A 72,089-nucleotide genomic window follows, 5' to 3' on the forward strand; every position below is an offset into this window, starting at 1 on the left:
TGCCTAGCAAGCCCAAGGCCCTGGGTTCGGTCCCCAGCTCCGGAAAAAAAACAAAACAAACAAAAAAAAAAAACAACAAAATATACAAAGAACTCAAGAAGGTAGACCCCAGAGAACCAAGTAACCCTATTAAGAAATGCAGCACAGAACTAAACAAAACATTCCCAGCTGAGGATTATCGAATGGCCACAAAGCACCTAAAGAAATGTTCAACATCCTTAGTCATAAGGGAAATGCAAATCAAAACAACCCTGAGATTCTACCTCATACCAGTCAGAATGGCTAAGATCAAAAACTCAGGTGACAGCAGATGCTGGCAAGGATGTGGAGAAAGAGGAACACTCCTCCATTGTTGGTGGGACTGCAAACTGGTACATCCACTCTGGAAATCAGTCTGGAGATTTCTCAGAAAATTGGACATTGAACTGCCTGAGGACCCAGCTGTACCTCTTCTGGGCATATACCCAAAAGATGCTCCAACATACAACAAAGGCAAATGGAATGAACTAAAAAATATCATCAGTCACAGAAAAACACACTTGGTATGCACTCATTGATCAGTGGATATTAGCCAAAAAGCTCGAATTACCCAAGATGCAATCCACAGACCACAGGAATCTCAAGAAGAAGTATGACCACTCCTTCTTAAAAGGGGGGAATATATCCGTAGGAGGGGATATGGAAGCAAAGTTGAGAACAGCGACTCAAGGAAAGGCCGTTCAGATTCTGCCCCACATGTGGCCCATATCTAAACAGCCACCAAACTACATAAGTTTGATGAAGCAAGAAAAAAAATGCATGCTGAAAGTGACCAGATATAGATCTCTCCTGAGAGACACATCCAGAGCATGTCCAATACCGAGGTCAATGCTAGCTGCAAACAAGTGAACTAAGAAGAGGACCCCCTTGGGGGGAATTAGAGGAAAGATCGAAAGAGCTGAAGGAGCTTGCAACCCCATAAAAGCAATGCCAACCAGAGCTTCCAGGGACTAAATCACTACTGAAAGACTATACATGGACTCGCCCAGGACTCCAACTGCACATGCAGTAGAGAATAGCCTTGATGGGGTACTAGTGGAAGGGGAAGCCCTTGTTCCTGCCTAGGTTGGACCCCCATTGCAGGGAAATGTCAGAGGGGGGCCGTAAGGGGGGCTGTAAGGGGGATTTTTGGGGGGAATACCTGTATGGAGGAGGGGGAGGAGAGGGGTTGGGGCTTATGGACAGGAAACTGGGAAAGGGAATAATGTTTGAAATGTAAGTAAAGAAATATATCTAATAAAAAATTTTTTAAAAGTAAAAAATAAATATAAATAAATTAAAAAAAGAATACACATGTACAGACCCATGGCTCCAGCTGCATATGTAGAAGAGGATGGCTTTGTTGGGCACCAAAGCGAGGAGAAGCCCTTGGTCCTGCCACGGTTCAACTCCCCAGTGTAGGGAAATTTCAGGGCAGGGAGGTGGGAAGGGGTGGGTGGTTTGGTGGGGAAGGGGGAAATATTTCAAATGTAAATAAAAAATATCCAATAATAATTATCAAAAACTTTTTTCACCTATAAGACAATAAATGCAATTACTATGTATAAAATATACCTCTTGATCTGTTACTTAGTTTTAAGATTAATGCAAATTTTACTTATCTGTAGAGGTATATTCTTGACATATTTTGAATATGTATGCTGATTATATGTCATACTTTACATTTACTTATTTATATAAATACACCTATATATCTGAATGTTCACCAGATCATTAGTGATGAGCTAGGTGTCTCTGATCTCCAACAAATTTTACTCTGCACTATGCTTTTATTTTCTCAGCAGATCTTAATTGAAAAAGCAATTCATGGACATAAGAAACAACTCAATAACAGAAGTAGCCCTCTAGAATAGGGGTCAACATTCCATTTTCGGCTTTGCACCACAGGCAGATATTTCTCTCCATTTCATTTTGATACAAACTGTGAGTGAGTGTGTGTGTGTGTGTGTGTGTGTGTGTTTTACTCCATTTCTTTGTTTCTCATCTAATATGCAGACTTGCTGTTTATTGAGGTGTAAGTTTTATTTGTCAAATGAGTATCAGTACAATCGGGAACCACAGCATAGTTGTAAAAGTTGTCATGGGAATAGAGGAAGCAAGGCATTACCCATAGTTTGCAATATAGACTTTTTTATTGCAGCAGAATAGAATAAGTAGTAGAAAGTAATATTTTAAAAAGAGTAATTCCTGTGTTCTTGAATGCTGACTATGTCTGGAGGGAAAACAGAAACTAGAAACCAGCATGGCAAGGACAAATACTGTAGCCCCAGGGCCTCAGTGGGTGTACGTGTTTGAGCATCAAGTTTAGGTGGAATGGTCCACCAAAGTTATGAAGACAGTTGTGTGGATCATGTGACTCAGCAGAGTACTCTATTTTTAGCAAATTTGTGTACAACTCTTTTCTGATCAGACTACTAAGTCATTTTAACGACATTAATCACTTTTATATTTTATTTTGCAGTATTTGTCCAAAATTATTGATACATGGTTTGAATAAACGAGCTAAAAATTTTTGAAAAAGAGTCCAAAAGCAATTTGCAATGAGTTTCTAGGAAACATTAAAGATACTGAAAGCCATATGGGGAAGTGTAATCCTGGTAGCTTTTGTCCAGGTCTCTTTGGAAGCTGATTAAGTGATGAGGGTGTATGGGGTAGGTGTCTTATGAGTCTTGAGAGTTTGCTGGCTCCTCCTATCATGCAAGTTGGCAAAAGCAACTTGACCCCTATTATCCTGCAAAATATCAACAACGGAGGCTGCCCAAGACAACTGTCTGCAGTTGAACTTCCACCCTCCACACATGTCCCTGATCCTCAGTTTAGGGTATTTTTTTATAGTACCCTTAATGAATGAAAACAATAAAGACAGCACAGTTCTCAAACTCACTCCTCTCCTCCCTTTTTCCTATCTCATGTCTACAAGTGTAATAATGATAACAGATAATAGCAAAAAGTAATAACAATTTTAGGTAACTGAAAAATTTTATTAAAAAAACATTGTTACCTTTGGCTGTATCTACTTTGGAGAATATTTTCCATGTAAAATAGTCATTAGTCCAATAAATATTTACTTGGTAGAGTACAAGTAACTTAAGGAGGAATTTGGAAAGCAAATGTTTATTTCATTGAGACTTGGTTTCAATAGGACTAAAGATTTAATTTATTATTGCAAAAGGTTGTTTTGCTGTGGAAGAACAAAAAAAGAACAGTTCATTGTTAATGATTGACTTCACAGTCCCTATGACATTTTCTTACATACTAGGAATGCAGTTCAGAAAGGAGCCAATAAATACTAAAATATAGCAATATTCAAAAATATTACTTCAAATTCATTGAAAATTCCTCTTGTTAGTAACATAAAATAAATATACTTATTTTCTGAAAAGCAATGGTTTAAAAGATGGACTTTTGTTATTTGAATTCAGAGGTACTTCACATGGTAAAGTCCATGTGTTAAAATGACTTCTAGAGCAACTTGTTCATGTGTTAAAATGAGTAGATAGAAATCTGGCACTATTTTGCTATTGCTGTTGGTCAATTTGCATTTGGAAAGCAAACAATAAGTATGTGGTCATATTTTTTCTCTAATATCAAGTTTTGAAATAGTCTATAAATTACACAACTTCTTTCAACTGCGATGTCTATACTGGCATCCAGGTCAGGAGAATTCACTAGACATGATTGCACTGAGCTATGGTGTCAACTTGTTCTCTAATTTTGCTATAGTTTTAGACATTTATTTAATGTACTTTGTTATAATATTTTACTTTTTATTAAAATGACATTTTATAATTTTTAATTTCAATAACATTAAATACATTAGAACATTAATTTTAATATAATTTAATAATATTAAGATAGAAAGAAACATAATTTGGTTAATTTTACTGTCTTGATAAAACTACTAGTGGAAACAATCTGATAGTTGGCAACTTGCCTGTGTTTATCTTCAGCTGTTTTAAATTATTTATTATGTTTTCCAAGCACATTTCTTCTTTGGAAAATTCTATTATTTTTAATAACAATGAATGAATTTTAAACTCCAGGAAACTTTTATATTGTATAAAGAGAAAGCAAGGAGAATGTAAATTTATTTCTCTTAGATCAGTGTGTCAGAAGCAACAAGATGCCTCACGTGGTGAAAACTCTGTGGGACATTTTCCACATTTCTGGAAAAAGGAATTAGTCTTTCTCCATCTACTTGCAGCTGAGAATTGTCAGCCTACTCATGGGACCCAGTCATTCTTGCAATGAGAATCTGAGAATTTTACAATTCAAAAAATGACTTAGGAACTTAAAAGGTTTTCAGTATTAGTCAAGAAAAATCTGACTGGCATTTCCTTGAGTCCAAGAGATAGTGTGTATATGGATCCAGAATGGACCACTCTGGCCTTGATCAGAACAGGATGAGGAAATTTGAGAAATGTGTTTGCCTGAGGCTAGATGGTGGTTTATGTTGTCAGTTTACCCAAGAGAACATTCAAAGTGTTGATGAATGAATGACATTCCAACATCTTCAGACTGCCAGAGTTACCACGAGTATCCTAACCTTATGGTTTTTCATTCAGACAACACTATGAATGTTAAAAGTGTCATTTGCAGATCTCAGATCAGGTTCACGATGGGGAAATGCTCATAAAATAGAATCACACAGGTTTGTTTTATCTCATTACATTATATTTTATTTTATTTTATTACTATCCCTTGGAAGGAAGCCTGTTCGTTTTCTAATGAGAGACAGAAAGGAAATGGATATGATTGGATGGGATGTGGAAAGAAATGGTAAAAGTGGGAGAAGTGGGAACCACAATCAGCATACATTATGTGAGGGGGAAAGCAACCTTCAATTGAAAGAGAAAAGGGAAACACGATATTTGAATTATATTTTTACAAACTCCTCAAGGGTATGTGAATATTTAAATGAAAACCAACAGAACTAAGATCACAAAGGAGCACATCAGAGATATTCTTTATATTCTACAGAAAGTCATGGTCGACTATTTGAGTTATTATTATTACTACTATCACTCTTATTATTTATTATCTTCCTAAACTACAATCAAAATACTAAGCCTTGTATACTTTCCTTAAGTCCACAATACATCCATATTCCAAAATGGCGCTGAGCAATCATGAAGGAGGCACAATGGATCTGAGTAGTACACTGAACTGAATTAAAAACCTATGTATGTGTTTGCCAAACACTATGCTAAGCCTCCCAACTCCACCAACTCCACATTATGAAAAAAAAAGGAAGAAAGATGAAGGAAGGAGGAGGAGGAGGAGAAGGAGAAAACTTAAGGAGTAAAATAACAATGCATTACAAAAGTCATTCTAGTGAATAAATTCATATATTATGTTAAGATAAAATAAATTACACTTGTCCTTTTCAAACCCTCCTCAGCAAGTAACCTTGCTGGCAGTTACTTTGTGTCTTATGCTGAAGGGGAGTCTCCATGTGTAAGTCTTTGCTATCTATATCAGGAAGACCATCTTTTCTGAATACTTACCTCACTTGCCAGTAACATGGGAAACGTAGTGTTCCAGGATAAATGCCAGGGCTATGTTAGAGTTCTAGGAGACATTCAAAAGAAAGGGTTGAAGTCTCACGAGTCCACGTCGCATTGATTTAGTTTAACTCTTGGAATGGTAGTAGACAAAGTAGCAGGGTTGGAAGACCTCTCTGGATAGGTTGAAATATCACGCTTTTGACATTATTCTAAGCTAAATAATGTGGACTTTGCAGACACATCACTTCAGTTTCTGCCTATCATAAGCCAGAAAGATCTGTCAGAAATGAAAACCTTCTTTCTACCTTTTACAGGTTTTGTGCAAAGCATAGCCTGCTAACAATTTTATTGTTATGGTCAGGGATGATGAGAGACCACAGGCTAGAACACTAAAAATGCTTTGTTTTTTAGCATTGGTGAAATCATGCATAACTTAAATCTTGAGCTCTGGTAGATATCAAGTTCATACTTTGTACACAATTAGAGCATTATGACAGCCCTGTTATTATTTTGATATTGAACCTAAAAAGGAGTTCTATCTATGTAGAAGATGCCATTACCTGAGGTACATGAAATTGCTGAAAACAAATTTCTGCACTACATGAAAACAGATAAACATTAATATTTATTAAAGGTAATATAAAAATTGAGGCAGAGTGAGTGTGAGAGAAATTCTTGAAAACATTGTCATCTGGGGATTTGGCCATTTCTTTTGACATCACTATGCACAAATCATTTCCAACTGCCACAGTCACATTTTAATTTTTATTTTATTTATATAATATAAAACCATAGAGAAGGAATACTAGAAAATGAATAAACAGATTAAGAAAGAAAAAGTATAAAAGATTATTATTTTTAAATTTTGCCTTTCTGAGATCCTTTGTACTGTTAGCCACTCACTGACTTTACTCACGGATACTTTACAATGGAAACACATCTGGTAGAGAGTGAATGTCACTGAATGCCAGGTGATCCTCATGGACCAAAGCACCTGTGTGATTCTAATTCCTAATACACAAATGCAGTTGCACAGAAAATACTTTATGGTCAGCATATTCCAGAGCATTTGCACCTACTCTGTGCAGACAGTTCCTGTTTGAAGTTTTAACCATCTGTATTAGTAATAAAGCACCCACGGGGTCTATTTACAGTGTCTAACCCTTTCTTGCATTTTGTTTAAACAGTATTCAGTTCATGTCATGGTATCATTTATTTGTGGTAAAAGATTAATTAAAAAAACTCTGCACTTAAACTAAAAAGTAAAAGTTCCTAGAAATTGCCAGAAAGTCCCCCAGACTTTTTGTCAACCAGAGAAAGATAGAAAACACAAGAAAGGACAGCATACTTACAAATGCTTAGGCAGGTAGTGACAAATCCTATGTCCTTGAAGCTTATATAAATAACTTTCCAGTGTTTTGTTAACCTTTTCTCTCCTCTCTCTTAGCGGTGACGCATGCCACTCCACTTGTTAAAATCCATCTTTTTTTATTGATGTCCACTTCGGTGTCTGCACAGGTCATCAATTTTGCTGCCTCTCAGGCAGCTAGTGGGAATGTACAAGTTAAGTCACTGGACTTTGTGTGTCAGGCTTGCGGAGGGGAAGGGAGGAAGTGTCAGCTTTCTTTAGCACTAACAGTCCCAATCAGATACTGGCACTGGGCCTCATAAATCTTGTGGATGACCCAGGTGAACCCTGATGCTCAATGCTCACTGAGAACTGATCAGGTCTCTGCTTAATTTAACAGGGCAGTTCTCAGTGACATGTGAAGGGTTCAGCAAATGCACCAAACAGATATATATTAGTTGAAAAACTAATGGCTTTTAAAAGAATGTTTGACAATTCTTTAAGGCTGTCTGTAGATCCATTATACTGATAAATGACCCACCTGGTGGATACTAAAGGGTACCTGGTTCGGAGGGTTCCAACTTAAAACTAGTTGGTTGGCTTTGTTTGTTTTTGTTTTTTGTTTTGCCCACCCCTTCTTTCTGTCTTTGTGATCTTGTCTATTTTCTCCATATAGCTATGGATTCTATGGGCTACACATTCAGGAAACAGGAAAATACTTGTGCTGCGTACATGTAACCTTGTAGTCCAAGGGAAATTGAAAAGACTGGGAGACTGCTGTCAGTGACCTGCAATTGACCGCCTGAACTTCGAAGTTAGGGTCAGCAGGGGCCCAGAAGCAAAGGTCGGCAGCTGGGCAGCTGCCCCTAGCCCGGCCATGCTCAATAGGAAGACTTTATTGCTGTGATTTATGCTGAGACAGGTTAAGGAGACTTTCAAACACACCAAGGGCTCGCAGGCACAGGGACACCCTGCTCTTGGAAAGTAAATTCTGATTGTCCAGTCAAAATCTCTTGGGAATATGCCTTGAAGTATTTTACCCTCTGTGTCTAGAGATTCATTCCCATACTCGACCTCTGGACGTGACAGGGTTAGGGTTTCCAGATTTATTTAAACCATACAAATGCACCAAATGAAGCACTCTCAAACTTTGATTCATTGCCTAGGCAGAATAAGCACTGGTAATGAATTATTTGGGGATGCATTTTACTCCTTCTAAAGTTAACTCGCAAATGAGTCACTTCAGCGGAGTGCAGACGGTAGTAAAAGTTACCCCATGGAAGGCACTTTCCTCCTAAAGATGAGCACTTTAGGTTTGTTCTGAAACCTTGTTCGTGTGAACTTCTGTTATTGATATATTGTCATGTTTTTGTTTTTTGGTATTGTACAGAGAAAAATAATTTTGCGTTTACCAAAGAAAAAGTTTGAAGTCTTAAAATATAACAGCCCCCTTTTTTTTAGTCGACATGTAATGGAGCTGGAAACAGACCCAGAATTCCCCTTTAATAAACGTGTGCAAACTGTAGCTGCCTTTCTTTGTTCAGCTTCTGCATGCCTAGCAGACCACAGTGAGGATCTGAGTCATGACACAGATATGAATTTCAGTTTTACTCAGTCTGAAGGGAAAAGCAGAAATAGAAGGTAGGTCTCTTATGGAGGAGAAACTTCTTGGTGCTATAAACCTTTTGAGCTGCTGCTCTGCCTTTGCACAGGGCACTCAGTGCTCTGGGTGCTTATGCCTCGATAATTCAAATGGGCTATGATCTAATAAATGCAATTCACAGGGTATTCGTCTATAATGTGGTCTAATTTAATTTACTAAGTGAGAGAAAAAAGGTAAAATTGTGAAAGATACTCACTTTGAAAAATTGCTAGTCTGCGATAGGAGCTAATTCTCATAAAGGAATCAGGACATAATTTAAATGAGGATACACAAGCACAAAATACATGCTTGTAAATGTACAATTAAGGTGACTCACTGGATGTTGTAATGGTTTGCCAAACACATAATAACCAATTGTATTTTGTATAATATGTCAGTTAATCTTACAGTGTGTGTTAATAAACACCATGAATTTCGTTTTTTCTGTAGACATACTGCTTACCTCTAGTCCTCTCAGTTTCATCAAGGCCACATTAATTTTTATTTTCCCCTCTTTAACATTATTCAGTGATACTTTTAATAAGCAGATATTAAAAATATATTCTGCTTTTGAAAGGCAGAGAAAAAAAGGAGACTGTTTCCCTCCTCCCCATTTTTTATTCTTTGTTCTTAGTGATGGTCTATCTCTATCTCGGCAGGTTAGAGATTCCGTGGTTATAAACAAGGCCTGTCAAGGGTCACTCATTGAAATTACAGAAATGACAAGGAACTTCTGTCAATGAGCATCATCTTCCACTGCTGCTGTCGCCCCTGTGCTCTCGGCAGCAGGACTCACTTTTGCCAGAGGCTCCTCACCCTTCACGGATGCTGAAATGCTCTCTTCCTGCTGCAGTGACTCTGTTGTAAAAAGAGTATCCTTATTCTTGGACGATAAAAATCAAAGCTAATGTTCCAAGTTCACTGTAAATAGCTTTTTGGAAACTCGGTTAATTAAATCTTCCATTATGAAGTATTTTCTATTACTAGGAGAAATTAAAAGTAGACAGGGAGCACAGGGCAGCATTTAATGAGGTGTCTGAAGATCCAAAGGGATGCAGCATTCTAAGAATGGCTCCAGAGAAAGTCTGTGGTAAAGGAAATCCCTAAGAGAGAGGGACTTCACTCTTAAAACGATCGTTATTGGTTAATTGCTACTTTTGAAAACTCTTGTGCCAGACAATGAACACTTTGGTTTTTGTCTTTTGCCCTGAGTATGGTTGAATGATCCATAGATGACCTGTTGTTCAAAAACTCAAACAGATAATATTGAAAATGTGTGAGTGATAAATAAAGAACTTAGTATATAGAGCAGTTCCCATTAGGCAATACAAACTTTGCCTACTAGGCTTTTTCTTAATCATTGACTACTTAGTCTGAGGGCTCTTCCACCATGTAGTTTAAAGCCTATGCTAACAAATATCTGATGAGTGGAATTTTTAATTGGTTTTCTTTCTGATTCAGTTGAGATTCTTCCGTATTTTAGTATACAAGTAACATGTAAACTGTGACTCCCTCGCAATGGGAAAAGTGACACCTCGTTGGTATTGTTCTTATATCAAACCAAATCCAGAAAGCACAGCAGGGAAGGATGAAGACAGACAAAAATGTGCAGACCAATAGACCTGCTCTTCAGTGTTCTGGCAAGTCATAGATATCTGCTTGCACAGGGATGAAGGATGTCACCCACGGGCCCACTAGTCATGTGGCCAGCCTGTAGTGGGAGCCACCACAATGTGTAAGTATGTGGTGGTCAGATAGGAGAGAAAGAAGTGGAGCAACTTGAGCATTTTGAAGAGAGATGGAATTGGAGACTTACGGGTGGAGAATAGCCTATTATGAGTGTCAAGCCCAGCCTCCTGGGGCCATGGTGAGGTGTCAGCATAAGCTGCCCTTGAGGGTCATAACTGAGTTTATGGTTAGGCAGGGTCAGGGGGTAGTGTTCATGTCTATGACTCAATTATCACTAGAAAATGGGACATCCCTGGTTAGGGCAGCTGCTAGAACCGTGTAAATGTGCACAATTGTGCATAATTGGCGTTGAATGTGGAGCTCTGGAGAGATGTGCCCATCTCTCACCAGTGGAAGCACCTAGACATGGCATGAATATGGGGGAGCTGACCCTGCCTTTCATCTGCTGTGTGGTAGCATAGGTGCAGAGATGACGCCTCATTTCAATACCTCCAGCAATCAAGAAAGCTGCCCATAGGGTCATGAGCTCAAGAAAGCTAGCCTTGGCCCTCACCAGCTATTGTACTCTAGAGATCAGGCCCTGCACCTTGCCTGAACAACATAGAAGAGTTCACTCTAGTGGCAGGGTTGCAGGTGAGCCAGCCCCCTAGGGCAAGAGTTCAAGATAGCTGGCCCTGCAATTCCTCTGTTATGAGATGGCCTGGGAGGAAAGTTGTGGGGGTTAGAGAGTTGGTGGGAGAAGACTCTGCACCTGGGGCAGTCAGGAAGCTGACCCCAATGTCATTAGAGCACATGAGCTGTCCCTCACCCTCACCTGCTGCAGAATTTGAGAGATCAGGCGCTGCCTATTGTCAATGGCAGGACTGGGTTGCCTAACCAGAGCAGTGCTGGAAAGCTAGAGAGGTGACCAGCTCGGCTAACACAGGCCCAGATCCTGGGGTCTGAACTGATCCACCCCAACATCTGCATTATCTGTGAGCTGTTGGGATACATAAAAAGCCCAGTCCTGCTGATCCAAAGCTGCAGGACCTCCATGATACAGAATAACATCAGGTTAACCAGGAATACTCCTGATGGGTATCCAATATTGATGGTGAGTGTCACCGAAGCCAAATACCTCAAGCCAGACCAATGACTCATGGCATTGAACAATTATAAGTGAAGATATATGGACAGAGGGATATTCTGTGGTACATCCCATAACACCCTACAGGTTCCACTATGAGATGTTTTCTATGCTTTCTTTATTTGTTTGGATGTATTTTATTTTGGGGAGTTTGGAAGAACAAGGGGCAAATACCACAGAAGATGAGTAGGACTGACATGCATGATGTGACATTCAAAAATAATCAATAAAGATGTTCAAAGCAATGGGGTTTACATTTCTTTTTATCACCAATAACTTTAGTTTCTTAACCATGTTAGCTTTAAGTAAAGTAGTCAAACTATATCTCATACAACAAGAACATGAGATTGTTCTTTCTATTTTTTTTTATTAACTTGAGTATTTCTTATATACATTTCGAGTGTTATTCCCTTTCCCGGTTTCCGGGCAAACATCCCGCTAATCTCTCCCCCTCCCCTTATTTATAGGTGTTCCCCTCCCCATCCTCCCCCCATTGCCGCCCTCGCCCCAACAATCTAGTTCACTGGGGGTTCAGTCTTAGCAGGACCCAGGGCTTCCCCTTCCACTGGTGCTCTTACTAGGATATTCATTGCTACCTATGAGGTCAGAGTCCAAGGTCAGTCCATGTATAGTCTTTAGGTAGTGGCTTAGTCCCTGGAAGCTCTGGTTGCTTGGCATTGTTGTACATATGGGGTCTCGAGCCCCTTCAAGCTCTTCCAGTTCTTTCTGTGATTCCTTCAACGGGGGTCCTATTCTCGGTTCAGTGGTTTGCTGCTGGCATTCGCCTCTGTATTTTCTGTATTCTGGCTGTGTCTCCCAGGAGCGATCTACATCCGGCTCCTGTCGGCCTGCACTTCTTTGCTTCATCTATCTTGTCTAATTGGATGGCTGTATATGTGTGGGCCACATGTGGGGCAGGCTCTGATGGGTGTTCCTTCTGTCTCTGTTTTAATCTTTGCCTCTCTATTCCCTGCCATGGGTATTCTTATTCCCCTTTTAAAGAAGGAGTAATGCATTCAGATTTTGATCATCCGTCTTGAGTTTCATTTGTTCTAGGCATCTAGGGTAATTCAAGCATTTGGGCTAATAGCCACTTATCAATGAGTGCATACCATGTGTGTTTTTCTGTGATTGGGTTACCTCACTTAGGATGATATTTTCCAGTTCCAACAATTTGCCTACGAATTTCATAAAGCCATTGTTTTTGATAGCTGAGTAATATTCCATTGTGTAGATGTACCACATTTTCTGTATCCATTCCTCTGTTGAAGGGCATCTGGGTTCTTTCCAGCTTCTGGCTATTATAAATAAGGCTGCGATGAACATAGTGGAGCACGTGTCTTTTATATATGTTGGGGCATCTTGTGGGTAAATGCCCAAGAGAGGTATAGCTGGATCCTCAGGCAGTTCAATGTCCAGTTTTCTGAGGAACCTCCAGACTGATTTCCAGAATGGTTGTACCAGTCTGCAATCCCACCAACAATGGAGGAGTGTTCCTCTATCTCCGCATCCTCACCAGCATCTGCTGTCATCTGAGTTTTTAATCTTAGCCATTCTCACTGGGTTGTTGTGATTTGCATTGCCCTTATAACTAAAGATGTTGAACATTGCTTTAGTTGTTTCTCAGCCATTCGGCATTCTTCAGCTGTGAATTCTTTGTTTAGCTCTGAACCCCATTTTTTTATTAACTTGAGTATTTCTTATATACATTTTGAGTGTTATTCCCTTTCCCGGTTTCCGGGCAAACATCCTCTCCCCCCTCTCCTTCCTTATGGGTGTTCCCCTCCCCACCCTCCCCCCACTGCCGCCCTCCCCCCAACAGTCTAGTTCACTGGGGGTTCAGTCTTAGCAGGACCCAGGGCTTCCCCTTCCATTGGTGCTCTTACTAGGATATTCATTGCTACCTATGAGGTCAGAGTCCAAGGTCAGTCCACTTATAGTCTTTAGGTAGTGGCTTAGTCCCTGGAAGCTCTGGTTGCTTGGTATTGTTGTACATATGGGGTCTCGAGCCCCTTCAAGCTCTTCCAGTTCTTTCTCTGATTCCTTCAACGGGGGTCCTATTCTCAGTTCAGTGGTTTGCTGCTGGCATTTGCCTCTGTATTTGCTGTATTCTGGCTGTGTCTCTCAGGAGCAATCTACATCTGGCTCCTGTCGGTCTGCACTTCTTTGCTTCATATATCTTGTCTAATTGGGTGGCTGTATATGTATGGGTCACATGTGGGGCAGGCTCTGAAGGTGTTCCTTCAGTCTCTGTTTTAATCTTTGCCTCTCTATTGCCTGCCAAGGGTATTCTTGTTCCCCTTTTAAAGAAGGAGTGAAGCATTCACATTTTGATCATCCATCTTGAGTTTCATTTATTCTAGGCATCTAGGGTAATTCAAGCATTTGGGCTAATAGCCACTTATCAATGAGTACAGACCATGTGTGTCTTTCTGTGATTGGGTTAGATCATTCAGGATGATATTTTCCAGTTCCAACCATTTGCCTACGAATTTCATAAAGCCATTGTTTTTGATAGCTGAGTAATATTCCATTGTGTAGATGTACCACATTTTCTGTATCCATTCCTCTGTTGAAGGGCATCTGGGTTCTTTCCAGCTTCTGGCTATTATAAATAAGGCTGCGATGAACATAGTGGAGCACGTGTCTTTTTTATATGTTGGGGCATCTTGTGGGTATATGCCCAAGAGAGGTATAGCTGGATCGTCAGGCAGTTCAATGTACAATTTCTGAGGAACCTCCAGACTGATTTCCAGAATGGTTGTATCAGTCTGCAATCCACCAACAATGGAGGAGTGTTCCTCTTTCTCCACATCTTCTCCAGCATCTGCTCTCACCTGAGTTTTTGATCTTAGCCATTCTCACTAGTGTGAGGTGAAATCACAGGGTTGTTTTGGTTAGCATTTCCCTTATGACTAAAGATGTTGAACATTTCTTGAGGGGTTTCTCAGCCATTCGGCTTTCCTCAGCTGTGAATTCTTTGTTTACTTCTGAACCCCATTTTTTAATAGGGTTATTTGTCTCCTTGCGGTCTAACTTATGAGGTCTTTGTATGTTTTGGATATAAGGCCTCTATCTGTTGTAGGATTGGTAAAGATCTTTTCCCAATCTCTTGGTTGCCGTTTTGTCCTAACCACAGTGTCCTTTGCCTTACAGAAGCTTTGCAGTTTTATGAGATCCCATTTGTCGATTCTTGATCTTAGAGCATAAGCCATTGGTGTTTTGTTCACGAAATTTTTTCCAGTGCCCAAGTGTTCCAGATGCTTCCCTAGTTTTTCTTCTATTAGTTTGAGTGTATCTGGTTTGATGTGCAGGTCCTTGATCCACTTGGACTTAAGCTTTGTACAGGGTGATAAGCATGGATTGATCTGCATTCTTCTACATGTTGACCTCCAGTTGAACCAGGACCATTTGCTGAAAATGCTGTCTTTTTTCCAATTGATGGTTTTGGCTCCTTTGTCAAAAATCAAGTGCCCATAGGTGTGTGGGTTCATTTCTGGGTCTTCAATTCTGTTCCATTGTTCTATCTGTCTGTCTGAGTTCAGGGATAGTGAGTCCCCCTGAAATCCTTTTATCCTTGAGGATAGTTTTAGCTATCCTGGGTTTTTTGTTATTCCAGATGAATTTGCAAATTGTTCTGTCTAGCTCTTTGAAGAATTGGATTGGTATTTTGATGGGGATTGCATTGAATCTGTAGATTGCTTTTGGTAAAATGGCCATTTTTACTATATTCATCCTGCCAATCCATGAGCATGGGAGATCTTTCAATATTCTGAGGTCTTCTTCAATTTCTTTCTTCAGAGTCTTGAAGTTCTTCTTGTACAAATCTTTTACTTGCTTGGTTAAAGTCACACCGAGGTACTTTATATTATATGGGTCTATTATGAAGGGTGTCGTTTCCCTAATTTCTTTCTCGGCTTGTTTCTCTTTTGTGTAGAGGAAAGCTACTGATTTATTTGAGTTAATCTTATACTCAGCCACTTTGCTGAAGTTGTTTATCAGCTTTAGTAGTTCTCTGGTGGAACTTTTGGGATCACTTAAATATACTATCATATCATCTGCAAATAGTGATATTTTGACTTCTTCTTTTCCGATCTGTATCCCCTTTACCTCCTTTTGTTGACTGATTGCTCTGGCTAGAACTTCAAGAACTATATTGAATAAGTAGGCAAAAGAGTGGGCAGCCTTGTCTAGTCCCTGATTTTAGTGGGATTGCTTCAAGTTTCTCTCCATTTAGTTTAATATTAGCAACTGGTTTGCTGTATATGGCTTTTACTATGTTTAGGTATGGGCCTTGAATTCCTATTCTTTCCAGGACTTTTATCATGAAGGGGTGTTGAATTTTGTCAAATGCTTTCTCAGCATCTAATGAAATGATCATGTGGTTTTGTTCTTTCAGTTTGTTTATATATGGATCACGTTGATGGTTTTCCGTATATTAAACTATCCCTGCATGCCTGGGTTGAAGCCTACTTGATCATGGTGGATGATTGTTGTGATGTGCTCTTGGATTCGGTTTGCCAGAATTTTATTGAGTATTTTTGCGTCGATATTCATAAGGGAAATTGGTCTGAAGTTCTCTTTCTTTGTTGGGTCTTTGTGTGGTTTAGGCATAAGAGAAATTGTGGATTCATAGAAGGTATTCGGTAGTGCTCCATCTGTTTCAATTTTGTGGAATAGTTTGGATAATATTGGTATGAGGTCTTCTATGAAGGTCTGATAGAATTCTGCACTAAACCCGTCTGGACCTGGGCTCTTTTTGGTTGGGAGACCTTTAATGACTGCTCCTATTTCCTTAGGAGTTATGGGGTTGTTTAACTGGTTTATCTGTTCCTGATTTAACTTCGGTATCTGGTATCTGTCTAGGAAATTGTCTATTTCCTGCAGATTTTCAAGTTTTGTTGAATATAGACTTTTATAGTAAGATCTGATGATTTTTTTGAATTTCCTTGAATCTGTAGTTGTGTCTCCCTCTTCATTTATGATTCTGTTAATTTGGACACACTTTCTGTGTCCTCTCGTTAGTCTGGCTAAGGGTTTATCTGTCTTGTTGATTTTCTCAAAGAACCAACTTTTGGTTCTGTTGATTCTTTCTATGGTCCTTTTTGTTTCTACTTGGCTGATTTCAGCTCTGAGTTTGATTATTTCCTGCCTTCTACTCCTCCTGGGTGTATTTGCTTCTTTTTGTTCTAGAGGTTTTAGGTGTGCTGTGAAGCTGCTGACATATGCTCTTTCCTGTTTCTTTCTGCAGGCACTCAGCACTATGAGCTTTGCTCTTAGCCCAGCTTTCATTGTGTCCCATAAGTTTCGGTATGTTGTACCTTCATTTTCATTAAATTCTAAAAAGTCTTTAATTTTTTGTTTATTTCTTCCTTGACCAGGTTATCATTGAGTAGAGCATTGTTCAATTTCCACGTTTATGTGGGCATTCTTCCCTTATTGTTATTGAAGACCAGTTTTAGGCCGTGGTGATCTGATAGCACGCATGGGATTATTTCTATCTTTCTGTACCAGTTGAGACCTGTTTTTTGACCAATTATATGGTCAATTTTGGGGAAAGTACCATGAGGAGCTGAGAAGAAGTTATATCATTTTCCTTTAGGATAGAATGTTCTATAAATATCTGTCAAGTCCATTTGGCTCATGACTTGTCTTAGTCCATCTACGTCTTTGTTTAATTTCTGTTTCCATGATCTGTCCATTGATGAGAGTGTGGTGTTGAAATCTCCTACTATTATTGTATGAGGTTCAATGTGTGTTTTGAGCTTTAGTAAGGTTTCTTTTACATATGTAGGTGCCCTTGTATTTGGGGCATAGATATTTAGGATTGAGAGTTCATCTTGGTGGATTTTTCCTTTGATGAATATGAAGTGTCCTTCCTTATTTTTTTTTGATGACTTGTAATTGAAAATTGATTTTATTTGACATTAGAATGGCTACTCCAGCTTCCTTCTTCTGACCATTTGCTTGGAAAGTTGTTTTCCAGCCTTTCACTCTGAGGTAGTGTCTGTCTTTGTCTCTGAGGTGTGTTTCCTGTAGGCAGCAGAATGCAGGGTCCCCGTTGCGTATCCAGTTTGTTAATCTATGTCTTTTTATTGGGGAGTTGAGGCCATTGATGTTGAGAGATATTAAGGAACAGTGCTTCCTGTTATATTCATATTTGGATGTGAGGTTATGTTTGTGTGCTTTTCTTCTCTTTGTTTTGTTGCCAAGACGATTAGTTTCTCGCTTCTTCTGGGGTATAGCTTGCCTCCTTATGTTGGGCTTTACCCTTTATTATCCTTTGTAGTGCTGGATTTGTAGAAAGATATTGTGTAAATTTGGTTTTGTCATTGAATATCTTGGTTTCTCCATCTATGGTAATTGAGAGTTTTGCAGGATATTGTAACCTGGGCTGGCATTTGTGTTCTCTTAGGGTCTGTATGTCATCTGTCCAGGATCTTCTGGCTTTCATAGTTTCTGGCGAAAAGTCTGGTGTGATTCTGATAGGTCTGCCTTTATATGTTACTTGACCTTTTTCCTTTACTGCTTTTAATATTCTTTCTTTATTTTGTGCATTTGGTGTTTTGACGGTAGGTGTTTCTTTTCTGGTCCAATCTATTTGGAGTTCTGTAGGCTTCTTGTATGCCTATGGGTATCACTTTTTTTAGGTAAGGGAAGTTTTCTTCTATGATTTTGTTGAAGATATTTACTGGTCCTTTGAGCTGGGAGTCTTCACTCTCTTCTATACCTATTATCCTTAGGTTTGATCTTCTCATTGAGTCCTGGATTTCCTGTATGGTTTGGACAAGTAGCTTTTTCTGCTTTACATTATCTTTGAGAGTTGAGTCAATCATTTCTATGGAATCTTCTGTTCCTGAGATTCTCTCTTCCATCTCCTGTATTCTGTTGGTGAAGCTTGTATCTACAGCTCCTTGTCTCTTCTTTTGGTTTTCTATATCCAGGGTTGTTTCCATGTGTTCTTTCTTGATTGCTTCTATTTCCATTTTTAATTCCTTCAACTATTTGATTGTGTTTCCTGGAATTCTTTCAGGGATTTTTTGTGACTCCTCTCTATGGGCTTCTACTTGTTTATTTATGTTTTCCTCGAATTCTTTCAGGGATTTTTGTGACTCCTCTCTTTGGGCTTCTACTTGTTTATTTATGTTTTCCTGGAATTCTTTCAGGAATTTTTTGCGATTCCTCTCTGTAGGCTTCTACTTGTTCTCTAAGGGAGTTCTTCACATCTTTCTTGAAGTCCTCCAGCATCCTGATCAAATATGATTTTGAAACTAGATGTTGCTTTTCTGGTGTGTTTGGATATTCTGTGTTTGCTTTGGTGGGAGAATTGGGCTCCGATGATGCCATGTAGTCTTGGTTCCTGTTGCTTGGTTTCCTGCGTTTGCCTCTCGCCATCAGATTATCTCTAGTGTTACTTTGTTCTGCTATTTCTGACAGTGGCTAGACTGTCCTATAAGCCTGTGTGTCAGGAGTGCTGTAGACCTGTTTTCCTGTTTTCTTTCAGCCAGTTATGGGGACAGAGTGTTCTGCTTTCGGGCGTGTAATTTTTCCTATCTACAGGTCTTCAGCTGTTCCTGTGGGCCTGTGTCTTGAGTTCACCAGGCAGGTCACTTGCAGCAGAAAAGTTGGTCTTACATTCCGGGAGCTTCCGTGGACCAGGGTTCCAGATGGCATTTGGTGTTTTCCTCTGGCGTCAGAGTTGTGTGAAGAGTGCAGTCTCTTCTGGTTTCCCAGGCATGTCTGCCTCTCTGAAGGTTTAGCTCTCCCTCCCACGGGATTTGGGTGCAGAGAACTGTTTATCCAGTATGTCCCTTCAGGATCTGGCAGTGTCTCAGATGCAGCGGTCCTGCTGCTCCTGGGCTCTCCTCTAAGGGAACCCAGATGCCGTATACAGTTTCCTCTTGGCCCGGGATGTGAGCAGGGGTGGGCAGTGTTGGTGGTTTCTTCTGCTGTGCAGTCTCAGGAGTGCCCTCCTGACTAGGCGGTGAGGTCTCTCTCCCACGGGGTTTGGGAGCAGAGAGCTGTTGTGGGCAGGGATCCGCCGATTTGGGACTCCCCCTGCTAAATACTGGAAGTGCCTGGTCCTAGAGGAATTTTGCCTCTGTGTGTCCTGAGTTCACCAGGCAAGTCGCTTGCAGCAGAAAAGTTGGTCTTACCTGTGGTTCCGAGGCTCAAGTTTGCCTGTGGAGTGCTGCCTAGGAGCTCTCTGTGGTGGCAGCAACCAGGAAGATCTGCGCCGCCCTTTCCGGGAGCTTCCATGCACCAGGGTTCCAGATGGCGTTTGGTGGAGATTGTTCTTTCTTAATGTAATAAATTTATAGGTGTGTGTGCATGCGTGTGTGCATGCGTGCATGCGTGTGCATGTGCGTGTTTGTGTGTGTGAGTGTGAAAGAGAGGTAGAGAGAGAGAGGTAGAAATGGGGGGAGAGAGGGAGAGAGAGAATATTTATATTTTTGAAGCAAGATTAACAATAAATAATTGGCAATTCTATTATGTACCTGAGACATAGAAAGTTACTGGCTCCTATGCTCAGAAATGAAACCCATTTCAACATTTCAACATTTCAACATTGTTGAACACGTATAATTGTTCAATATTTAACAGCTACAGGGAACCAAGATGAGTTGGAGGCTTGTACTTTATAACTCATGGATCTTTTTTCCTCTTGTGTATTTCTTAACTCTACAGTTCAAGGAGGATCTCATAGTTAACTTACCTTGCAGGAACTTTGTCTATCAAAAAAAAAAGTGCTTAAATGAGGCAAATTTCCCCAGGAAAACTAATAATTACAATGCAAATAACTCTTAATATATTCATTTAAACATTTTGAAAGCCTGTAATACACAGAGGATGACTTCATGATTTCTCTACATGGCCCAGATAATCAGCTGATACACATTTTTATTTGTTTTTAAATACCAATAATATTAAATAAAATGTAAGTAACATTAAATGCAAAGGCTTCGTCTTGTTTTATGTAACCCTTCATTCTCACCAGAGCACTAATAGATAGTTCATCAGGAGACTGCATTTTCTCAGGGTACTCATCTCTGCCTGTTTATAATGCATCCAGAACAAAAGAATACAATTCTTATTTACTTATTGTTTATGTTTAAGGTCCACATGTGAAAACTCAGAATACTTTCTTCCAAAACAATTATTTTCACTCATTATATATATATATATACATATATATATATGTATACATATATATACATATATATGTGTGTATATATATATATATATGGCTTGATGTTTATTGTTTTTCTCTTCCCCTTTCCTCCTTTCCTTTCCTCTTCACATTTTTTCTTTTTTTACACCTACTTCCCTTTTATCATTTCTTCCTCCATTCCTCCCATTCCTCCTTTTTTTTTTTTAATTATCTCTGTTGTTAGTTTTTCTTCTTCTTCCTAAGGAAGTTCAGCAAAGAGGTAGATGACATGGAATCCCATTTCATTGTGAATTACCAGGAAACTACAGGTTGACTTCCCCATAAACTTTTAAGCACTTGTGGAGAGGGATGCAACAGAGTGAGGTCCCCCTCACTCTTCCAGGATCAGATATTCCTAACCCGTAGAAGCTTTAAAATCTCATGTAGATGTCTGTGTTACTAGAGAGTTAGTTATACTACTAGTTTTTTATTTAGTGTGTGTCAAGAGCCATGATCTCCAATCATATACTGGCAGAGTATGTAATCTAAGGTCAATTTGGTTTATGTGATGCAGTAGTCATTCAGTCTTGTTGTCTATATTTGTATTTTCTAATTAAACACTGATTAAAATATATTTTACCAGAAAATTTTAGCAGCCATTGAGAGCCTGAAACGATTCATTTATAATAATTCTCTGTCTTCCTGAAGATTTGTGCTTGTAATAAATCTACTCTAAATATTGGGTTTAATATGTAACCAATTAGGCAAATACCATGCTTTTTCTACCCATTTATAAATGTATGGTTGTTTTAATATTTTTTAATTGTCATAATGCTTAAGGGATGTTTTGCAAACTTTTTGATGACAACTAGATTTAAAATCTCCATAGCTATTTGACATCTGCCTTTCTTTCTTTTGGGCTAGTAATGAACAAAAATTACAGATTACAAATAGCAGTGCCAAATATGTACTGCAAAAAATATAATAATATTTCAAAAGAAAACTTCCATAGGTTCTTTGTTGAAAGTACAATTTTTGTCTTATCTCAGTGATTTAGTGTTTTTTTTTAAATTCCACTCCACAGTTTAGAAAAATCAGACTTAGAAAAATCAAACAAAACAACAACAACAACAACAACAACAACAACAACAAAGCCAATCCAATATGCATTTTAGACCACCAAACCTCATTCATGGAAAAGAAATAAATAATAAAAAATTAGACGCTTCATTTTCATGGCTTTTTAAATTTAACTCATGGACTAATACAATGTTTTTAACAATGTCTTACAGTTTCCCAGTTTGAAAGATAAATATAGAGTATGAGATCATAAATTTGAAAACATTCGGACTATGCCCAGAGCTGAACTGGTCCCACAGACCTCCGTACCAAAATCTCACGGGAGAAAGAGCTGGATATTCTCACATTCCTGGTCCTGGAGCAGTCATGGGCAGACTTTCAGTTTCTGCCTGTGCCCTAAGCTGGTCTCACAGCTCTCTGTACCCAAATCCCAGGGGGTAGAAAGCTAAACCCTCAGAAGTGTGGACAACCCTGAGAGCTCAGGGGAGACAACTACTTCTGCTCACATTACTGTCCCAAGAGGAACCTGACTAGAGCCCTTTGAGCCTTTGAACACAGGAAACTAGGAGCAGTCAGGAGCAGGACCCTTCCAGTTTCTGCCTGAGGCCAGAGCTGAAAGCCAGTCACCAGGAGCACTGACACACCTGAGAGCAGAGGTAAGACCAACTCTTCTGTTCTGAGCAACCTGCCTGGTAGACTCAGGACACACAAAGGCAGGAGCAGTATGGGACAGGACACTTCTGTGGTTTCTGCCTATATCTAGAGCTTAACTGATCCCACAGCTCTCTGTGCCCTTATCTGGCCGAAAGAAAACAGGTCTACAGGAGTGCTGATGCACAGGCTTACAGGAGGATCAAGCTACTGTTCGAGACAGCAAGACAAGCTAACACCACAGACAACCTGATGGGGAGAGGCAAACTCAGGAAATTAAGCAACAGAAACCAAAACTACTTGGCAGCATTAGAGCCCAGTTCCTCCACCAAAACAAATACTAGATATCCAAGCACACTGAAAAAGCAAGATTTACATTTAAAATCACATTTCATGATGATGACAGAGGACTTTAAGAGTACATAAACAACTCTCTTAAGGAACTACAGTACAACACAAGTAAACAAGTAGAAGCCCTTAAAGAGAAAACACAAAATCCCTTAAAGACTTACAGGCAAACAAAACCAAGCAGGTAAAGGAATTGAACAAAACTATCCAGGATTTAGAAATGGAAGTAGAAACAATAAAGAAATCAGAAAGACAGACAACTCTGGAAAAACCCAGGAAAGAGATCAGGAGTCATAGACACAAGCATCACCAACAGAATACAAGAGATTGAAGAGAGAATCTCAGAGACAGAGAATCCCATAGAAAACATCGAGACAACCTACAAAGATAATGTAAAATGCAAAAAGCTCCTAACAGAAAAACATCCAGTAAATCCAGAACACAATAAGAAGATCAAATATAAGGACAAAGAGCCAGTAAATCTTCAAAAAAATTATAGAAGAAAGCTTCCATAACCTAAAGAAAGAGATGCCTATAAACATACAAGAAGCCTCCAGAAATCCAAATAGGTTGGACCAGAGGAGAAAATCCTCCCTTCACATAAGACTCAAAAAAAGCAGTAAGGGAAAAAGGTCAAGTAACATATAAAGGCAGACCTATCAGAATTACACCAGAATTCTCCCCAAAGACTATGAAAGTCAAAAGATCCTGGGCAGATATCATAAAGACACTAGGGACACAAATGTCATCTCAGGTTACTATATCCAGCAAAACTCTCAATTAGCATAGATGGAGAAACTAAGATATACATGAAAAAACACAAATTTACACAATATCTTTCCACAAAACCAGCCCTACAAAGTATAATAGATGGAAAACTCAAACACAAGGGAGAAAACTACACCCTAGTAAATGAAAGAAAATAATTTCCTTGCAACATAACCAAAAGAACAGAGCAAAACAAACATAAACCCACCTCCAACAACAAAAATAACAGTAAAGAATAATCACTATTCCTTAATATCTCTTAATATCAATGGATTCAATTCCTGAATAAAAAGACATAGACTAACAAACTGGATACAGAAAGGGGACCCAGGATTTTGCTGCATATAGGAAATAAAGTCAGTGACAAAGACAGACACTGCCTCAGAGTAAAAGATTGGAAATAATTTTCCAAGCAAATGATCCCAAGAAACAAGCTGGAGTAGCCATTCTAATATGGAATAAAATTGACTTTCAACCGAAAGTTATCAAAATAAATAAGGAAGGACACTTCATATTCATCAAAGGAAAAATGAACTAAGATTCAGGACCCTCAGTCCTGAATCTCTGCTCCAGATGCACAGGCACCCACATTCATAACAGGCACCTTACTGAAGCTCGAAAGACTCACTGCATCTCACACAGTAACAGTGGGAGACTTCAACACCCCACTCTCATCAATGGACAGACCATGGAAACAGACATCACACAGAGACGTAGACAGACTAAGAGAAGTTATGAACCAAGTGGATTTAAATATCTGTAGAACATTTCATCCTAAAACAAAAGAATATACCTTCTTCTCAGCACCTCATGGTACCTTCTCCAAAGTTGACAGTATAAATGGTCAAAAACAAGTCTCAATAGATACAAGAAGATTGAAATAATCCCATGCATTGTATCAGATCACCATGGACTAAGGCTGGTCTTCAATAACAACAAAAATGACAGAAAGCCCACATACACATGGAAGTTAGCCAGGGCTCTACTCAATGATAACTTGGTTATGGAAGAAATAAAGAAAGAAATAAAATACTTTTTTATAATTTAATGAAAACGAAAGCACAGTATAACCAGACTTATGGGTCACAAAGAAAGCAGTGCTAAGAGGAAAACCCATAGCTCTGAGTGCTTCCAAAAAGAAAGTAGAGAGAACATATATTAAAAACTTGACAGCACACCTAAAAGCTCTAGAACAAAAAAAAATGGAAATATACCTGAGGAGGAGATGGGAGGATATAGTCAAAATCAGAACTGAAATCAACCAAGTAGAAACAAAAAGAAGTAGGAAAAGTATCAAAAAAACCAGGAGCTAGTTTTTGAGAAAATCAACAAGATAGATAAATCCTTAGCCAGACTAATCAGAGGGCACAGAGACAGTATCCAAATTAGAAAAATCAGAAAGGAAAAACTAGACAGAACAAGAGAATCTGACAAAATTAAAAAAAAAAACAACACAAAAGCTACTACAAAAGTCATAACCAACAAAACTCGAAAATCTGGATGAAATGGACAATTTGCTAGAAAGATACCAGGTATCAAAGTTAAGTCCGGATCAGATAAAGCATCTAAACAGTCCCATAACTCCTACTACAAAAGCGTATATTCAACAATACTGGAAAATCTGGATGAAATGAACATTTTTTTAGACAGATACTAGGTACCAAAAATCGGAATCAGATAAGCCATCTATATAGTCCCATAATTCCTAAAGATTTAGAAACAGTTATTAAAAGTCTTCCAACCAAAAAAATCCCAAGACCAAATGGCTTGCTGCAGAATTCTCTCAGACCTTCATAAAAGACCTCATACCAATACTGAACAAACCATTCCACAAAATAGAAACAGAAGGAGCACTACCCAATTCCTTCTATGTAGTCACAATTACGCTTATTCCTAAACCGCACAAAGACTCAACAAAGAAAGAGAACTTCAGACCAAATTTGTTATGAATATCGATGCCAAAATACTCCATAAAATTCTCACAAACAGAATCCAAGAACACATCAAAGTAATCATCTATCATGATTATTTAGTCGTCATCCCATAGATGCAGGGTTGGTTCAATATATGAAATCCATCAATGTAATCCTTTCTTTTTCTTTTTCTTTTTTTTTTCCAGAGCTGAGGACTGAACCCAGGGCCTTGCGCTTGCTAAGCAAGTGCTCTACCACTGAGCTAAATCCCCAACCCCAATGTAATCCTTTCTGTAAACAAACTCAATTAAAAAAAAACACATGATGATCTCATCAGGTGCTGAGAAAGCATTTGACAAAATTCAACACCCCTTAATGTTAAAAGTCTTGGAAAGATCATAAATTCAAGGCCCATACCTAAACATAGTAAAAGCAATATACAGCAAACCCTAACATCAAACTAAATGGAGAGAAATTTGAAGGAATCCCACTAAAGGACTAGACAAGGTAGCCCAATCTCTCCCTACATATTAAATATAGTACTTGGAGTCTTATTGAGAACAATCAGACAAGAAAAGGAGGTCAAAAGGATACAAATTTGAAAGGAATAAGTCCTAATATCACTATTTACATATGATATTATAGTATGCCTAAGTGATCCCAAAAGTTCCTTCAGAGAACTACTAAGACTGATAAACAACTTCAGCAATGTGACTGGGTGTAAAATTAACTCTGACAAATCAGTAGCCTTTCTCTGCTCAAATTTTACACAGGCTGAGAAAGAAATTAGGGAAATGACACCCTTTACAATTGTCCCAAATGCCATAAAATACCTGGGTGTGACTCTAATCAAGCAAGTGAAAGATCTGAAAGGCAAAAACTTCAAGTCTCTGAAGAAAGAAACTGAAGAAGATCTCGGAAGATGGAAAGATCTCCCATGCTCATGGATTGGCAGGATTAATATAGTAAAAATAGCCAATTTAACAAAAGTGATCTACAGATTCAATGCAATCCCCATCAAAATACCAATCCAATTCTTCAGAGAGTTAGATAGAACAATTTTCTAATTCATCTGGAATAATAAAAAACCCAGGATAGCTAATACTATCCTCAACAATAAAAGGACTTCCGGGGAAATCACTATCCCTGAACTCAAGCAGTATTACAGAGCAATAGTGATAAAAACTGCATGGTATTTGTACAGAGACAGACAGATAGACCAGTGGAATAGAATTGAAGACCCAGAAATGAACCCACACACCTATGGTCACTTGATTTTTGATAAAGGAGCCAAAACCAAACAATGAAAAAATGATAGCATTTTCAGCAATGGTGCTGGTTCAACTGGAGGTCAGCATGTAGAAGAATGCAGATCGATCCATGCTTATCACCCTGTACAAAGCTTAAGTCCAAGTGGATGAAGCTCCTCCGCATAAAACCAGATACACTCAAACTAATAGAAGAAAAACTAGGGCAGCATCTCAAACACATGGGCACTGGAAAAAATTTCCTGAACAAAACACCAATGGCTTATGCTCTAAGATTAAGAATTGACCAATGGAACCTCATAAAACTGTTAAGGTTCTGTAAGGCAAAGGACACTGTCATTAGGACAAAACAGCGTCCAGTGGATTGGGAAAATATCTTTACCAATCCTATATCTTTTTAAGGGCTAATATATAATGTATACAAAGAAGTCAAGAAGTTAAACTACAGAGAGCCTAATAACCCTTATAAACAATGGGGTGCAGAGGTAAACAAAGAATGCTCAGCTGAGGAATATGGAAAGTATGAGAAGTACCTTAAAAAGTGTTCAACATCCTTAGACATCAGAAAAATTCAAATCAAAACACCCTTGAGATTCCACCTTACATCAAACACTCAGATGCCAATAGATGCTGGAAGGATGGGAGAAAAAGGAACACTCCTCCATTTTTGTTGAGATTGCAAGCTGGTACAACCACTCTGGAAGTCCATCTGCAGTTTCCTCACAAAACTGGACATTGTACTACTACCTGAGGACGCAGCTATACCACCCTTGAGCATGTACAGAATTGAACCCCAAATAAACAAAGACAAATTCTTCACTATGTACAGAGCAGCCTTATTTATAACAGCCAGAAGCTGGGAAGAACTTAGATGCCCTTCAACAGAGGAATGGATACAGAAAATGTGGGACATCTACACAGCTGTAAAAAACGATGACTTCATAATATTCATAGGCAAATGGATGGAAGTAGAAAATATCACCTTAGTGAGGTAAGCCAATCACAAAAATTACACATGATATGCACTCACTGATAAGTGGATATTAGCCCAAAAGTTCCAAATTACCCAAAAGACAATCCACAGAACACATGAACGTCAAGAAGAAGGACAATTAAAGTGCAGATGCTTCAGTTCTTCTAAAAAACAGAACAAAAATATTCATAGGAGAAGGTATGGAGACAAATTTTGGAGCAGAGACTGAAGAAATGTCAATTCAGAGCCTGCCCCACCTCTGGATCTAGCCTATGTGTATAATATATATATATGCCACCAAACACAGACAATATTTATGAAGCCAAGAAGTTCATGCTGACAGGACCCTGATATAGCTGTCTCCTGAGAGGCTTAGCTAGAGCATAACAAATACAGAGGCAAATTCTCGCAGCAAACCATTGAACTCATTATGGGGTCTCCATTGGAGGAATTGGAGAAAGTGTTGAAGGAGCTGAAGGGGCTTGCAACCTCATAAGAGCAACAATGCCTACCAGAGCTGCCAGGGAGTATACCATTACTCAAAGACTACACATGGACAGACTCATGGCTCCAGTTGCCTATGTAGCAGAGGATGGCCTTGTTGGGCACCAATGGTGGGAGAAGCCCTTGGTCTTGCCAAGGCTAGACCTCCAAGTGAAGGAGAATATGGGGATGGGAGGAGGCAGGAACGAAGGTTGTTTAGGGACAAGTAACACCCTTATAGAAAAAGGGGAGGAAGATGGGTTGGTGGCTTATGGTCAGGAAACCAGAATGGCATTTGAAATGTAAATAAAAAATATCCAATTAAAATAAATTAAAGAATTTAAAGGTCTTGGGGAATTTTACTTTTTCATATCCAAAGGTTTTAATAAATATGTGTATGTATATTTTAACTATTGTGTAAATCAAATTTAAGTATAAAAATTAAAAGAAAATATTCACCAAAAGGTAGATATAACTTGTCAGGAAATAGTATTAAAATGATCAAAGACAATGAGTACGTGTTGTACAACCACTGCTAGGGAAAATCAGATATAGTCCATAGAGTATAAACTTTTTTTTTTGGTTCTTTTTTTTCCGAGCTGGGGACCGAACCCAGGGCCTTGCGCTTCCTAGGTAAGCGCTCTACCACTGAGCTAAATCCCCAACCCCGAGTATAAACTTTAAAACCTCTCTCAGGCACTTTCATAAACTTATTAGAATGCTAAACAAAATGTTGACACTGTTGAGTGTTTAAATAATATGGAGCATGGAGCATTCTGGGACAGTGGTTAAGGCAAGTACATTGCTACATTCAGTTTGTCCATCTTTTCTGAACTTAAATATATACATGCCTAGACATAGCATTGCCACTAACAATGCTTAGTATCTGGCAATGAAACATACTGATATAATGTCTGCATTTGAATAGTCATGGCATTTCTAGTCCTTTAGTGTTCCAAGCTGAAAACCACCTAATGCCTATGAGGAGATGAATACGCAAATTGTAGTTCAGTCATACTGTATGACTCAATGAAAACATAGAATACACACACACACACACACACACACACACACACACTGTTGATGCATGTAAGAACTCAAATATCTAAAATGGCAATCCAAATATCTGCGTGAAGCGATCCAAACTCAATGGTATATGATGCTTTTTTCCTTTTACATGGTAATGTTTTTCACTGATGAGAACCTAGCCCAGAGCCTGTGTGTGCACTGCAAGTACCCTCTCATTTACCTCATCCACAGTACTTCACGCAATATTCTGTTATGTCTTTTGAGTCTTCTGATTTCATTCTCTGTTAACTTCATACATGGATCAAATTAATTTTGATCATATTCGTCTCCTATTACTACCTATATATCATCCTTTCCCTCCAAATTCCTCCTTCTCAACCAGTAAGTCCAAGTCCTGCTTCCAAATCTATTTTTCAAAATGACACACTGAGTTTAATTTGGGTCACTTGCATGCTATATCCTGTAGTTGTAGAGTTATTTACTGGAACATGGGTAAATTACCGGGAGCTTCACCATGTTAGAAAAATGACACTGCTCCGCGAAAAAACAGCTAATTGCCAAAGTCCCTCAACGTGGGGCAGAATCTCATAAGTTCTCCCCTCACACATGAGAGCCTTTTGGGTTTTGTAGGTTTTGTTTTGTTTTGCTTTGTTGTTGTTTTGTTTGTTTTATTGTTGTTTTCTTTTGTTTGGGTTTTTTTTTTTTTTGAGACAGGGTCTCACTAAATATTCCTAATTAGCCTGAAATTCTTATGTAGACCATGTTGGCCTCAAATAGATGAAAATCCACTTTTCTCTATCTCCTGAATGCTGGTGACCACAATTCCTGGCTCTGTATGTGTGTGTATGTGTGTGTGTGTGTGTGTGTGTGTGTGTGTGTGTGTGTGTGTCTGTGTGTGTGCATGCGTGTGTGTGTGTGTGGTATGTGTGTGTGGTGTGTGTGTGGTGTGTGTGTGTGGTGTGGTGTGTGTGTGTGTGTGTTTTGTTTTACTCACATTTTTTCTATCTGTACATGTGAGTATTCTGCCTGATTGCATGTAAATGTACCATGTGTATGACTGGTGCCTTCAGAGGGCAGAAGAGTGCATCAAATTCTCTGAAACTGAAGATAAAAATGCTTGTGGACCACACCATGTGGTTGCTCGGGACTGAACATCATTCTTCTTGAAAAGCAACAATTATTCTACAGCACTGAGCCATTTTTCCAGCCCCAGTACCCCGGTGACTTATGAAGGCAAACCTGTCTAATTTGTTATATTTATGTATTTCCCATTAGACATATACAACCATACACACGCATGTCTACAGGTACATATTTCCTCTGAAGTTTTCTATGATGACTAAAGAAGACCCACAAGCTGTAATGTCTCCTTGAATCATCACTCCTTGTATCTAAATAAAGAACCTTTAATTCATATGAACTGATTGCTTAGATCATTTCTCTTAGGTTATTTCTCCTGACCACAGTTTGACATACAGAATTAGGTATCCTTCTCAAAAGTGAAGGTAGAATGTTGTTTGTAATTACTTATTTACATGACATTACCCTCATTAGCTTAAGGTTTTGGAGAAACTTCTTTGTTCTGACCTGCTTAGACTGTGATACACAGTGGGTGTCAAATAGATATCTGTGGATGGAATTACATGTATCTGCAGCAATGATGATTGTACACAATGTAGCTTCCTTTCTGGTTACACTTTTAAAGGACTCAATCCAACCATGAGGAGGATACAGCAGATGGAAGGAACTATTGATTGATTTATGGAGAGTCAAAGCACAGAAGGGTACTTGATGTCGTAGTGATGTGAGCTTTCCATAAATTTATAGGAATTTTAAAAAGAGGATTTTTTAAGGCATCTAAATTTCTCATTTTTCAACTTGAGTCTTAATTTGCCTATTACATTATTTTAAATGCAATTTAAGCTGGAAGAACTGATATCAACACTGAAATAGTTAAAGGAAATGCATAAGCTCACTGAAAGAATATTTTGTTCGTCACTAACATCCTCATAGAGTAAGAAAAACTATACTTTAAAGGGTTACCACATAGAACCAGACTTTGTTCCCTGACTTAATTGATGGGCTACTCAGTAATCCCCTATCTAACTTGTTTTTTTCTCATCCTTTTGCTACAGTATTTAAAATTCCCACCGGGACCTCCTCAAGTTCAGGATTACCTCTTTCAGGCCCTGTTAAAATGCAAACAAATTATCTAAGGGATAGACACATAAACTCATTAATACATATTCAATATGGATTAGTGATCTCTAAAACTTAAATCTGATTAGGTCACTACCTGACTTAAAATCTTTCACCAGTTTCCCAGTGGGCACAGGATGAAGACAAACTGCTTAATGCAGCGTCAGAGCCCCAGTGCATCATCCCTGCCTGTTTAGGTTTCTGCAGGAATTTCTCCAGACATTCCGTTTCTCTGAGTTTTCTGCAATCACCCTCCATCCAGCAGGAATCTCCCAGGGTCAGTCCTCATCCTGTGACATACTTTTCTCTCAGTTTGTGTCTATGTGTCTTCCCTTCACTTCACACTAATTGTTCACACTTCACAGGGTGATAGCTCCTGACTTCAGGATCAGTTCACATTTTCCTATATTGGACTCTCAAAGGTCCTATATATTCATTCATATCTTTGGCTTCAGATCATTTGTACAACTCTCAGACTTATTAGTCTTCCTCAGTAGAGTGGAAATTCCCTGCAAACAGGAGTTACAGCTATTTTCCTTACCATTATATTCCTTGCCTTGTGAGCCACACACCCTTTATAAATATTTACTGAATGAGTGAAAAAGTTCAAATGGCAGAATAAACGAGGTCTAGCATGATTAGTCTTAAGCATTATTCCCAAAAGTTCCTCAGATATGAAACCTAAAATGCTGAGCTTTTGGGAATGATACTTCAATAGATGTAAGACTTCCCAATAGCTTTCAGGCACCCTCACTCCTCTCAACTTTTCTTATCTTTTCTCAGAATCTCTCTCCCTGTCTTGGTCACTCTGTTTCAGCCACACTGCTTTCTTTCTGGTTTTCTAAACACAACAAACATATTTTGTCCTTGAGGTACCACCACATAGAAAATCTGTTACTATAATTTCCCTCTAGCCAATGTCTTAGCTCAAAAGGCACTGTTCAGTTAGAGATATTTTGACCATTACAAGTTGGATATGCAGTTCTCTTCCTATATACTTTTTTTCAATAACTCATTTTATGATGACTTACCTGTATTTCTTCAGAGCCATAGTATCTTCTAATCTACCACATTTTATTTATACTTACTATTTCTGTTCTCTCTTCTATTTTAGAATATAAGCTAATAACCTCAGGTTCACTGAATACTTACCCAGGCTATCTGACATGTGATATGTCCTGGACAAATAGTTGTTGAATGAAAAAGAGATAATACTGGGACAAAAATATCATTTTGGTGATTTGCATCTGGGAAAATCACTATGTAGTAAACAATCCAGATGAAGGGCACCAGGAGGGAGGCCTTCTATTCTCACATTTTGCATTATGTTCACACATGCTTTTAGTTAATGACCATTTGTGGAGAAAGATTCTATAATCTACTCAAAAATAATTTATATAACAGAGAGGTTTATGAACAGGTCATGCTTCTGACAAGCAAGAGATTTCTGTCTTTGAGTTCTGCTATATAAACATGACAGATGGCTATATAAACATAGAACTTAAGTACTGTATTTGGAAAAGGAACAAGAAATATACTTTTAGTGACATTCCACACTCTTACTTATAGGAAAACAGGAAACTATATAAGACGTGAACTCCTTCCCCATCAAATCTGCTAAAACTTCACATAAGCCAAATTCTCAAAGTAAACATTTCGTACTCTTGTTTTGGGCAGACAATATGAACTCACCTTTTGTTTAGGAAAAATATTTTTTAAGGTTTTTATAGTGTTGGCTAAATGTTTGGTATTTGTGATGACTGACTTTGATTATTAGCTTGACTGAGTCTAGATGCATCTGTAACATGAACTTACGGTTATTCATCGGAGAGATCTTTCTTGATTTGAATATTTAAAGTAGAAAAATGCACTCAAAATGTGGATGCAGCCTTCTGGTGGCAGACTCAACAAAAGGACTCTGAAGAAAGGAGTTTTGCATTTTTTTCTGCTTGCCCTCACTTTTGTTGGCTACTTCATTTATCCTGATATCTGCGTTAGAAAGTGTCTTGGAGCTTCCAACATAAACCAAAGACCAGTAGCTCTCTAAGAGTCCTCCAGGGCTTCAACACCAGACTGGTACCTATCAGATATCAAGTCTGATGCACTAAGCAACTATGGAATGATCTCAACATCTCCAATGTGAGAAGCTATTTCTGAACTACCTAGACCATATCATACAAGATAATCTACTCAATCCCCTTTATTTTACCTATTAATTTGATTAGTTCTATCCTCTAGACAACTCTAACTCAAAGGTGAATTTTGAGAATCTGGAGACACATGAAGTACTACTACTACTACTACTACTACTACTACTACTACTACTACTACTACTGCTACTACTACTACTCATGAAGTAACTTGATGGCATTTTAGTAATAGAGCCATCTTCTTTGTCTACAAAGGATGTATTCTAAGACTCTCAGTGAATGCCTGGAAGTTACAGTTAGTACAGAATTCTATATATGTTATATTTCCATATATATATATATGATAAAGCATAATCCCTCTTCTATCTTAACTAATCATTATTTCCATATACTTTACAGGTTGATATAGGGCAGTAAAAGCAATGCACATTTCTTCCATTCTTCTTATAATGTCATAGATGAATCTGTTCTTACCATGTATCCCAGAGAATTCAGCATACATTATTTTCTTCAGCTACTGATTTTCACCTTGGAAATGAAGAAAACATTTGCCAAGCTTCTCTTTGTCATGGAGAAATAGTCATAGTAGTTCTTGAGCATCTTCATAAAGCAAAACAAGAGTCTCTGAGTGGAAGGGCTGCAGTCATGGCAACTGAAACCACAGATGATTGATATCTGGAGCAGAATGGACCTAATTCCCAACAGAGTTTTGTTACACTCTTTAGAGTTTCATGTAATTTAAAACAATGAATAATTTTTAGAAGTTTCTACTTGATATTTTTAGTAAAGGAACTGAAACGACAGAAAGCAAAAATAACAGAAAAGGAAAAACTCCACACCACATTCAAGAGGGAAATTGCTGAAGTTGTTCAGCAGAAATCATAACTGAATGCAGTTGAAAACTCAACCATATCAGAGTTGTAAATGACTGTGTAATTGTAAAGGTCAAATCTGAGGTCACAAGGAAGGCAATAAAGACTTTATTCTCAAGTACAGCATCCAAGAACTTGTTTAATCAATGAATACACAGATACAAGTCTTTCTTTTTCTTCTACTGTTACTACTGCTCTGGTATTTGGTAGTGATTTCTTGCACATTCTTTAAGTTCTTTTCCCAGTGAGTGTTTGTCTAGTGCTATTGTGTCTTGAATACACCACCTCCCCGTTCTTTCAGTTTTCAGTCTGGAAAGTGAAGGAAGCTCAGGAAACTATGATCTTCAACACCAATACAAAGTTCTTTCTATTCATGTTGTAGATGTAAATGGGATTTATATTTCATTACAATTCCTTATGACTTACTTTTTAATGACAATTCCATCTCATATAAAGAAAAGATGTCGAATTGAGGTCCAGTGTTTTACATTTCAAGTGTTTAGGCAACAACTTTTGTTGCCTAATACTGGCTGTTTACGGTATTTAATTAGAATTGGACCAAAACAAGGATAGTATGTTGGACTTCTAGCATATTTGTGTGGAATCAGAGTGCTCAGGAGCTGAAAGAGCTTGGGAAACTTTATTCTCCTCCATGAATTTTAAAGTGTGTGCAAGCTTCACTCACTGAACACAACTTTGAAATGCCTTTAGTTCCCGTATTATCAATGAAGTTAGACCAGAGACTGCAAATAGAATTTTACCTTGGGGAAATGTACTGCTGTGCATTTCAGTAACTGTATACTCCATTTCTGCCTCTATGTTTGAGAATTAACAACATGTTAACAGGACTATTGCCTATTCAGCACCACTGCTCAAGATTAGGCCATTAAATTTTGATGGAGATACTTGTTCCCACACTTGAGCATCAGAAAGATAGAATTAAAAGCAGTTTAACTGGCATTTGTCGTTCTTGGTAAATAGAAGGCTGGATCTTGGTGTACAGAAGGATACGTGTTACCTGGTACTTAGCTCCATTCCCAAAGCATCACTGATCAGAAAGTGCTGTTCGTAAAAATGTTATAGTAAAAGTAAAATGAAACAACTGAGCTGAATTCTTGTTGAAACTTACTGAACCTGAATGTGATTGAAGCATATACACAGGATTTCCTGACATTTGTTGAAGCGATTTTTAAAATTTTATTGTTCTTGGATATTTTATGTATTTACATTTCAAATATTTTTCCCTTCTCCCCTTCCCATAACCCTTTCCTCTTCCCCTGCTTCTGTGAGGATGCTCTCACTCCCACCCAACCACTCCTACCTCAATGCCCTGGCATTCACCTACCTTGGGGATTTAAGCCTTCACAGGACCTTTTCATCCTATTGATGCTGGATAAGGTCATCCTCTGCCACATATGTGGCTGGAGTCATGGATTCCTCTATGTGTACTCATTGGTTGGTGGTTTAGACTCTGGGAGCTCTGGTGAGGTCTGGTTGGTTGTTATTGTTGCTCTTCCTATAGTGTTGCAAACACCTTCAGCTCCTTCAGTCCTTTCTCTAACTCCTCCATTAGGGGACCCTTGTGCAGTCCAATGCTTAGCTACAAGCATTCTCATCTGTATCAGTGGGGTTCTGACAGAGCCTCTCAGAAGACACCCATATTTGGCTCCTACCAGCAAGCACTTCTTGGCATCAACAATAGTGACTGGGTTTGGTGGCTGCATATGGGATGGATTCTCCAGATAGTGCAGTCTCTGAAAGACATTTCCTTCAGTCCCTGTTCCACTCTGTCCCTGTATTTCCTCCCATGAGTATTTTATTCTCCTTTCTAAGAAGGACTGAAGCATCCACAGTTTGGTCTTACTTCTTCTTGAGCTTCATAAGATCTGTGAATTTTTTCTTAGGTATTCCAAACTATTGTACTAATATCCACTTATCAGTGAGTGCATACCATGTGTGTTCTTTTGTGATTGGTTACCTTACTCAGGATGATATTTTCTAGTTCCCTCCATTTGCCTATGAATTTCTTTTTTTTTTCTTTTTTTTTTTTTTTCGGAGCTGAGGACCGAACCCAGGGCCTTGGGCTTGCTAGGCAAGCGCTCTACCACTGAGCTAAATCCCCAACCCCTGCCTATGACTTTCATGTAGTCTTTATTTTAATAGCTGAGTAGTTTTCATTTTACATTGTTATTCACATTGTTAGTGAAAGACTCAAATGATTTCTTCTACTTTTAATAAATAATGCCTTAGCAGACTTGCTGATTAGGCAAATATAGGCTTAACTCTTTCCGTAAGACTTTGTCATTGAAGTTGTCTGCATGTGTATGGTTTCAGAAGATAATGAGACTTCTTGAAGGACATTAGACTGTTCTTCATGGTAACCTTGGTGCTTTATCACCTATATGCATTAATGGATTGGACATACATACTACAAGCCTTCTTTTGTCATTTTTACTCAGTTATAGAAATGTTTGTGACAACTGAATGCTGTTAGGATTGAATGACTATATTGGAGCCTAGGGAAGTGGTTTAGATTATCGGAAACAACATGTATCTTAAAATGAGATGACATGTACTAACATGTGACTTTGAGCAGATTATTTAAATTTTTAGTCTTTAGGATTTTCATTAGTGAAAAAGGATAATTCTCATCTCATAGAACTGTTTTAAGGATTACAAGAAGCAGTATATTTAAAAGTCTATCATTAGTCCTTAGAAGATGTTTTCCACAACAATAGTCACTTTCTTAAATTATATAAAAATAATTTGAACTATTTCAAAAACCTCAATGAGCCATCTTTTAAGCTGTTATAACAATGCTATGTAGAATACAATAAACAAAGACTAAATTAAAAACAAACCCAGTGGGAATATGTTGAAAATTTAATACTCACTGGAGAATTACTTGATTAATTAAAATGGTTTTCACTTCTATGTTTTTCACATTTATCTGTATTTATAGAAATTTAATAGTATTTGAGGTTCTTCTGACTTCTTGGGCAAGTTGAATAAAACCAAAATTAAACCAGAAAATATCTGATGGTTTGGGTAATAATATTGCTGTAAAGGGTGTTTGTTTGACTGACACACTGAAGCTACATCCCAATGCCTTCGACTATAACTATATTTTGAGGTATTTCATGCAAATAAGCAATTAAGTTAAAACAAGGTTGAGAAGTTGTAGTACTCTATTCTGATTCACATCCCCCTAAGAAGAAGAGTGTTGCAGGCACAGAAAAGACTCCCTCACAGGGCACAAGAACCAAGGAGCAGCCTGGGAGAGGTACCAAAGTTAAATCAGTATCAGATAAACCATCTAAACAGTCACATAAGTCCTAAAGAAATAGAATCAGTCATTAATAGAGGGAAATGCCCGCAGAGGACTCAGCTTGTTGTTTGCCAGTCCACTTTGCCACAGGAAGCCTAGTATGTACATCTAGACTGTAATATTATGAGAAAATAAACAGCCTTGCTGCAACCACCAAGTATGGCAGCCTTGGCAAGTGTACATATGTAACTGGCAATCCTAAGCTATACAAATTTGTATGTTATTTTTAAATCAAACAAGTGATTTTAAAATTTCTTAATAAACAACTTAAGACTGGGAGCAGGTTGGCAGATGGCATAGGAAAATAAATGGAGTTTTCAATAAATGAATTGAAATTTAAATGTTTCAGAAAGTTATTTGTATAACTCTCACCAACAAAGGTCTTTGGCTTATTCTAACAACAAAACTAATGTTGAAAATGTTTAGGGACTTACCTTTATACTCAGTCAAATGGTCTCCCAAGCAAATCATCATGACTATATTATAACCACTTTTCATTGTATTGTTTAAATATTCTTGACCGCTGTTTCTGAAAGTTTTGTTGTTTCTGAAGATTGATCAAGTTTCATACAATGATGACTTTCTAGTATAACTTTGAAAGCTCCCCTCCAAAGGAAGCATCAAAAAAGGTTTAGAGTCTTAACATCAGTGTCAATTCCATGGGCACATTGATAATCAGCACCCCACAACCTGGTGCACATGTAACATCAATCCAGTATACTCTCCTCAGGTCCTCCTTGCCTTTCTGTTTTCTTCGGGAGTCATCTAGGTTCATCTTGATGCTGCTGTATTTCTCAGGGTTCACTGACTTATGGAACTACCCTATTTTCTTCTCTAAATGTCTTAGCATGCTTCTCTAGGCTGACCCTGCTTAGGCATGCTTTTCTGGAGGGGCCAGCTGAGTGCCCATGTGAAGGCTACTGTCAAGCTCCATTATTCCCATTTCTTTATTGTTACATCCACCCAGCTTCCTCTCCAAGTTTCATGTCTAGGTTTGGTTCTATAGTATCAGTAATTGTACGTTTCTCTGGTTTCCAACTGAATCAGTACAGAAGATACTCTATCAAATGCAGTATGATAGCTAAACAAAAAGTTGGATGTTTAGTTGTTTGTGTTGAAATCTCAACATTGTAAGTGACTGCTATGGGTCATTTGATTATTAATCCTTCTATTTAACTCCTCTTCATTCTTGTTAAAGCAGAGATTTCAGTAGTATCAACATTGTAGTCATTTGAGACTAACAAGTTTTCAAGAAGTAATGTTTTCACCAAATCCAATTTTTCATCCAGAATCTTAGCTGCTCAGTAGACTGAGGCATGTGGATCTTGAGTTCAAGCAAGACCTGTTATCTGGACCTATAGAGTGAGGTTAAAGTTAGTATGGGCAATGTAGTGAGATCCTGTTCAAAGTAAAAAGTAAAATGTGCACTAGGGTTAGAGTGCAGTGGTAGATGACTAGCCCACTATGTATGAGGCTATACATTAAATCTCTACTACCACAAGAAAATGTGATCACCATGATAGTAATAAAGTTGCTGCCACATAGCTCAGACTAGTTGCTTGCAAAGAAATAACATATTTGTACAAATCAGGTCAAAAACCATCAGGAGCTGGTTTTTACCTCAGAAAGTAGTTCAGAAGATGATTTTATATTTCTTTCTCACTTTAAAAATATGAATATCTTTTCCAGTCTCCATCTGTGTCCAGACCTAGGGCTGTCCCACATCCATCAGGACCCAAGCCCTGCCAGGTAGGAACTGGTCACCTAGGCATGCTCTCACTTCTAAGCCCATAGGTGAGACCTCACTTTTGCTTCACTACCTATCTGAAGAGGGACCCGCAAGGAGTGCACAGGGCACAAGAACCAAGGAGCAGCCTGGGAGAGGTACCAAAGTTAAATCAGGATCAGATAAACCATCTAAACAGTCACATAAGTCCTAAAGAAATAGAATCAGTCATTAAAAGTCTCCCAACCAATAAAAGCCCAGGACAAGATGGGCTTAATGCAGAATTCTATCAGACCTTAAAAGAAGATCTAATATCAATACTCTTCAAACTATTCTACAAAAGAGTAACAGAAGTAACATTACCAAATTAGATCTTTGAAGCCACAATTACACTAATACCAAACCACCTGAATAACCTACAAAGAAAGGGAACTTCAGACTAACTTCTCTCATGAATATGGATGCCAAAATTCTCAATAAAATTCTTGTAAACTGAATCCAACAACACATCAAAATGATCATTTATATTATCAAGTAGGCTTCATTCCAGGGATGCAGGAATGGTTCAATATATGGAAGTCCATCAAGTAATCCACTACATAAACAAACTCAAAAGAAGAAAAAAAAACACATCATCTCATTAGATGCTGAAAAACATTTGACAAAATTCAACACCCCTTAATTATAAAAGTCTTAGAAAGATCAGGAAGTCAAGGCCCTTACCTAAATATAGTAAAAGCAATATACAGCACACAAGTAGTCAACATCAAAATGGAGAGAATCTTGAAGCATTCGCAATAAAATCACGAACTAGACAACTAGAACTACCCATTCTTTCCCTACATATTCAATATAACACTTGAAATCCTAGGCAGAGCAATTAGACAACAAGGAGGTCAGAGTGATTTAAATTGGAAAGGAAGAAGTCAAAATATAACTGTATGCAGATGACATGATAGTATACTTAAGTGATGCCAAAAATTCCACCAGAGAACTCCTAAACCTGATAAACAACTTCAGCAAAGTAGCTGGATACAAAATTAACTCAAACAAATCAGTAGCATTCCTCTACTCAAAGGATAAACAGGCTGAGAAACATACTAAGGAAATTACACCCTTCACAATAATCACAAATATACATAAAATACCTTGCTGTGACTCTAATAAAAAAAGAGAAAGATCTGTATGACAAGAACCTCAAGTCTCCTAAAAAAGAAATTGAAGAAGATCTCAGAAAATGGAAAGATCTTCCATGCTCATGGATGGACTGGATTAATGTAGTAAAAAGGTCCATCTAGCCAAAAGCAATCAACAGATTCAGTGCAATCCCATCAACATTGCAAGTGAATTCTTCAAAGAGTTAGAAAGGGAAATTTGCAAATTCATTTGAAAAACAAAAAACCCAGAATAGTGAAAACTATTGTCAACAATAAAAGAACTTATGGGGGAATCACCCTCCCTGACCTCAAGCTGTATTACAGAGTAATCATGATAAAAACTGCATTGTACTGGTACAGAGACAGACAGATAGATCAATGGAATAGAATTGAAGACCCAGAAATGAACCCACACACCTATGGTTACTTGATCTTTGACAAAGGAGCTAAAAATCATCCAATGGAAAAAAGATAGCATTTTCAAAATATGGTGCTGGTTCAAGGGGTGGTCAGCAGGTAGCAGAATGCAAATCAACCCATTCTTATCTCCTTGTTCAAAGCTCAAGACCTAGTGGATCAAGAACCTCTACATAAAACCAGATACACTCAAACTAATAGATGAGAAGGTGGGAACAAACCTTGAATACATAGGCATAGGGGAAATTTTCCTGAACAGAACACTAATGGCTTATGCTCTAAGATCAGCAATAGATAAATGGGACCTCATAAAATTGCAAAGCTTCTATAATGCAAAGGACGCTGTTACTGGGATATAACGGCAACCAACAAATTGGGAAAAGATCTTTACCAGTCCTGCATCCAATAGAGGACTAATATCTAATATATATAAAGAACTCAAGAAGTTAGACTCCAGAGAACCAACTATTCTTGTTAAAAATTGGGTACCGAGCTAAACAAAGAATTCTCAACTGAGAAAATGACTGAGAAGGACCTAAAGAAATGTTCAATGTCCATGTTCAACCAGGGAAATGCAAATCAAAACAAACTGAGATTCTACCTCACATGAGTCAGAATGGCTAAGATCAAAAACTCAGGTGAGAGAACATGCTGGTGTGGATGTGGAGAAAGAAGAACACTCCTCCATTGTTGGTGGGATTGCAAGCTGGTACAACTAGTCTGGAAATCATTCTGGAGGTTCCTCAGAAAATTAGACATAGTACACCTGAGGATCCAGTTATACCACTCTTGTGTATACACAGAAAAAGATGCTCCAACATCTTATTTATAATAGCCAGAAGCTGGAAAGAACCCAGATGTCCCTCAACAGAGGAATGGATACAGAAAATATGGTACATTTATACAATGGAGTACTACTCAGTTATTAAAAACAATGGCTTCATGAAATTCTTAGGCAAATGGACAGAATTAGAAAATATCATCTTGAGTGAGGTAACCAAGTCACTAAAGAACACACATGGTATGCACTCACTGATAAGTGGATATTAGCCCAAAACCTCAGAATACACAAAAAACAATTCACACACCAAATGAAGCTCAATAAGAAGGAAGACTAAAATGTGGATGTTTCTGTCCTTCTTATAATGGGGAACAAAATATCACAGGAGGAAATATGGGGACAAAGAGTGGAGCAGAAAATTTCAGGGAGGTTATTAGGAGACTGCCCCACCTTGGGATTCATCACATATGCCACCAACCCAGTCACTAGTGCTGATGCCAAGAAGAGCTTAGAGACAGAATCCTGATATGATGTCTCTTGAGAGTGTCTGCCAAAGCCTTACTGATACAGATGAGGACACTTGCAGTTAACCACTGGACTGAGCATGGCAACTGCAATGAGGAGTTAGAGAGAGGACTGAAGGAGCTGAGGAGTTTGCAACCCCACATGAAGAACATCAGTATCAACCAGACTCCCCAGAGCTCCTGGTACAAAATCACCTATCGAAGAGTACACATGGTGGGACTCAGGGCTCCTGCAGCATATATAGCAGAGGATCACATTGTCTGACATTAACGGGAGGAGAAGCCTTTGGTACTGTGAAGACTCATTTCCCCAGTGTAGGGGAATGCTAGAGTATTGAGATGAAGTGGGTGAGGAGGAATGGGAGTATCATCATAGAAGTACGGGGAGGGTTGGAGGGTGATGGTAGAGGAAAGAAAGAGGGTAATATTTGAAATGTATAAACTTCAGGTTCTGAGAATTTGACTCTGTTCCTATGAAAGAGCAGTATGTGTTATTACTCACCACGTTCCTTCTCAGAACCTACCGTTTCCATTTATAATGTGAGTTCTCTAATGTCTTTACATGAATAGAAGCCTGTTTGGTGTCTGATTTGATTCCTTTTTACCAATAGAATGATTTGGGAAATGAGAGATAGAAAACAGTTTCATGAATCAGACTCACCTGCATTGCGTGTACTAACATCAGTAGCCATTCGGTCCTTAACTTCTCTCAAACTCAGAGAATAAGTCACTGTAAATCCAAATGACCTAAACTGAGTAAACCTGAAAGTTCTTCCATCCTCTGTGCAGTGGAGAAACTACAGAAAGACTTTCATTGGAACATTTGAAATACTTCTTCATACTAATTTTAAGAAGGTTCACCATGTTTGTTTTCATTCACATATGAGAACACAAATCCGTGGTTTGGGCCTATGAGCATGTTCACCAGTTTGGTGTCAACGGGTCTTCACAGCGGATGGGGCTCATACTCCTGCTCAATATGAGTCATAACTCATATTATGTATCAAGCAAAGAGTGTTACTAAAGATAAAGTCAAATATTAGAAGCTGGACATCATGTTTTCTAAAATTACTTTTTGAGCTGGTACTTAATGCAACCAGCCCAGTTATATAATTCCTATTTGTACTATATTTCATTTTCCAGAACCAGAAAAGAACGCTGGAGCTTCATATGATCTGTGATTTTTTTTCTTAGGCATTCCAAGCTTTTGGACTAATACCCACTTATCCGTGAGTGCATACCTTGATTTGAACTCTTTTCTAATGTAGAGCACTTCATTCACAATCATATAAACTTGTTTTTGTATCCTACTTATTGTAATAATAGACCGGATGGATTCTTGTTAAAACTTGAATATTTTTAAATGCTCTATATGTTCTAGCTCTAAACTGAATGCTTTAAGCATATTGCTTTGAAATACTGAAAAAAAATGCATACTGAATTTTGATGTGTTCTAAATCAGTCATGAAAATTAACATCTTCCCTCAGCCCAGGGCCAAAGAGATTTTTTTTTCAGGGCCAAATTAGAATCTGCCTACATACTTCAGATAAAAAAGGTAGCAAACCATCAACTTTTTAAAGTCGGAAAAGGCAAAGAATTTTACATGGCTATCTTTTTTATGGTGATCTAAGTAGCTAAGGTGGGAAATAAAATTTAAGTTTAACCTTAACCATCCAGAGTATATGAATGTTAAGAATTACATTCTGGGACGTGATCAGGTATTTTAAATTCTATAGGAAATAAATTGCTTTTATGGAGAAATGTAAGATAGAGTAGAAACTGAAGGGCATTTAACCGGGGTATCTATCTATCTATCTATCTATCTATCTATCTATCTATCTATCTATCTATTTATCTGTCTATCTAATTATCTATCTATCATCTGTCTATCACCTATCTAATCTATGTATCTCTATCTATGATATATCTATCATTTATCTATGTAACATATATTTATCTTCTATCACTCATCTACCATCTGTCTATCTATATCTATGTATCATTAATCTCTATTTTATCTATTAACTATCCACTTACCCATCTATCTCATCTTATATAATGTCTGACCCCCCATCTATCTGCTTATAATGATCTATGGCTATAGCTATATTTAAGGGTCACATTTTAGTAGTTCTTATGTTATACAAAATATAGAAGGTTAGAAGCCAGAACCAGGTGTTGTCAATTACATATTACTAATGAATATTTATAAGTGAGATAACAATTTGGACACAGTAGGAATTAATAAAACAAAATACCAAAGAAGGAACCCTCATTGTACTTCGAAGGTGAGACTGCGATGAAGGACTCTAAGAAGTCTGACAATGTGAGCATGTGACCTTGGAATTGGTGCTAGAGATAGATGAATATACCTACATATCAGGGAAAACTTCATGACCAAAGAAGCATTTATGATCCCCAATTGCACAACACATTTCCAAATGTTGAAGGAAGAGTAGCAATATGACATTGTCACTGCCATTTAGAAAACCCAAAGTACAATGAAGAAACAAGATTGATGAAGGAGGCCAAACCCATGATTTGACTGTAACTATTACAGTCTGGAGGGATGCGGGAGGTTTATGAGTTCAAGGTCAGCCTGGCCTATATCATAATGAGTTCAAAGCCAAACTAGGATCAACTAGATAACATAGTGTCTTAGAAAACAATCCAAAACAAAAATCAAAATCAAAACACCAAAGCAAACAAAGCAAAATGATCAAAAAACAAAACAAAGACAAAAGCAACTTATAAGTATAGACAATAAATAAAAATAATGAAAGATGTTATTTTAAGACAATTTGCATTTGATTTCAACTATGCAATAGCTTAGTAAGTTAGAAACATATAATTTTTCATTTTAAAATTAAGAAACCTAAACTACAACTAAGATATGATAAATTATTTATCAAATATTACAAAACCAATATTGATGCCAACAGCCAAGGAAGTGGAAATAAAATAGTGTGTGTGTATATGTGTGTGTGCATGTATGTCATTATGTCTCTTATTACATACAGCATTTGCTTACGTACATACATGCTTTAAACAAGCCTTAAACATTCTTTCATCTAGGTTTTCATTTGCTGTTGTCACAAATTACCATACCTAAAAGAGTTTGTCACCTCTTTATTTCTGTCTGTTTACTAAGAGTACCTCAAATTCTATTCCGCAAGTTCTTCTCTAAAGACTCCCGGTGGACATAATTTCTGCCTGCTCTAGAAGAGTTGCATGAGTGTGTGTGTGTGTGTGTGTGTGTGTGTGTGTGTGTGTGTGTGTGTGTGTGGTGTTTAATTGTTTATTCACTTCATATGATTTTATACACCATACTACTGCTTTTGTTTCATTTAAGCCATTTATGGAGTATTTCCTGTTAGTGTACATATGGCAGAATCTATTGTCACTTGGACCATTGTTTCTTTGTGCCAATGCTAGGAAGTGTGATTGCTTCTTTGGTTTTATTATTTACAGTTTTATCAGAGTTATACAGGTAATCTACTCTGCTGTCTTCTTCTATTGCAATCCTTTTGCATAGAACTCTTCAATAGCATTATACTCTGTGGGTCTTCTAAGTCACTCCATTGTTACTATGATTAGCTCATTGCTCCATTTTATACCTTTCCAATATGATTGCCCTCTTAAAATGAGTCATTATAAAAGATGAGGCTCAACTAGCAGGTTGGGATTGTTTCCTGTAGAGTGATGCCTTATGGTCTTTTATAAGCTGACTAAATCATGATCATTCTTTCTCAAGTCTCATCAGTTTTCAATTCTAATCTGGTATGCAAGCCATACATAAAGTCAGAGATTCTTAAAACAGGAACATCTTCCTTTCCTGCATGCCCTAATGGCTCTGTACTGTGGATTGGCTCAAGGTACTCAGTTAGCTGTTTCTACAACTTGTCTAAGTTTTCGAAGCTATGTTCTGTACTTCCTATATATTCGGGTAGCAGTTACTTCATTCTCAAATTTCTGACAGGGATGAAGACTAGTTAGAGTTTCATAATCAAGTTCAAATTGTTTAGCATTGAGAGAGATGATATAGATGTAAAGGATGGTTCTCAAACGTTAATATAAGCAAAAATCAGAATGTAATTCAGGTATAAATTATAAGCTCTTTAGTTAAGATAGATGGTAGAGCACTTTAATTGACAGATATGATGGACTGGATGTTAATTTTATATCACACTCTGAAATTTATGTAATTGTTATGGTTGTACTCAACTTATGTCTGAGAGCAAAGAACCTTTTTAATTGGACAAAAAGGGAGAAATGAAGTATGTTTGACCTAATGCTGCTTATATTATGTTAATTTTGGTCCCGAAAATCACTTACAAGACACTCAGGGACTCTATGACCAGTTGGTTCAGATTGGTAAATAAAGATGCCAGGATCCAATGGCTAGGAAGGGCAGAGATGGGGCTTTTAGAATTTCAATGCTTGGGACAGAGAGGGGAGATAGAGAGAGAGAGGGAGAGAGAGGGAGAGAGAGGGAGAAAGAGGGAGAGAGAGGGAGAGAAGGAGAGAGAGGGAGAGGGGGAGGAGGGAGAGAGGGGGAAGGGGGAGGGGGACAGGAGGAGAGGGGGAGGGGAGGGGAAGGGAGAGACAGAAGGAGGGAGGCAGGGAGGGAGGGATGGAGGCGGAGGAGAGAGAGGGGGGGTTCATCAGGATTCAGAAGCAGAGGGATTGGGTTTAGGAGCTACAGAAGAAGTGTAGGTGTAAGGGGAAAGCAGCCGGGTAGCCGGGAGCTACCCAGAAGGTAACAAACAGCAAAGATAAAACATAGAAGATATAATCCAGGAGTACAAGAGGGAAATATATGCTAGCTATAAGAAAAATTATATGTGCCCAGCCATTGAGCTAGCCAAGGCATATCAAAGTTAATTGGTGTGCATGTGTGTGTGTGTGTGTGTGTGTGTGTGTGTGTGTGTTTGTGTGTGTGTGTGTGTGTGTGTTTCATTTGTGAATCCAGAGGACTCTGTAGGGTGGCTGGAAGTGCTACCCACTGGGAACATAGAACAGTATAACTAATTCGCTATTACAATTGGCTACTTTAGCAGATTGAGAAGAGCCCAAGCACACATGTCTCAACTTTGGATTCATTTCCAAATAAGCTCCCTCTTTTAGGTTAACCCTTTCCAGGCTGTAAAATATGCTAATTGTTCTTCATTGTAATAACTTATTTATTCTGCTGCTGAAGTCAAATGACTACATAAAAATCATATTGGCTGACTTCCCTCTTTTGTTTTTTTGTCTTTATGTTTTCAATACTGCTTCAAATCTTTGGGGAGTAAGTCCTTGGGGAAAGCAGAGTTCAGATTTTGAAATCTAGCATTTCAGAGTTACACTAAAAAATGAAATTGTAAGGCATTGCTCTTGGTTGCAATTGCCTAAATGTAAGATTTATTTTTCTATGGGAGTACCATTATTATGTATGATGGAAATATAATAAAACCTGTGTTTTCGTTCATTTAGGAACAATAATCTTGGTGTGTGTACTATGAAGGAGTTTTATAGGGAGAATACTTACAATATGCTATACTAGATACAATGTGGCACAAACTTTCACAATTTATCCAAAAGGTGAATGATAAGAAGACTGAAAAACTATTTATTACCTATTTGTGTTAATATTCTCATGGAATAAACTTGTAGGAATGGGAAGTTTGTATGACCTTGATGATACAAAATACAAAAATCCCAATGGATTGTCTTAACTCACCTTTCCTTCAATGATGAATCATTACTTATAGTTATTTTAAAAAGAAATACATCCTTTACATGAATCTTTCCCATTCAAAACCTAAGTAATTAAGAAATTCAGCCTAATACTGGAGTGATTATTAGCATGAAACAAATTAGTATTCTATCATTTTAAAATGTCTCTTGAAGACTTAACTAGGATTTCTATATCTGGCCTTACACTGGTTAATTAAAAAGAATGTTGACTGGAGAAAAAGAAGAGCACAACACGCAGCTATTCATTTACCCTTCAACCCTTGTTTGGTCCTAGGTAGCAGTGTTGGTCTTTTTCAGAGATATCAAAGATGCAGTGAAATCAGAGATCACAGTCTTTAATGCTTAGCTTAGGTATTGAGAGTACTTAAAATAGGCCAACTCATATGAAGGAAGCCTAACAGGGAAGGGGAGGAGACATATTCTGGAATATAAAATTGGAATCCAAAGGAAGCAAACTAAATATGAAGAGTTGACAAATCACTGATCAGAAACATAATTGAAATGGAATCAAGTTTATGGGACATTTTCATAAATTCTGTTAACACTTTGGGAAAATACTGTTAAAGGCTTTGAACAGTTCATAATGTGGGAAGTTTCATTTATACACTATAAACTAGCCTAGAATAATCGATCATAAGAGGACATGCGTTGTTTGTTGGTTTTTTATTTTGTTTTAATAAGTTAATGAATTGTATCCATCCCTTTGTGATGTAGAGCATAAGGTTTCATATATGTGGGTGGTAAATATTAACTGTTCTAAATAGGGATCATCCTAGCGATGTTGGTCTCATTGCTCAAAATAATGAATCTCAATTATAGGTTTGGAGAAAAAATATCAAAAGAAATGAAGCTAAGCAAAGTTCATTGAGAATTCTCTTTTAAACATTGGTGTTGATTTGGAAAACTATAATAAATAAACGTTTGGTTCTATCACATGCCTCAGTGTGATTCTTTGTCACTTTTCTTTTTTTTTGTATTTTACATTTTTATTTATTTTTATTTTTTTTAAATTTATTTAATACTTAATAATAATTCTTTGGTTTCCGGGCAAACATCCCCCTCCCCCTCCCCTTCCTTATGGGTGTTCCCCTCCTAACCCTCCCCCCATTGCCGCCCTCCCCGCAACAGTCTAGTTGACTGGGCGTTCAGTCTTAGCAGGACCCAGGGCTTCCCCTTTCACTGGTGCTCTTACTAGGATATTCATTGCTACCTATGAGGTCAGAGTCCAGGGTCAGTCCATGTATAGTCTTTAGGTAGTGGCTTAGTCCCTGGAAGCTCTGGTTGCTTGGCATTGTTGTACATATGGGGTCTCCAGCCCCTTCAAGCTCTTCCAGTTCATTCTCTGATTCCTTCAACGGGGGTCCTATTCTCAGTTCAGTGGTTTGCTGCTGGCATTCGCCTCTGTATTTGCTGTATTCTGGTTGTGTCTCTCAGGAGCAATCTACATCCGGCTCCTGTCGGTCTGCACTTCTTTGCTTCATCCATCTTGTCTGATTGGGTGGCTGTATATGTATGGGCCACATGTGGGGCAGGCTCTGAAGGGGTGTTCCTTCAGTCTCTGTTTTAATCTTTGCCTCTCCCTTCCCTGCCAAGGGTATTCTTGTTCCCCTTTTAGAGAAGGAGTGAAGCATTCACATTTTGATCATCCGTCTTGAGTTTCATTTGTTCTAGGCATCTAGGGTAATTCAAGCATTTGGGCTAATAGCCACTTATCAGTGAGTGCATACCATGTATGTCTTTCTGTGATTGGGTTAGCTCATTCAGGATGATATTTTCCAGTTCCAACCATTTGCCTACGAATTTCATAAAGCCGTTGTTTTTGATAGCTGAGTAATATTCCATTGTGTAGATGTACCACATTTTCTGTTCCCATTCCTCTGTTGAAGAGCATCTTTGTCACTTTGTCACTTCTTTTTGAAAGCTAGAAGATATTTTTCTCCTTTCTCTTTATTTACATGTTTGTGTGTATGCATGCATGCATGTACACACATTTTCTAACAGAAGCAAAAAGAGTTAGATTCCCAGGAACTGGAGTTACAGGTGATTCTGAGCTATGAAATATGGTCTATAGGAAAGAAACTTTAATCTGTTGTAATAGTATCAAATTTTCTTAACTATGGAATTACTGCCCTAAAATAAAGGGTGTAATATATATTTATTATTAAGTCCTATATGCCTTTTGAATTCATCATTAAAGTAGGTTTTCCAAGGCAAACAACAGAAAAGAGGGAATTTTGGCTTTGAATTTCTTCTTGTTAATTCAGTTTAAGCTGGGATATAATCATGTTAAACATGTAGCATGTAAAGATATAAAGAAAAATCCAAAAGGCAAAACAAAAACCCACTCTCCAAACTAATAGTACACCTTTACACAAAAAAACTCTAAAAGAGAACAATAATTTATATTTAAACATTCTTTTTCATAGGCAGAAAACTATGGTATTGTGATGACAAATTTTGTTCATCAACCCAATGGATTTTAAATGCTTAGGAAATGGATAAAGGAAACTCCTATCTAAAAAGAATTACACTACAAAGGATAAGTGTTGATCAATAGCTTAACCTCAAAAAGGATTAAAGTCTAGACCGCAGTGAAAAGGAAGAGGGTTTCTTTTGCAGGAAGTAGTTTACTGGTGGCATGTCCCTGGAGATACATTTCTTTTTGGTATGTTCCTGTATTAATCTGATATTGAGAAAAGTGTTGCGGTCTATCTGCTGTTCTATGCCCAAGTACATAAGAAAAGGCATTCCTTGACTGACTTCTGAAACTCTGAATCCTAATAAGTCATTGTTCCTTTTAGAATGACTTTTTTCTCAGATGCCTTATATAGCAGAAAGTAGACAGATATACAGATGTTGAACCCAAATAACTGTTAATGATTTGGGGATTTTCACCATTTGTTGCTGAAACCTTAGTAGTTTAAAATTGACCCCGATCTAATATCATGGTATTTGACAAGTAATGCAAATTAGAATTGTTTTGTCTTCCTTGTCAGTGAATTCAATAGTATATACTTATACCAGTGAATGGACACAATACCTGGCAGAAGTGACTTGAAGAAAGAAGGGCTCATTTTTATTCAGTCTATCACATTTGGAAAAGCATGGTGGAAAGAGACTGAAGAAGCTGGTCTGTTTGCTTTCAGACTCAGGAAGCAGAGAGAACTGAATACTAATGCTTTATTATTTCAGTTAATTAATTAATTAGTTAATACTAATGCCTTATTATTTCAGTTAACCTAATCTAAGAACTGTCTCACACACATATCCATATATTTTTTGCTAGGTGATTCTAGATCTTGTCAAATTAGTAATCACTATTAACTATCACAAGTCCAACCCTTGTAAATTTGACACTGCAACAAATCATCTTTAAGTACAACCTTCCAACTATTTCTGGTAGATTGTAATTATCTCATAACTCAAAATATGTTTAGCCCAGCATCAATATTCTCCATAGTCATTAGCAGTCCCCATACTCTTCAAAATTCTAATGATGTTTTTCTCTGAGACTCTGCAGTCTCTTCAGTATAAGCTCATATAACATCAAAATACAAGCTATACACTTAGAATATATAAAAAATAATACCGTCTCTTTTAATAGTAAGTAAAGTCTAGATCAATGCAATCCTAACTCATCAGAGGAAACACCAAATGCTGCTGCTCCATAGTAAGCATTTGTAGTTAAAGATGTTATCATCTGGGTTCCAAAGGGATTCTATAGTACCACTTCTCTATCTGTACTGCCTTCATGATGCATAATTTCTAACTCATGATGGATCAGCCCCATGCCTAATAACATTTTGGCAGACATCCCATGGCCCATGCATCACCAACATCTTGGAGTCTCTATTGATTTCATTTCGACGTTTCCAACTTCACTTTTTAGCCTCTTGGATCCTCTTTGTCAGACTCCGATCTCATCATTCATTTCTCAGCCTGACCAGCTTTTAAACATGTGGTGCAAGCCTGCACCTTCCATGTACTCTGTGAGTGGCTATAAAGTCACTACCTTTTGACAAGGAATGCTTCTGCCAACTTCTGTGACCAATGTGAGATATAGCCAAGCCTCTTAGGACTACAGTAACATTGGTCTGCTAACCATGGTGAAACAGTTTCTCAGGCAAACCCTGTTTCCCCCAGGGATGTCTTCAGTGAATGAAGATTTAGTCTCAGAGCACCTTTCATTAGCCTAGTGATAGAATTTCTCTATAATGGCTCTAACAATTTTCTACAAACGTTCCTTTCCCAGCTAAATCCAGACTATTCATTTCTATTTGCTGTACTTGCTGATCTCTCACTATGGACCTCACAATTTATAATACAGCCCCTCATGACAGAAAAAGGTGGCCCCAGAAGTATGAGACAACTGGTGTCACTGTGTAAAGTTGGTGCTCTGGTCTCTTTTTTTTTATCATCCCGTGATCCTGATACATGCTATGGTGTTACATTTACTACAGGTGGCCCACCTCAATGAACTCAATCCAGAAACCTTCTCACACGCATGGCCAGACATTTTGCTCCTAGATGATCAGATACTGTCAAGTTAACGGTAAATATTAAGTACCATAACTTGCCTTATACTAAAAGCACAGTGATCTCAGTTTTTAAGAAAATTATCCATCAGTTAACCAGATATCTCACTGTGCTCTTTGCAGCTTTGTGGGTGAACACTTATAAGTTAATAGTCAAAATGCTTAAGTAAAAGTAAGATTAGAGAATGCTACACATTGCAGGTCACTGTAATCTAATCTTCATTCTTTGTTCTTGATCTTTAGTTTCAATGTGAAAAGCATTACAGAAATTAATCTGGTATGATAATAAAATCTTTTTGGTGGGATAGTATACCCCATCTCTCTCTTTGTGAAAGTACAGGCTTTCATTTCTTACATTTTTTTCTGTACCATGAGATTTGTTTCCTTGAAATTAAATTGTTTGAAAAACCACAAAAAATCGCAATGTGTTTTGAATAATAATATCTGTAGGTTAGCTTTGCAGAGAGCATTCATATATGATGTAACTTGCTTGGTTAGGCTTGTCACTTGATCAGAACATGGGAAAAGTAGGGTTGTAAGCAAACAGGAACAGTTTACCCAATCTGTTTTATGTAAGTCATTAGTAGCAGCTGTTTGAATTTGTAATTTACTTATAAGCTTAGAAATGAGTCCCTGCTATTCACTATGACTTGTTCCAATGAGGAATCTGGGGCAACCTTCTACAAACAGATAATTATTGTTGGGATAGGGAACTCCACTGTTAATACCCAAAAAGTGAATACATACCATGTTTGTTTTTCGGGGTCTCAGTTTTATCACCAGGGATGAGTTTTTCTAGTTCAGTCTATTTACCTGCAAAGTATATGATACTATTTTTTTCACAGTGGAGTAATTCTCCATTCTGTTAATGTACCATGTTTTCTGTATTCATTATTCTGGTGAGGAACATTTCAGTTGTTTCCAGTTTTGGGCTGTTACAAATAGAGCTGATGTAAACATATTTGAATCACTGTGTTAGGATAGAGTATCTATATGCCCAGGATTGGTATAGCTGGGTCTTGAGGTAGAATAATTCCCAATTTTCTGAGAAGCTACCATATTTATTTCCAAAGTAGCTATACAAGTTTGCTCTCCCAATAGCAAGGGAGTAGTATTCTCCATGCATGTACTGTTATTTGTTTTCAGATTTTAGAAATTCTGACACCTGTGAGATGGAATCTCATGGTCATTTTGATTTGCAATTCCCTAATGGCTAAGGATATTGACGATTTCTTTTAGCGTTTCTCAGCCATTTAAAATCCCTTTGTTGACTATACTTGGACTAACCCTGGACGCCAACTGCATAGGTAGCAATGAATAGCCTAGTAAGAGCACCAGTGGAAGGGGAAGCCCTTGGTCCTGCCAAGACTGAACCCCCAGTGAACATGATTGTTGGGGAGAGGGTGGTAATGGGGGGAGGATGGGAAGGGGAACACCCATAGAGAAGGGGAAGGGGAAGGGGAAGGGGCAGGGGAGGGTTTAGGGTGATCTTGGCCCGGAAACTGGGAAAGAAATAACAATCGAAATGTAAATAAGTAATACCCAAGTTAATAAGGATGAAAAAAAATCCCTTTGTTGAGTATTTTCTGTTTAAATACGTACCTCATTTTTTAAAAATATTTTTCCATCTTTATTAAATTGGGTATTTCTTATTTACATTTCAAATGTTATTCCCTTTCCCAGTTTCCAGGCCAACATCCCTTTAACCTCTCCCTCTCCCCTTCTATATGAGAGTTCCCCTCCCCAACCTCCCCCCATTACCTCCCTTCCCCCAACAAACCCGTTCACTGGGGGTCCAGCCTTGGCAAGAACAAGGGATTCCTCTTCCACTGGTGCCCCTACTAGTCTATTCATTGCTACCCGTGAATTTGGAGCCCAGGGTCAGTTCATGTATAGCCTTTAGGTAGTGACTTAGTCCCTGGAAGCTGTGGTTGCTTGGCATTGTTGTTCATATGGGTTCTCAAGTCCCTTCAGCTCTTTCAGTCCTTTCTCTGATTCTTTCAACTGGAGTCCTGTTCTCAGTTCCCTGGTTTGCTGCTGGCCTTCACCTTTGTATTTGCCTTATTCTAGCTGTGTCTCTCAGGAGAGATCTACATCCATTTCCTGTCACCCTGAACCTCTTTGCTTCATCTATCTTATGTAGATTGGTGGCTGTTTATGTATGGGCTACAGGTGGAGCAGGGACTGAATGTGTGTTCCTTCAGTCTCTGTTCTAAACATTGCCTCCCTATCCCCTCCTAAGGGTGTTCTTGTTTCCCTTTTAAAGGAGGAGTGAAGCATTCACATTTTGGTCATCCTTCTTGAGATTCATGTGTTCTGTGCATATTGGGTAATTCGAGCATTTGGGCTAATAGCCACTTATAAATGAGTGCATACCATGTGTGTTTTTCTGTGATTGGGTTACCTCACTCAGGACGATATTTTCCAGTTCCATCCATTTGCCTATGAATTTCATAAAGTCATTGATTTTGGATAGGTGAATAGTAATCCATTGTGTAGATGTACCACCTTTTCTGTATCCACTCCTCTGTTGAAGGGCATCTGAGTTCTTTCCACCTTCTGACTATTATAAATAAGGCTGCGATGAACATAGGGGAGCACGTGTCTTTGTTGTATGTTGGAGCGTTTTTTGGGTATATGGCCAAGAGAGGTATAGCTGGGTCCTCAGGTAGTGCAGTGTCCAATTTTCTGAGGATGCTTCAGACTGATTTCCAGAATGGTTGTACCAGTCTGCAATCCTACCAACAATGGAGGAGTATTCCTCTTTCTCCACATCCTTGCCAGCATCTGCTGTCTCTGGAGTTTTTGATCTTAGCCATTCTCACTGGTGTGAGGTGAAATCTCAGGGTTGTTTTGATTTGCATTTCCCTTATGACTAAAGATGTTGAACATTTCTTTAGGTGTTTCTCAGCCATTCGATATTCCTCAGCTGTGAATTCTTTGTTTAGCTCTGAACCACATTTTTTAATAGGGTTATTTGTCTCCCTGCAGTCTAACTTCTGAGTTCTTTGTATATTTTGGATATAAGCCCTCTATCAGATGTAGGATTGGTAAAGATCTTTTCCCAATCTGTCAGTTGCACTTTTGTCCTAATGACAGTGTCTTTTGCTTTACAAAACATTTGCAGTTTTATGAGGTTCCATTTGTCGATTCTAGATCTTAGAGCATAAGCCATTGATGTTTTGTTCAGGAAATTTTCTCCAGTTCTCATGTTTCGAGATTATCCCCACTTTTTCTTCTATTAGTTTGAGTGTATCTGGTTTGATGTGGAGGTCCTAGATCAACTTGGGCTTAAGCTTTGTAGAGAATGATAAGAATAGATCAATCTGCATTCTTCTACATACTGACTTCCAGTTGAACCAGCACCATTTGCTGAAAATGCTATCTTTTTTCCATTGGATGGTTTTGTCTCTTTTGTCAAAAATCAAGTGACCATAGGTGTATGGGTTCATTTCTGGGTCTTCAATTCCATTCCACTGCTCTATCTGCCTGTCCCTGTACCAATACCATGCAGTTTTTATCACTATTGCTCTGTAATTCTGCTTGAGTTCAGGGATAGTGATTACCCCGGAAGTCCGTCTATTGTTGAGGATAGTTTTAACTGTCCTGGGTTTTGTTATTGCAGATGAATTTGCAAGTTGTTCTCTCTAACTCTATGAAGAATTAAATTGAATATTTGATGAGAATCGCATTGAATTTGTAGATTTCTTTTGGTAACATGGCCATTTTTACTGTATTAATCCTGTCAGTGCAGGAGCATGGGAGATCTTTCCATCTTCTGAGATCTTCTTCAATTTCTTTCTTCAGAGACTTGAAGTTCTTATCATACATATCTTTCACTTGATTGGTTAAAGTCACAGAGAGGTATTTTATATTATTTGGGAATATATGAAGGGTGTCATTTCCTTAATTTATTTCTTAGCATGTTCTCTTTTGTGTAGAGGAAGGCTACTGATTTATTTGAGTTAATTTTATACCCATCCACTTTGCTGAAGGTGTTCATAAGGTTTAGTAGTTCTGTGGTGGAACTTTACGGGTCACTTAATTATATTATAATATCAACTGCAAATGGTGATATTTTGACTTCTTCCTTTCCAATCTTTATCCCTTTGATCTCCTTTTGTTGTCTGATTGGTCTGGCTAGGACTTTGAGAACTATATTGAATAAGTAGGGAGAGAGTGGGCAGCCTTGTCTAGTCCCTGATTTTACTGGAATTGCTACAAGTTTCTCTGCATTTATTTTAATGTTCGCTACTGGTTTGATGTACATTTCTTTTACTAAGTTTACGTATGGGCCTTGATTCCTGTTCTTTCCAGGACTTCTATTCTGAAGGGGAGTTGAATTTGGTCAAAAGCATTCTCAGCATCTTATGAAATAATCATGTGGTTTTTATCTTTCATTTTACTTACATAGTATATTAAGTTGATGGTTTTCCATATATTAAACCATCCCTGCATACCTGGGATGAAGCTTACTTGATCACGATGGATGATTGTTTTGATGTGTTTTTGGATTCAGTTTGCAAGAATTTTATTGAGTATTTTTGTGTCAATATTCATAAGGGAAATTGGTCTGAAGGTCTCTTTCTTTGTTGGGTCTTTGTGTGGTTTAGCTATAAGAGTAATTGGGGCTTCATAGAAGGAAGTTGGTAGCACTCAGTCTGTTTCAACTTTCTTGAATAGTTTGGATAGTATTGGTATGAGGTCTTCTATGAAGGTTTGATAGAATTCTACAGTGAACCCATCTGGACCTGGACTATTTTTGGTTGGGAGAATTTAATGACTACTTCTATTTCTTTAGGAGTTATGGGGTTGTTTAAATTGTTTATCTCTTCCTGATTTAACTTTGGTACCTGGTATCTGTCTAGGAAATTGTCCATTTCCTGCCGTTTTTCAAGTTTTGTTGAATGTAGGCTTATGTAGTAGGTTCTGATGATGTTTTGAATTTCCTCTGATTCTGTTGTTATGTCTCCCTTTCTCAGCCATTCGGCATTCCTCAGCTGTTTTTGGGCTCTTTTTGGTTGGGAGACCTTTAATGACTGCTTCTATTTCATTAGGAGTTATGGGGTTGTATAAATGGTTTACCTGTTCCTGATTTAAGTTGTCCATTTCCTGCAGATTTTCAAGTTTTGTTGAATATAGGATTTTATAGTAGGATATGATGATTTTTTGAATTTCCTCTGAATCTGTAGTTATGTTTCCCTTTTCATTTCTGATTTTGTTAATTTGGACACACTCTCTGTGTCCTCTCGTTAGTCTGGTTAGGGGTTTATCTATCTTGTTGATTTTCTCAAAGAACCAAACTTTGGTTTTGTTGATTCTTTGTATGGTCCTTTTTGTTTCTACTTGGTTGATTTCAGCTCTGAGTTTGATTATTTCCTGCCTTCTACTCCTTCTGGGTGCATTTGCTTCTTTTTGTTCTAGAGCTTTTAGGTGTGCTGTCAAGCTGCTGATATATGCTCTCTCCTGTTTCTTTCTGCAGGTACTCAGAGTGATGAGTTTTCCTCTTTTCACAGCTTTCATTGTGTCCCATAAGTTTGGGTACGTTGTACCTTCATTTTCATTAAATTTTAGAAGTGTTTAATTTCTTTCTCTTTGTCTCTTCCTTTGGTTTTCTATATCCAGGGTTGTTTCCCTTTGTGCTTTCTTTATTGCTTCTATTTCCATTTTTAATTCCTTCACCTGTTTGATTGTGCTTTCCTGTAATTCTTTCAGGGATTTTTGTGATTCTTATCTATAGGCTTCTACTTGTTTATTTATGGTTTCCACCCTTTCTTTAAGGGAGTTCTTCATGTCTTTCTTGAAGTCCTCCATCATCATGATCAAATGTGATTTAAAATCTATGTCTTACTTTTCTGATGTGTTTGGATATTCAGTGTTTGCTTTGGTGGGAGAATTGGGCTCTGATGATGCCACGTAGTCTTGTTTTCTGTTGCTTGGATTCCTGCCCTTGTCTCTCGCCATCAGGTTGCCTCTGGTGTTACCTTGTTCTGCTATTTCTGACAGTGGCTAGACTGTCCTATAGGCCTGTGTGTCAGGAGTGCTGTAGAACTGTTTTCCTGTTTTCTTTCAACCAGTTATGGGAACAAAGTTTTCTGCTCTCAGGTGTGTAGTCGTTCCTGTCCACTGGCTTTCGGCTGTCCCTGTGTGTGGGAACCAGAAGGGCTTGCCCCTATTTCTCCTAGGTCCCTGTGCACAGGGGGCCCAGATGGTGCTAGGTGTTTTTCTCAAGAGTTAGAAATGTGGGCGGAGAGTAGTTTCCTCTGGTTTCCCAGACATGTCTGCCTCTCTGAAGGTCCAGCTCTCTCTCCCACGGGATTTGGATGCAGGGAGCTGTTTGACCAGGTCTGTTCAGATCAGGTCACAGTCTGGACCGCAGGGCTCCTGCATCTTGAGTGCTCATTTCTTCCTGTGCCTAGAGGCACTATTCAGTTTCCTCTTGGGCAAGAGATGTGGGGAAAGGTGGGCAGAAGTGGTGGTCTCTCCTGATCTGCAGTCTCAAGTTTGCCAACACTTCTGGGCAGTCAGCTCTCTCTCAAGATGTTTGGGATCAGGGAGCTGTGGGCCGGGATCAGCGAGGTTTGGGTGCCAGCTAGATACTGAAAGTGTCTGGTCCCAGAGGAATTTTGCCTTTGTGTGTTCTGAGTCCACCAGGCAGGTCACTTGGAACAGAAAAGTTGTTTTTACCTCTGGTCTCGGGCCTGAAGTCGTTCCTCGGGGCTCGGTTTTCCAACCTCATTTTTTTAATTGGATCATTTGGCTTGTTGATGTCTAGTTTTGTGTGTTCTTTATATACTTAGGAAAGTAACTCTCTGCCAAATATGGTGTTTTTGAAAATCTTTTCCAATTCTGTGAGTTGCTCTTTTGTCATATTGATGGCGTCTTTTGCCTTATAAGAGCTTTTCAGCTTCATGAGATCCCATTTCTTAATTGTTGATAAGTGTTTTCTGGAGTCATCCCTTACTGAGATAATTTTGAAGACTTAGATCTCAAAAGTTGCTAAATGTCTAACTTCATTGAATTTAGGCACAATTCTATAGCCATAATACAAATTTGATGGAATGTTTCTACAATAATGTTTTGTTCCTAACAATCATGAACATCAAACCATGCTATTATTTCTGTACAATAAGAATGGAAAAGATTTTAGTTTTGTTCCCTGCATGATGATCTGGATCATCAGGAGGATTAGATTTTCATTTTATGTTGTAGATGTGAGTTGATGCTTTGCCGCATGCCTCTGGACTTTCCAAGAAGACCCATTCATGTGTTGATCCTTTACTCCAAGCTTGAGAGAAGGTGTGAAGCATCGTCCATCTTGTAGGTGTCACACTGTCTTATCAAAATCCACAAGGCTACTGGAGCAATACGTATAGACACAGGTGCATTTTTATTAAAGAAATATAACACATCACAAAGAAATTACACTTTACTGCAGTACAGGCTTGTTTTGTGGATAATTTGAGTATTTCTTACACATATCATAACAGAAGCTACATAATCATTCACAATTTCAAAACAGTTCTTTTAAGGTTTGTGTGTATTCCATTCTGAAATCTATTGGTAAGAAGTCTTTAGAAAGGCATATGAAATATGGTACCTTAGCTGTCAATTCACTAGTGATTAACCTCACTCTTACAGGAGGAAAGATTGCCTATGAATTTAATTTCCTTAGCTATCATTCTGTCAGGTCTTTGCTTGTAGATGCCCTGAGTGTCAACAAAGCCAAAGACTGAGGCACACATCAAATCTGAGAACATATGACCTCTACACATAGAGCAGTGTGGCACTGCTTACCTGAGTGGCACTGTGTGCTGGATAGTTTAAGTTTAAACTATACCAGGCCCCACGCCAGCATATCTATTGGAGTAACTAAAGATAAACAAAAAAATTGTAATTGAAAGTGGACTCAAGCATTTAGAAGCAGAAATACTAATTAGAACTAATTGACAAGTGTTATAGCACTCACTGGGCTTACCAAGGTAATTCTTTTCATAGGAAAATGATAGTTGAGTAAATAATGATTAATTGTATTCACTTATGCCATTAGTTTTCTTCTTGTCATGAAATGGACTCAGCATTTGGCCATTGAGCACAACTTCAATTTTATGGTAGATTTGTAAGCTTCTCAAGGAAGTTATACTTCTTTTCTTTATTTGTGTACATGGACGGATATATGTGTTGTTTGTGCATGTTAGTACATTCAACTTCAATATATTTCTAAAGTCATTCACAATACATCAACATAGTAAGAATTTTCTGGGGATGAGTATAAATAATTATTTCATATAATTTTGCAAAATGCACAGTCTAGAAGGTATTAAAAGTAAGTCTTCATGTCAATTTACCTATCATTTGTCATATTATTACCATTCTCTTTATGAATAATAAATTACTATGCTGAAATAATTACTTATTTGTAAATATATTTTGTACATTGAAAGTGTAATTGGAGCATTCCCCCTAATTGATATTTAATAGAAATGAAACTAAGAAAACAAATGTGAATACTTATTTTAACATGAGAAACTTTGCTTATTGCTAGTCAAAGCTAGACTTTCTATAGAGCCATGTAGGAGAGGATACAGGATCAGGGAAGTGTCAAGATGAGATTCATCCTGTTATTAATCACCTTATAGAACAAGGAAACCATTGGGTTTTTACAATTTGTTACTTATTATTTTAGATAATATAAGAAGGCCAGACTGGCCTTTAAGTCATGATCTTCCTGTCTTGCTGCTCAATGCTGGAATTATAGTCCTAGCCAGAACTCCTGGCTTACACTCAGTTTTCCTGTATAGAACAAGGGGAAAAGAGTACATGTCATTTCAGGGTTCCTTCATTCCTTAGTCTACCTTAAACCAGGTTCCTTCATTCTTTAGTGTACCTTAAACCATTTACTTTGAACTATGTCCAAAGAAAGGTCACCAGAGTGCAGAGAGTTACCATAGAGAACTATATAAATGACAACTCTGAGATGGGACTGAGTTACATGTGTCTTCTGACCTTTCTGGACACCAGTCCTTGCTTGAGGTAGGGATGGGTTATGTGATATCACCTGGAGTAGGAGAAAGGGAATGTGATCATGGAATGATTTACTTCATTGAACAGAGATTTTAAATGTCCCCTTGAATTTATTTACTCTTGCCATTTTGAACATGGAAAATGATAAGTCTGAATGTGTTGAGATGCACCTATCCACAAAATCATGCTCAAAATCATTGACATTAAAAAATACAAGTTTTCCTGATTTATCTTTATAACTTAGGACATTGGAATTCCTTCGACCTTCAAAATAATTTCAAATAATCTGCTGTAACAAATGATCACAAATTGTGTATCTTATACAAAAGAAGTGATCCCATCACTGTTCTGGAAAGTAGAAATAAAATATCTCACAATTAGATCAGTCACGTTCCTATGATCATTTAGAGATGGTTTCTCTAAGCCTCTCTCAGCTTCTGCCATCTGGTGTCCCTGGGTGCATAGAAGCATTAACTTACCCACTGACTCTGTTGTCACATAGTAATTCCCTGTGGACAAATGTCTCTGTGTCAAATCTCTTCTACTAATGACAGATTTCTAGATCTAGGACCCAATTTCTAGGTATTTTTCATAATTGTGACTTATATTGGCCAAAACAGTATGAAAATCACATTCAGCAGTAACTTTATTTAATAAATGATATTTTTAAAATGTACAGAAATGATAAAAAAATTGAATGCAAGACAAGAATAGTTAACTCTGAGGAGTTCAAAGTATGGTTGAATGTGTAAAAGAAAAGCCAAAAAGAACAGAAGGTAATGCCTATGCTTTTCAACCCTAAATTAGGTTCATTATGGTGTTTATCTTTTTTTTTTAAACAAAGTTATTTTCTCCTAAATCTTCTTGTATAATCTACTCTTCAGTTATCTTTCTGTGTATTTTTTCCTCCCTCCACATTGATTTGTATAATTTATTTTTTATCTTTCATATGAAAGTAAAGCTACTTGTTTTGAAGGGTAGCTTATTAGATTTGTCCATAATCAGGGCCTTCATTTAATTTATTTGCATTTATTTAAAAGGAAGTTTTAGGTAGTTATTGACAAGTTAACAATATTCTCCTATTAATACTTTTCTTCCAAAGTCTTTAATTCTCAAATGACTTTATAACAATATCTCAGTTAAGAATGTTGAAAGCAGTGTTATTGACACTTATATTTGAAAATAATGTATCAATTCAAAAGAATAGCATGTAAATTTCATCAATAACAATATGTGCTAATAGTAAGACTATGTTCAATGAAATAATTTGAAATGATTGGGTGTGCTTATATCTAAACACTTGTAGGGATTAATTTTTTAGATGATGAAGAGGAGAAAGAATATGAATAGGTAAGTAGGGATCAAGGTCTCAGTAAAAACAAACCAACCAACCAAACAAACAAACAAACAAAAAAGAGTGCATTTTATGTAGCAGATGTGCAGCTTGGCTTTCATGTGTGAGCCCCAACAACTATAGCAGGTACAGGCAGTCTCTGACACTATTGCCTGCCTGTGGATTCTGTTTTCCTATCTGGGCTGCACTGTCTGGCCTCAGTAGGAGGAAATGAGCCTTTTGACTTGATGTGCAAGGGTCAGGTGATACCAAGGGGGGACTGACTCCACATACTTATAGAAGAAGGGGAGGAGGCCCTGTGTAGTGGAGTGAGATCGAGAGGAGGGGCGCAGATATCTAGGATATAAAGTAAATAAAGAAATAAATTAATGAAAAATAAAAGCAAACAGTGCATCTCCAGATAAAATGGAGTGTATAAAAATAGAAAGTAGAATTGAAAATAAATGTTTCCTGTGTCAAAACAGCTAAAACTGCCATCTAGGTGTTACATCATGAATGTAGTCGATAACAAATGGGGGTCTGTAGTGTGATAATTTCAGTGATCTAACAAATATAGGAAATATATTTGTTATATATATATATATATATATATATATATATATATATATCTGAGTAGCACAGAATGGTATTTATTTAATGCTATCTTATCGTTTAATTAGTGAGTGATTGATGTTGGCAAGTGTTTCCTTGAATAGGGTCAGATGTGATGTAAAAATGTGGATTCTTTATTCATTTATGCTACAGTTTGTTTGTTTTAATTGTTCACATGGTTTCAAAAGCCTTTTTCCCCTTCGGATAGTGGGGTAGCTGTAGTCTCTGAAATTGTTATCTACAGCAGTCACAATTAGTTAATATTGATGCCTGGGATGGTCTTGGAGAGATTTGCTTACAAATTCATGAGTGACATAGACACCCTCGAAATGTCTTTCAAAAAGCATGTTCATCTCTTACCAGGTTCATAATTAATGACAACAAAGAAGATGATTGAATTTATTTCCTGTGCCTTTGAAACAACTTTGTAATCACACAGCTGCCCCATCTATGAAATCGCATCTCTGGCATCATTTTGCTCTTTCTTGCTTCCTTTAAATGTGTTAAACTGACCTATTTACCCAAAACTCTTGAATGAAAAGAGAGAAAACCAAATTTACTTCATATAGGCTTAAGGCTAAAAGACTGAAGTTATTAAAGGATGGAAGCACACACGCACACACGTGCACACGCGCACACGCGCACACGCGCACACGCGCACACGCGCACACGCGCACACGCGCACACACGCGCACACACGCACACGCGCACACGCGCGCACGCGCACACGCGCACACGCGCACACGCGCACACGCGCGCACATGCACACACGCACACACGCACACACATATACACACTGTCCTGATTTAAGAATAGAGAAGATGATCATTTAGTATGCAATATATGTCAAAAACTTTCCAACAAAAGGAGCTAATTACTGAAATTGTTTCATTTATAACATAAGACTTTTTTCCAGATAAAACTATATATTATATGTCTTTGAGCCCCAGATCATTTCTTTGGCATCCTTTTTCTAGCCTTTCCTGATATAATATGTCCAAATATGCACAGTAGAAAGTCTCTCTAACTCTTACACAATGCATTTCTACAATTTTTCATGATCGGATCTTGAGTGGCTTTCTGAAGTCAGACCTTGCAAGAATTCAGAGAAAAATAAACATCCTCAATAAGAAAGCCAGAGACTGAAAAACCCCCTTTCCTCTGTTCCTATTCCTGCTCAAGGCCACATGCTCTTGCTTCTTTGTGTAGAGGATGTTCATCTGAGAGGAACAAGGATCAGAACTGGGACTTTGCAAGGAAACCAAATCTAGGCAGTGATATAGCTACCCATAAAAGCTGCTTAAATATTAGACTGTACTCAGGCTCTTTGATTGGGAAAATAGTAGTTAATTTTAGTTAGAGCTCTACTACTGAGAGGAAAGGAGAACTTTTTTTGAATTTGTATCGTTTACAGAAAAATAGCCTTATTTCACATTAGGATGTGAAATATCCTAGACCTTTTTCTTAAATATATTTTAACTTTGTTCACATAATTGGTAAATGCGCAATCCACAGGGGCTGTTTTCATTAACATTGTGTTTATCTGGTGGGTCTAGAAAAGCCTTCTGATCATGGAGCAATTAGTAGGATTTATGCTGTTTAAAATTCTTGACCCACTGATAGATTCAGGCATCTACAATGAATGTAGACATTGCTTCTCATTACACAATAATCCCTGGGCGGGGAAGCAGGAAAGATCTGGTTTGACTAAGAGAATAAATGAGCTGAAAAATTACATTTACTGTAAGTACTCATGCCCAGGCTACCCAGGCCTTCATCTGGCACACAGCAAGTTCTATCTTTCCTTTGATGGAGGAAATGAGAGATTAGGCTGAACACCTGATTTTTATCCCAGTCACTCCACAAACTGTCAGTGTTTGTTTGAGATTTCTTTCTAGTAAGCTGTTTATCACTCTGACTTTCTTTGTTCTTCCTGGCTTTGATCTCAGTCGAACAGATTCTTGTCCTAAGTAACTCTAGGGGAATTTCAGGACAAGAGTGATGCTCTCTAGTTTGACATGTGAAACAAGGTCCTACTTTCTCCATCATTTGTCTTTGCTTGTCTGTATGTCTTTCCTATTCTTTTTTCCCAGTTCAGTTCATGTTCAGAGTGTAGAGTATCACTAAAATCGGGAGAAATAGGGCTTCTACTGAATTTCTCATTTGGATTGATTTTTCAAGGAACTGCAGAATACCAGTAAATGCTTGCTCTAGTTTTGCCACATGGGATCCCATCCAACGACAAGTGTTTACTTCCTAGGTAAAAAAATAATATCCACGCTGATTTCTGTGCTTTGGTTGCAAGTATAGGATCCTATTAGCTGATCTTATGAGATCAATCCTTCATAAGCATTTACACTTGATTATTGCAAAATGTTTGAAAAATTACAGCCAATTTGGGCTCACTTGTTATTTTTATATTGTTCATAGATTTTTGCTGATATTAGCATTGTGCAAGTGTGGTTTCTGAATCTAAGTCATTAATGTTGTCATCAATGTCATTCCTTTTTGCAGATTTTCTCTGTTGACAGATGTATGGTTTATACACATACTTTGCATTTCTGTGAATCTGAACTTGTTGTAAAACAACTTGGAATCGATATCCCTAAGGGATCTACAAAATTTGATTTATAAACCTATTTTAGTATATATGATACATATATTTACATACAGAGAGATATTTATAATCATATTAAATTTGGCATATGTCATATTGCTAACTAAAATTACACTAGCTGGAATTATAATAGCTCAGTACAAGATTAGAATAATTGAAAATGATTTTACATATGGTTGTAAATAAAAGACATTTGAATAGGTATTAATAAACATAGAATATTTAGCATTCAAAAAACACCCAAAATGAGAGTATAGTAGAAAAAAGCAGAAAGGGAGCAGTAACAAAATGTTGAAGAACGTAGTCTAGGTTATAATTAAATCCATTGGCTATCAGAGTATTCAAATATAATCAGTACATGAGAATACTATTTCTTGGCTGCAGAAGGGTTAAAAAATATTCTGTCTGACTTTAAATTGGCCCACAGGGCTACTGCTATTACCAACAGAATAAATCTATGATGATAGAAATAGATGTGTCCTTATGAAGGTAGCAATTAACACATACACAATAATATTCTTCATTGTCTTATTACTAATATTTCATATAAATCATGAATCTACATAATGTATATTAAGCTTTATTGTTTGTTTATTACTGGTTTAAATAATACACTTCTTCTTATGGTCTATATTAAAACAAAGGCATGAGAAATCCTTAACTTCACTCACATCTTAGTTGGACTCAGATCTTAGTTGGAGGTATTTTTCCATGCAGAAAGCAGTGAAAGACAACTCTGAAAACATACCTCTTGGTTGCTGGGTCTCCATCACCCAAGGACTCATTTCCTACTTGTGGGATGAAGATACTACTGTCAATCTTTGTCACTAAGACAATAACAACAACTTTCATCTGGATCTTTGTTTAGCACATACTCTTAGAAAAATCTCACTATATTTTCATCCAAATTTTCTTTATTTATTGTCTATTTTATTTATTTATATTTCAAATGTTATCCCCTTCCCTGTTCCTCCTCCACAAACCCCCTATCCATTCCCCTCCTCCTTCTTCTATGGGAGTGCTCCCCAACCACCCACCCATTCCTGCCTCACCACCATAGCATCCCCCTATGCTGGTACGTGGAGCCTCCACATGACCAAGGGTCTCCCATCCCATTGATGCCAGATAAGGAAATCCTCTGCTACATGTGCAGCTGGAGCCATGGGTCCCTGCATGTGCACAATTTGGTTGGTTGTTTGGTCCCTGGGAACTCTGAGGGTGGACTCTTCCTATGGGGTTGCAAATCCCAACCCAAATTTTCAAATAAGATTTTACTGGCCAGTCAACACAAACATAGACAAATGCGTCTAATATGTTGTCTCTGTGCCTCAGTTTACAAGTTGACACAATGTAACATCTTAATGTTGAAATTTAAAGCTTCTCATAAACACAACAAAAGGTAAACAGGTGTAATCAAGACTCACAGGAGAGGAGCTATGAGTTACATAAAAGAAAATTACTTCTTATTTTCTGTTATATCTTTTTGTCAATTCTATACATTTTGATCCAAGTTTTGAATAAAAATCGAATTAATTTCTAGAAATTAAAAAAAATCATATAGATACTTCATGAAGTAAATGTCAGTAATTTTTTGTCTTCAGAGTAGTATGCTACTAATGATGAATTCCTGTCAGAGAACTCATTAAATCTGCATGTCCAAAGAAACTGCGAGCCTTAATTCTAAGACAAAGGTATTATGGAAACTGGGTCCTTAGTAATTCCATAATCCCACAAGAGTTATGAATTCATCCATATATAGACCTAAACCAAACTAAAGAAATTATAGGTTTCCACTGAAATGTTTAATTTACATACAAAATTTACTTCTTTTATGTCATAAAAACAATAAATTATCTCACTACAGCACCAAACTAAGAGAGTGAATAAGGCTTAAATTCTACACTTGCATAACTCAGAACTTGCAGGTGTGTAACAAGGATAGGCTTCTAAAGATTACCCCTTTGCTACTGCCTCATGCAATTTTATAGCTCAGAGAGCAGCTTATACATGGTGCCCACAAATGTGTGTGGAAGTTTGTAAGCACGTGTTACAGAAATCCACACCACCATTTGAGAACTTCCAAATATCTGTTTAATATAATCAGTACCATAAAGGATCTTATATCTCTCCACACAGATTTTCTATTTCTCTTTTTAATATATGAGTATTGTTTTCCCATTTACCCCTGAGGACCAAGAAAATGTCTACGATGTAAGGCTTGTTTGTTTTTATCCTCCCTGTCCAGAGTCTACATTCCTGGTGTCTTTAACTTTCAACTGTTTAATGAAAAGGTTCTCTTATATGAAAGGATATTATTTGTAGAACTCCTGATACTTGAAAGATTCTACTGCACATGGTTAGTTTTGTGTAACTTTTTTTAAGGATTAGCTAAATAAATTTAGAGAATATTTTAGTTAATATTTTATACCAACTACACAAACTATATGAAAATACAATATGCTATCATGTGTAAAGTACAGCAACTAATTAACATTCATTTATTTAATTAATAGCTGAGTTATTAAAGGTATCATACTAGAATGAACATGGGATAATGTTACACTCATAATCCACAAGAAGAGTATTCTCTATATCTTATTAAATGCCCTTATGCATTATATTCTCTTTGAGGCATTTTACCTATCTTTTCTCATCTAATTATCTTAATAATGTCCTCCCTTTTGTACATTTGCAAACTAATGCCTAGCGAGTAATCTGGCTTTCTTAAGCTGAAATCAAAATCAATGTCTCTTTATTCCCAAATCCATGCTTGCAAATTTCACCAACAGACACACATTTATGGACAGCATAAATTTCCAAAACTGTATCTACTTCAAACACAAAGATTTTGAAAGATTTCACAGGAAAATGAGACTTTCATATTCTCTTGACAAATTAGAGGATCTGGAAGATCTACATTCTTCTTGGCACCAGTTGGTTACAGGTAATTAGCAACCACACACTTAATACTGGAAATTCTGTGTAAGTCTGGTGCAGTTCTCCCTGGTTACCTCTAGTTGTTTGTGCTGGTCATTTCTGTAGGAAATGTTTGAGATGGTCACATCATTCCATGTTTTCTAGATATTAATGAATGTTTTTGCAGAAAAACAGAACCATGTATACTTTAGGAGTAATATAATAGATTAAAATGATGGCTTTATTACTGACACAGCTATTGAAAAATGAGATGTGGCTACAAGATAACAATGGGCTTCTTATTACACTTTTACACAGAAAGACATAAAAAAGGAAAAATGACTAAATAGGGGCAGATATTAATGACTGAATAATGAAACTGTGCTGATAGGGTGAAAATATATTTAAAGATAAATCCCATCACTTGGAAAATAATTCTGAGGAAATTATATAACATATGACATCATGAACAGAAAACTACAGGGCTGGAGGAATGAGTCAACAGGTAAGAGCACTGGAAACCCTTTCAGAGATTTGGGTTTGGTTCTCAGTACCTACATGGTAACCGTCATCTGTAACTCCAGTCCTAGGGCACATGATGCCATCTTCTGGCCTCTGTGGGCACGGTGCATAAGTAGTGCATATGTAGACAAGTAGCCATACAAACAGAAAAATAAAAGCATATGTAACTAATGAAATCTAATCAAGAAATGTGCAGTGTACATTGAGAAGACCTACTACATATTCAGATGCATTTCATACCATATAAAGAAAAGAAAAGAGAGAAAACATTTAGAATATTGAGTTCTGAAGATGGTCAGACATAACAGGTGATTATCAGCTAATTTTGCCTGGCACACTAAAGGAAGAGAATCAGAACAAGAAAGAAATAGGCCAAAAGGGCGAGGTGGGAGAGGAAGCTTGGGAAATTCATGAAAGAAGCAAGTCACAGAGGACAGCTGGAGAAGCGGGAGTGTAGCAGAGTATGCCTAGCCCAGCCACAGAGTGGAGCAAACAACCACTGAGCCTCTTCCCCCAGACAAGAATCTTTTTCCTTATTATTTTTTTGTTCTTCTTTTCTACCTATTTGGTTTTGCTGCTTTACTTTCGTAATCATCTTGTCTTTCAAATGCTCTTGAAGAAGAAAGGTGCATTTCATTTTGCATTCTGTGTTTCACACAGACATAATGGAATTTATTATTTTGTCATTGCAATTATTTATTTTCGAACCTCTTGCTATTTCTCTTCTGCATAACGTACTCTTTCCTTCTTTCTTTCTCTTATTTAACTTTGCCTTTTCTCAATTATTTTCTCTTTAACTGACCTCCTTTATATCATTTAGTGTTTCTATATTTAGCCTATATCATTTGAAATTTCCCAACACTCTCTACTTCGGTCTCTTTTTATAACCAACTTTTTATAATAACAAACTTTCTGAGGAAGGAAGCAGGGATAATTGTCAATAACAAATGATAAACAAATACTTAGGAACAAAGCTAATTAGAGAGATAAAAGACCTCTACAGTGATAAATTTTAAAAAGTGAAGAAACTGACAGAGTTGAAAAGAATTCCAATGCTCCCTCTTGTAGTGGCAAAGAATTAGTAGATTTTTAAATTTTTTTTATTGATTCTTTGTGAATTTCATATCATGAACTGTAATCCCTCTTATCTCCCCATCCCTTCATATGTGCCCTTGAAATCTCTCCCCTAAAACAAACAAAAAAATAAAAACACATTTTAAATAATGTAAAAAAGAATACAACAAAACAAAACAAACAAGCAAATCATCTCACCCTGGAAGCTACAATGGTTCATGGTATGCCACACAGTGAGCTGTTTTGGCAAAAGGGCTGTTCTTGCAAGTGTTCATTGCAGTGAGTCATTGTTCTGGCTCTAGGCCTCTGTCTTCTGCTACACCATGGACATTGGATCCTTGTTAGCACTCCTCTTGAATATCCTGTTGTTTTCCTGTGTCACAGAGGTCACACAGCTTTGGTTCTGCAGAATTGGCCCTTTCTGCAGATGCTCTCCAGAATCTCCTATATGGGGAAGATATTGGCTAGTCCTTGTATCAAGGACTGAGTGAAAGCAGAGTTGTTCAGACCTCCAGCTATCCTGAGACATGCCATCAGGAGCAGTTCTCCAGGAAAAGTGTAAGGCCCACTCTGACAGTAAGTGCTGCAGTCAGTGAGGAGTGATGGCTGAATTAATATTTTGAGAATAGCGGTTTTACTGAAATCTATATACAGATTTGATGAAAGTTTCCTTAAACTTCTAATGACACTCTTCACAGAAAGCCAAACAAAACAAATTAGAATAAAATTCATATGAAATCTAACAAGACCTGGAACCAAAAGCTACTGTATGTAGACAATGCTGCAAACATGTTACCTGCATGATGCAGAGAGGTGACAACAGCAACATGGTGCTGCTGCAAACACAGACAAGCAGGTCACATGAGCAGAATAGAGCAACACAATAACAAAACTAAGGTTCTGGATTTTTGACAAGGTGTTAAAAATGTTCACTTTAAAATGAAAGCCTCTTCAACAAATGGTGTTCAAGAGATAGTGTCCCCATGTGCAGGAGGAAAAGAAATAAGTTGATATTATCACACGCACATGTAATACAAACACACACACACACACACACACACACACACACACACCCCACAGAAACACACCACACAATGCACACATACGCAAACACAAACACATCACAGAAATGCTACACAGACACACACCTACACGGAAACATGCCACACACACACACATAAACACACTTAAACACACCACACACATAAAAATATTTACATGGAGGCCCTGGAATCTGAAACTGCTCTAGCAAAACATAGAAAAACACTTCAAAATACAGACATAGTCTAGGGCATTTTCTGAAAATATCTTCAGAAACACAGTAAATAATGTCAATAATCAAGAAGCAAAATAATTAAATTAAAACTTTTCTCATAACAAAGAAAACAATTAGCTAACTGAAGATTTGCTTATAGAATGTGAGCGAGATGGGGGATTTCCAGCTGCTGATCTGATGACGTACCAGTTTTCAGAATATACGAAGAACTCAAAAATAATCAACATCAGAAGAAATAAAATTTTGTCAATAGGGAAAATGAACTATCAGT

The sequence above is a fragment of the Rattus norvegicus genome, chromosome 2, assembly GCF_021556685.1.
Source record: "Rattus norvegicus strain SHRSP/BbbUtx chromosome 2, alternate assembly SHRSP_T2T, whole genome shotgun sequence".
In the NCBI taxonomy this organism is placed as follows: Eukaryota; Metazoa; Chordata; class Mammalia; order Rodentia; family Muridae; genus Rattus; species Rattus norvegicus.